The 66,898-nt window shown below is 43.3% G+C and overlaps 1 protein-coding gene across 1 annotated transcript; it reads right to left on the bottom strand.

Annotated features, from left to right (window-relative positions):
• Nucleotides 1-22,472: 22,472 nt before the first annotated feature.
• On the bottom strand, nt 22,473-43,961 carry LOC112103177 (tumor necrosis factor ligand superfamily member 11). Its single transcript, XM_024194803.2, has 5 exons — nt 43,731-43,961; nt 37,108-37,275; nt 28,730-28,778; nt 28,550-28,648; nt 22,473-22,894 (listed from the first exon to the last, which is right to left on the bottom strand). Exons 1-5 carry the CDS (start codon nt 43,959-43,961, stop codon nt 22,473-22,475), a joined length of 969 nt encoding a protein of 322 aa, XP_024050571.2.
• Nucleotides 43,962-66,898: the final 22,937 nt, after the last annotated feature.

Genomic DNA, 66,898 nt, shown 5'->3' on the forward strand with positions numbered 1-66,898 from the left:
CTGGCACATTCACATGTGAGATAGTTGACCCAAACTCAAATCCCTGCTCCCCCTCAGGTGGAAGGGGGACTTGCACAAGGGGGTCTCCCACACCCCAGATAAATACTCTAACCACTGGGCTACAGACTACAAGGGAGGGTCTTCTCCAGTTGGTGAGTTCTGAGCACGCTTACCAGATTGGGCCCCACAAGTGAGTTAGGTGGAGAAACACCTGTCTTCTCCCAGTTTGTACATCGCTCTGGGGGCCTAGTCATCCCGCTGCAGTGCCGCATGCTCAGAGGCAGAAACACAGGCACTGAGGGAGTTTTTACTGCAAAAATGTAGGTGCTGAGCAACTTATGGCGCAGAGCAACTTTGGGGAGTTGAGCAGAGGCTTTGTGAGTCCCAGTGGGGTCTGATTCTGGGATTTAGGTGCCTAAAGTGGCAGTTAGGTGCCTAAGTCCTTTGGTGAATCTAGCCCAAAGTGTAAATTAAAAAATACTGTGACGTTGTGCAGTCTATATGGTTTTATAAAAATATAAGTGAATGTAATGTAATTGGGATATGCTTCATGCAAAAGGTCTCTTGTAAGGTATCATTACAAAGCTCATAATCTACTGAGTGTGATCATCCTATTTGTAGAAATGTACCACTCTTGTATCTAAAACTAGAAATATAAAACATAACTCTGAGGGCCTATTGTAATTATGTAAAGTGTGGGCCATTAATGATGGTTTGGAATCTTGATGACTCCCATTAACAAGGACCATTGTCTGCAGATGACTGTGTTTACCTGTGAGTCTTCCTGTATATGTGTGTGCTGGCAAGTGAGTAATGAAGTCTTGCAGTGACATGTGATCATGTCACCTGAACTGGAATCCATCTTTAACCTGGTGCTTTTCCAGTGAGGGGGGGTGGAAACCCAGAGGGACAAAGGATTCCCGCCTTATGCAAAAGATATATAAAGGGGTGGAACAGGAGAGACAGGAGAGGAGCCATCATGGAGAATCCCCTAGATAACACCTAAGCTGGAACAAGAGCTGTACCAGGGGAAAGAATTGTGCCCAGGCCTGGAAGGTGTCCAGTCTGAGAAAAACTTACTGAAGCATCTCTGAGGGTGAGATTATCTGTATTTAGTTTGATTAGGCATAGATTTGCGCATTTTATTTTATTTTGCTTGTGACTTACTTTGTTCTGACTGTTACTACTTTGAACTACTTAAATCCTACTGTCCGTATTTAATAAAATCACTTTTTATTTAATAATTTACTCAGAGTATATATTAATACCTGGGGAAGCAAACAACTGTCTGGGATTTAGGTGCCTAAAGTGGCAGTTAGGTGCCTAAGTCCTTTGGTGAATCTAGCCCAAAGTGTAAATTAAAAAACACATCAGTATCTTTTTCATCAGGAGACTCTTTGGATGCCATATACCCACAGATTCTTTTTGCTAAAACTTGTATTTGAACTTCTCAATGGCAAACAGATCTGAAAGAAAACACCTTGGGTGGTTTTCCAATGACAATGAACCATTGGTTCGACATGTACTGCTTAGCTGTGCTTTCAGATTGCTCTGTCCTTTGGCATTGTTGTTTGTTAACCTGTTTAAAAGTTCCTCAGAGCAAGCCTGAGAACACAGGCCTCAGAATATTTTGATGGGCAATTCTCTCCTCAGCCTGAGGAGAACCCTTACCCTCAGGGGTCAGCACCATCTCTCCTCTCTTTCAATGGGGCCTCTAGAAAGAGTTGTGAGGTAGTACTGCTCTCTGCCAGCAACACACGGATGACATCCAACTTTCTCTCGCTTTTGCAGAAAATGTGATCGACACCATCGACATGACAAAGATGTCCTAAGCCCAGATCCTCAAGGTGCCTAACTCCCATTGAAATCAAGTCAGGCACCTAAAGACCCTAGTGCCTAGAAGGGTAATGAGAACCTGAATGAAGAGCAGCTGGTCCAAAAGCTGAAGTAATGCTAAGCAGGAAGAAAGAAAAACTCTAGCTTGCACAGAACTCTGCAGCCTGCCAGCGCACCACTCCTATTCTCCACCCCCTCCCTTGGCTCTAATTTCTTCTGGTGGTGATTCAAGCCCCTGATCTTAATCTTCAAGACCCACAATAGAAGCGATAACAGAGACTGCCTGACTAAATCATGACCTTCTGAGTCTGAGCCACTGGAAGATCCCCTGCACTGGAGTGATCATCCCATGGCTGATTGCAATGATGATGTAGTACAAATTAGCTGCCCTTCAGCACTGAATCTGGGCCAGAGAATATTCCAGACCAACAGTGCCTAAGTGTGCATATGGGGTTGCACATAGAAGGCAGAATCCAAGCAAATACAAACCCTTAGGTGATAAAATACCCTCTGGCTTTATAGATATAGCCATAGCTCTGAATAGCCACCTAATATCAGCAAACACTTCTACCGTCCTGTAACTCCCCAGCCACATTGAGTAGGCAGGCCTTCGTGGTGTGCCAGGAGTCACTGAAGTGATTCTGCAGCAATAATATAAGCTATTTCCGCATGGAAATATATCATTCAGATATCAGGTCACATCATGTTGCAGGCTTTAGCCAGATGCCTAATATCAGGTAAAATTCACCTTTCTGCAGAGAGACAGTATAAGACCTATGCACCTCCTAAGTCCCAATGGGTGTATTTCACACATCTTACATTTGAAAAGCACAGGGCAATATGGGCAGCCTGTATATACACTGTCATCACATAAGTCAGAGCAAAGGATATCCATGCCTATTTTATCTACCTAATCTATTTTAGCATTTTAGCTAGCCCCTAATGCTGTAGTATCTAAGCACTAATTTCGGTCTGGTATCTTACCAGCAAAAATGAGACCTTGCTTGTACCTTCCAGCACTTTGATTAACGGTTATACAGTGGTGAGCTGGAGCCGGTTTGCACCGGTTCGCAAGAACCGGTTGTTAGATTTAGAAGCCGGTGTAGAACCGGTTGTTAAAGGGGCCGGTGGGTGGGAAAACTCCATCCTGTCCGGCCCACCTGAGCTCCCATCTGGGGAGGCTCCCCCGGCCTCTCCCCCGCTTCCCCCACCTCTCGCAGAGCCCCAGTGCACTGCGCCACCATCGCCAGTGCTCTGGGCAGCTCTGCAGCTCCTGCCGCTTTGAGCAGCATGGTAAGGGGGCCAGGGCTGGGAGGAGGTGTTGGATAAAGGGCAGGGAGCGGTTGGAGGGGGTGGAGTTTCTGGAGGGGCGGTCAGGGGATGGGGGGGTTGGGTAGGCATGGGAGTTCTGGGGGTCTGTCAGGGTGGTGGTGGATGGGGTCAGGGCAGTCAGAGGACAGGGAGCGGGGCAAGTTGGGTAGGGGGTGGGGTCCTGGAGGGCAGTTAGGGTGGGGGGTCTTGGGAGGGGGTGGTCAGGGGACAAGGAGAAGGGTGGTTGATGGGTTGCAGGTTCTGAGGGGGGCAGTCGGGGGCAGGATGTGGGTTGGGGTCGGATGAGTTGGGAGGGGGGAGACAGGAACTTGGGGCTTGTACTCACCGCGCGGTTCCCTACCGGGTCTTCGGTAGCACTGTGGCGGCGGGGGACAGGGGGTGTCTTCACTCGCTCCGGGTGAAGGACCCGCCACCAAAATGCTGCCGAAAACCTGGAGCAAGTAAAGGCCCCCCGCCGCCGCCGAAGTGCCGCCGAGGACCCGGTAGGGAACCGGTTATTAGGATTTTGGGAGCTCATCACTGTGGTTATGCCTACGTTGTTGTGGTTCCAGGGGATGAAAGTTTAATGAGGAAAGTATCATATTTGCAATATAAATTAATTAATTAATTAATTAATTAAATAAAAGGGTAACATAGGCACAGTACTTACTTACATTCATGTTGGCTCTTGTTCATTTCAGCTGCCAGTTTAGATCTAAAAGTGGCATTTTGGAAAAAATGAGTTTAAGGTCTAGCAGGCTATTTAAGTCTAATACTGCTTTGATGGGACATTTTTTTAAATGAATCACAGATTGATTATTAGGAATGATTTAATTATTTCGGGCAATTACAGTTTTAGCTACTGAATTCTAGCATGTACTGCTGTTACTCCCTATGTCAGCATAACTTGAGACTTTGCCTGTTACTCCCTATGTCAGCATAACTTGAGACTTTGCCAGACACTCAGTTCTCTGTTTCTTTCATAGTGTATGCTGCTTAGAGCAAGGAGGAAATTGTACATAGTGCAGTGCAATGCATTAACAGTTATGCATTACACTGCTCCATATTACTGCTGTCTGGTGATGCCAATGAATTGCCAGGTGCAGTTTAGTGCTGTTGATGTTGACCTATAATGCCATCAATAGTTTGGATCCTGGCTAACTTGGAGACTTGCTCTACTCCCTTGTGATATGACAGCAATTGTGGCCAAGTAAAATACTCTAGATCTCAAGTTTACATGGTATGAAGAAGCTGCTAGGGCATTAGCAGTGAAGCGTCTTTAATTTTAGACTCTCTCCAACACCTTGGTCAACTAACTGAGGGGGCCATCATGCATATGTGAAGGGGGAGGTTTGAGTGGTTGGAGGGGATGGTTGCAAAACACATATTTGGTAGGGATTGGAAGGGTTTGGACATTGAAACAATGTATAGGAATTTTATACTATTATTTGTATTTGTAGGGGAGGAATGTTTTTTTTCAGGAGACAGGGCCCTGGGCTGGGAGCCAGGAGGCCTACTATTGTCTTTTCCACTGACCTGTTGTGTGACCGTGGGCAACTCACTTTACCTCCTTGTGCCTGAGCTTTCCCATCTGTAAAATGGAGATGATACCTACAGTGCTTTTTAAAGTGCTTTAAGATCTATGGATAACGGCTTAGTTTGAGCTTTTCCAAGCCAATTAGGAGATTTCACCGCACAACTCCCATTGAAATTAATGGGAGTTGTGTGGGAGTTGTGTGGCTAAATCCTCTAGCTGACTTCTTAAATCCTCAGCCCAATTATTCATCATCATTATTAATTATTATTATTAATAATAATATTTTGTATGCTGAACTTTTGGCTGGGCACATTATTAACTATCATAAATAATGAATGCCCATGCGATTGTTTGCACTAACACATAGGCAGAACATTTCAAAAGCTACCCTCAAATATCAACAATTTCTTGTACCAAATCAATACTCACAGGTATCAGCACACAGATGTCAAAGTTTCAGACCCTTGAGTTTTAGTTAATTGTCTCAATGGATGTGGTGTGCAGTTAACCCTACTTTTTCCATCAGTGAGTCTAAAGACTCTCTTGAGTAGCTTAGTTTCTCTTGAATAATAGCCTATAGCTGGCATCTTACACACCTCACAGGGTGGTGCTTATTTTCAGTGTTTGTTAGGCTAATTAGTTATCACTCTTACAAGATGAAGGTGTAAATTCCTCTCCCACCCATGCAAATCCGGTTGACTGCAGAATCTTGCCCAGAAAGCACTCTCTATATTGTGACAGGTTTCAGACTGGTAGCCTTGTTAGTCTGTATCAGCAAAAACTATGAGGAGTACTTGTGGCACCTTAGAGACTAACTTGGTAAGGCAACTCCCATCTTTTCATGTACTGTGTATATATATACCTGTCTACTGTATTTTCTACTCCATGCATCTGATGAAGTGTGTTTTAGCCCACGAAAGCTTATGCCCAAATAAATTTGTTAGTCTCTAAGGTGCCACAAATACTCCTCGTTGTTTTTTCTCTATATTGTGCATTTTATATGAATGGACACAGAAAAGGCTGCATTAATTTTCCTGTTCACATAATGTTAAATGACTTGATGGCAGGTTAAACCACAAGCAACATAAATAAATGTTTGCACCATCAATTATTTTGAAAGGGAAATACATTTCCATTTTCATGAGACAGAGGAAGATAAAGTGATGTTTTGTCAGTTTCCTCTTATATGTCTAGCTGGCTTTGTGGAGTTTTTGGATAGCACTTTATCATTATTGGGGCTTTTCCAGGAAATGAACATTTACCAGATTTTGAAACATATACTCCCTCTACTAGTCAGTAAACATGACCTAGTTTAAGTTACAGTATGAAGATGTGACCTAGTTTAAAAAGAAACCTGTGTCCATTTTACTCAGCATAATATTCTAAAATTTGAGCTGTCTTGTTCCCTCAAAGTATGGATCTCCGACTTGTGTCACCACAGCTCTTGATCCTGTTTGTCTTGATGCCTGCATACCTGAAAAGAGACTTAGGCTACGTCTTCACTACAGGGGGGGGTCGATTTAAGATACGCAAATTCAGCTACGCAAATAGCGTAGCTGAATTCGACGTATCGCAGCCGACTTACCCCGCTGTAGGGACGGTGGCAAAATCGACCTCTGCGGCTTCCTGTCGATGGTGCTTACTCCCACCTTCGCTGGTGGAGTAAGAGCGTCGATTCGGGGATCGATTGTCGCGTCCCGACGGGACGCGATAAATCGATCCCCGAGAGGTCGATTTCTACCCGCCGATTCAGGCGGGTAGTGTAGACCTAGCCTAATATATCTGCCAGAAAGCCCTGGGTGCTTCTTCTGTCTGTGACTGACAGGAGGAAAGCCTTTTGGGGACCATTGGTAGGACCACTTCAACCCTGAAGACATGGGTAGAAAATTGACAGATTCAGGAACTCTGGCATATTGAGAGGTGCTGCAAACAGGCAAGCAGCATGAAAGAAATACAAATTAACAATAGAAAAGTTGAATGTACCATGGTTTTTCTCATAGAAGCTTTGCAGCAATAGAGGGAAATTTTCTTTGCTTGCAACTCCTATACCCCAGCAATCCCATATTGCTCCCACCACACTTCTAGCAGAGGAATTCTGGGTAGACTTGCTTTTTAGAACCCATCTATGCCACCTTTTAACTATCTGGAGGATTAGGGCTAGATCAGCAAAGGGACCAAGCCTCAGTGTTGCAACACCTAACATTTAGGTACCCTGCCATCTACTGGAATCCACATCCTTGAGTTAGGTGCCCAGGCTTTCCATACAACGTGTGGGGAGAGTTAGGCACCTGAGGGTATCTCAACACTACAGGGGCTACAGCAGCACAGCTAAGGCACTGCATCTGTGCTGCCTTCACACTGTAGTGTAGACACTTCCTCCATCAATGGACGTGGTGTTTCCATTGATGTAGTCAACCCACCACTACAAGAGGTGAACTAGGTCCATAGAGAATTCTACAGTCTACTGTGGGGATTGGGTGAACCTAGCTGCATCACACAGGGTGTAAAATTGTTCACAGCCATGAGTGAGGTAGCTAGGTCAACCTAAGTTTTAGGTCTAGACCAGGCCCAAGACTGGAATTCATAAAACTAGCCGGCAGGAAATGCTAAGGAGAGGAGTGTGGCTCAAGCCCTGCCCCTCAAAGGAAGTTGGGTGCCTAACTTTGGGCTGGTGGGAGACAACTCCCTCCACTCAGGATTCACAGCCATGAATCCATACCTGTATCCGGGTGCCTAAGCCAGATCAGCACTTTCTCACAAAAAAACAAGGAGCTGGTGATGGAGCTATTTCATCATGTATGAAATACTTAAATGTTCATTGGGCCAGAAAGAGAATGTAGAGAATGACTCTACTGCAGAGTGGTTAGGGCACTCAGCTGGGAGAGCCAGGCTCCAGTCCCTACTCCAATGTCTATTTAAGTATTTATACAAATCTGGGATAGGGCTCTCTCAGTCTCTCCAGTCTCAACAGGAGAGACTGAGAGAACCCTATCCCAGAATACCCTCCTGTGCCCAGTACATAGAGCACTCGCCTGTGAAGTGGGAGAACTGGACTCAAGTCCCTACTTCAAATCAGGCAGCACCAACACCTTGGCAGTGTTTTTTGTGGAGCCCAATCCAGTAGGCACTCTCTGAGCACATTACCAGATTGGGCCCTGCAGGTCAGATAGGCTGGGGCTCATTTGAGGATCCCGCCAAAACTTAAGCACCAAACAGCTCAGTAGTGTTATGACTTAGGTGGCTTTGCACGTGCTCAGCAGCATAAATTTAGGCACTTGGGGGCCTTTACTGGTGGACAAGTAGGCACTTAAAGAATTTAGGTGCCTACAGGGCTAGTCAGCAGCTGAGCAGGGGTTTTGTGAATGCCAGTGGTGTCTAAATGTTGAACTTGTGCCTAACTGCCCCTATAGGTGCCTCTCAGTCCCCTTTGTGAATCTAGCCCAGTGTGGCCCCCATTTCCCCCTTCCAGTTTCCTGATCAGATGCGGTGTTCAAAAGTTCTCATGTTACACCCAGACAAACAAACAGACAGCCACGCGGTGAAATGCCATGAAGTTGCGAGGAGGGCCTCACTTCACTCAGCCAGATAAAACATTGGTGGAATTAACATGGAGGTTCTTTCTTACCCCAAACTGAAGACTAACAAAAATCATGTTTATAATAACAATGGCTCTGGTGTAATGACCCACCCATCTAGTGAACAGCTCAGTACTCTAGTAGAAGGGCCACTGAAATGTGCTGTATTGTAATTCAGAAAAGGAAAGAATATACTTTCCAGAGCAATACAGAACTTGATCCTGGAGATGTGCATTAATAAGTTAAACAAACCAGGCTATTATTCTTACTAATGCAAAACAATTGATTAAAAACATGAGGGTAACAGGAAAGCGTGGTACTAATAATACATTGTCTCATTTCCACATACAAGAGATAATTCATTGAACGCAGCCATTCTAGGGTTACGTGCACCATTCAAATCTAGGTCACATTAAGAATTTCAGAGAAAACTTCTAAGTTTAATGATACATATTAAACAGGCGAAATGTTTCCGAGCATGGGGTAGTCACATTAATACGAGAAATGCCAGCATTTAATGCAGTGTAACCTTCTCTCGCTCAGCAGTTAGCACTGTGGTGAACTTTCAGGTAACGGTCATAAGGAGGAAGCAAACAAGTGCTCAAGGGTTTTACTGTAGCCTAATATTACCGCCTAGTAGTGGTTGAAGCAGCACTCTACTTACTATAACCTTCATTTCCATTTTGCTGTCTGTGAGCATCCTGTTGGTGTGTGCTAGTTCTGGTATTCAGCCCCAGGCACAAAAGGACAAACTTCAGTACAAAATAGTTCATTTGCAACAATTGGGCAGCACCAACTATCATTACTTCAAGAGGAGGAGCTGGTATTAAACCCATGGTACATTCTTGGTGTGGGTTCTTATTTTAGTGGCTCTTAGCATTTGTTGTTTTTTCCTCCCTCTAATGGCCAAGAGGGATGGGGAGATCCTGCACTGGCAGCAGTGACTTTCTCCAGCAGACTCTTTGGTAGCTGGCCCATTCCCATTGTTGATTCAGACTGTCTCATGTTGGTAGCCAACCCACATTCATATACTTTTGCTGAGAGAACTTAAATTGCTCTTAATTTAATGTGTCTCTAACCCATAATGGTCATAAAGCCCATCTGTGTTCTCAGACTTTTGTCTGAAGGGATGGGGACAAAGGATGCTGGGCATGGCTTCCCTCTGCCTAGCACCTTTTATGGTCAATTACACCCTGTGCAAAGTGGATACCAAAAACTACCACCAATGGGGAGTGAGGGGTGATTTCTGATTTGATCATGTTTTTCATCCACTTTGCACAGGTATACATACAAGGTGCAAGGCAGCAGAGGATCATATGCCTTATGTTTCCCATTTCAATCTGTTTAATTTCAGTTGATGCTAGATGATTAATTTTGTATTGTTCTTTATAAAACTGGCATAGGAGCCGAAACACAATTTGAATGGGTGTATTTTTAGAAACTTGCCTCATGAAAGATCTCCTGAGAGCATGATAGATAATATGTCATCACTTTTAGCAAACACCTTAGAACATGTACGTCCAATATTATCATCAATCACGTTTTACCACATAAATTTATAGAGGCAATTAGAGTAGCTCACACGGAACACCACTGTCACTTGATTTTTTTTTTAATCAGTTTAATGCAACACAGAGTAAACAAGTAGCAGCATAAACTATAAGGATCAACAACTATTTCAGAGAAATTGTCATATTTTTTTTTAAAATCTCATCTATATTCTATTGATATCAGTAAAAAAACTTCCTTTGATTTCAATGAGAAGGCTCAGGCACTATATTACAAGTGACACACTATATTATTAAAACTGATTTTTAAAATCACCAATATGTGTATTTTTCAGAGGGTTGGGGTTTTTTTTACAGTTAGCAAGTCTCACAGCTGAGTCAATGGACTAGGCAGTTACATGTTTTATTACCGCTGTTTTTTTCTAGTCAAATGTACATCCAGGTTCTCATACATCAGCAAAATATTGCAATGTACAGATTGTAAACACTGCAGAAGAAAATTTTTGTTTAAAAAATATTCTTTGGACTTTACTAAAACCTAAGCCCACTAGAAATTTTTTCATTTTTTTAAAGTTTTTGTTTTCATAAAATCATTAATTTGAACCACATTTGACCTTATGCCTCAAGCATAATAAAAGTGCTATTAATCCAAAGGCTGCAATGCTTTAAATTGGACGGATAGCTAAAACTGCTCATTTTTGATATTTTGTGGGTTGGGCAACGTCACTGACCCTGGTTAGTGCAGCACCCTCCTTCATTCAGGAAAAATGTAAGAAACGGTAGGGGCCTCAAATCAAAACACAGACACTGCCCAAAACAACGGCACATCTGAGTCAGCTCAGGAATTAGAACAATGTGAGCAGAGGGTTTTTCGCTGGGTATCATTCTCAGGGTGGTGTATGTGTGTGAGAGAAAGGGAGAGATGCCAGAGATGAGCAGGGAGAAGAGAGCAGAAAGCCAGACAAGACCTGAGCAAACAGAGAGTGGCCCTGAGGAAAGTCTAGAGAGAGAGTTTTTGTGCCAAGTAATGGCTGAAAGGGACTTGGATCTGTGAGCAAAGAAACTATCTCTTGTTTGATATCTTCCTGGGTTCAGGGAAACAGGACTTTGTAAATAAACAGGATTGTATCAAAGATACCTGAACTCCATCATTAATTTCCCCTCCTAGTGGAAACAACCTACAGGTCCACAAACTTGGCTATTTGTTGGGTCAAAAGGGAAACAATGCAATACATATAGTAATACGAATCCATAGTTATTAGTTACAAATAAAATAACAGGAATTTTTTTCAAATTCACAGTGATCAAATAGGAGAAGTGGTTAATGTGCATTGAAAGAAGGGGGTTCAAACTGATCATGTAAACAGCAAGTTGAACCATAAACCATAAACATAAAGCAAACAAATGCATTCTAAATTGGTGGGATAGTTTAAAACCTCCTCTCTAGACCAGGTATTCCAGACTTGCCCACTTTCAAATTTCTTGTATCTTCTTCTTAAGTATAGGATTCTGGCCACTGGATACTGGAGTAGGTGAACCACTCTTCTGATTTGCTATGGCAATTCCTATCTTCCTACATTTGACATTACACAGAAGAAAAGTATTTAGTAGTGTTAACTTTACAAAATGTGACATAACTAATGAATCAGTCAAACTAACAGTGAAATTGTTCTGAATAATACAGAAAGTGTAATAAATGTGATGTTAACACAAAAATAACAGAACTTCTACATACGGTTGATAATTAGTGTAGATTCAATGGAATTATAACAGCAAGGAATTTGAAGGAAAACAGGTTCTGTATAGTTGCAAAAGAGTCTGAAGTCTAGAAATTTGGATACACAAACTATACTGTTTACTGTATTTCATTTCAGCTGGAGCTCCAAATGTGACAAAGGGAAGAGCATACTAGGGAAGGGAACCAAGTGGACAGAGCTGAAAGAGAACATAAACAGACTAAATCAAAAGCAGAAAGGTTAGAACAGTAAAAATGATTTTTTTTAATCTTTCAGCACATATGCATTGAATATAATTGGGATTATTTCAGATAGTCAAACCGTATGTAAGCTGATCCAAATTTTGTGATGTGATGTCTTGTGATCTGAACCAAAGAGGTGTGCCTGATACAATCTAGAGAAGATGACAGGAGGTGACTGGTGAAGTAGTTGGAATTCAGTGCATTCGACATGCAATAATTCCTAGACAAAAATCTTATTTAAAATGGAGTTAAGGCTGTGAGTACATATCAATAATTCTAGGATTTAAAAAACCCCAAACCCTTACACTACCATTGTAGCTACTGAAAATACATTAGTGGTCCAAGAAATGCAGAGTTAAGACTAAACTTAAAAAAAAAAAACATTTGAAAGTATGGGAAATCACAGAGACTCCAACAGCCTAATTCTGCCTTCATAGTGACACCAGCCTCCCATCTTCATCCTTTTCATACCTAGGTCTCAGTCCTAGAAACACACATTGTGTCCCCGCTTGCCCCCAACCAAAGAAGTTCCCTCTAACCTCCCCTTTTCAATTCTACGAAGCAGGAAAAAAACCCCAAATTCTTTGTCTCTCTAACTTTTGGGGATTGTGATTCTCAGCACTGGGACTCGAAGCCTTTCATTTATGTTGCTAGTTCAATTCTAGCTCGGGTTGGTAGTGAATAAAAGGTATTAAGCCAGCTGATATTTGTGTTTTAGACTTTATTTTGAACAGCTAATAGCTTTTAGACACAACGTACCATCAAAAACTGGCCCTGCTGTTGGCACTCTCAGAGGTCTACCTATATCGCTAGAGACTATCCTTTAGAACAGGTTTGATGCACAATGTCTGGGTGATGCAGGGGAAAAAATAATACTACTTCCAGAGCTGGAGGGAAATTTGCTCTTGTTTTGTTCTCTAAAAAGCCTTCAGTTCACACGTCTCATACCTCCCCCCACCCGGCTCAAGATTTATGGCCTTCCCCCGCCCTCATTTGTCAAACATGAATGTCATTCTGAAATTAACTAGAAAACAATTATGAACATTAGGTGCCTATTCAAAAGAGGACTTGAAGGGGAAGTGATTAGATCATCAAGGTTCCTGTTAGACTTATGAAACAATAAGTTATAAAACTACCTGAAAGCTAGTGAATTCAGTCACACTCATTGTATTGCATCTCTGCAATTGCATCCAACCACATAGGTTGGAAGTTTGCACTAAGCAGGAGGATGGCTGATCAATACATACCATGCTACACATGAGACTCTACAGAGAGGTACTAAATTTACAAAAGCAATTGAGGTTTCAAATGAATTTGACAGATTTCAGGTTGACGGCCCTCCTGTTACAGTCTTAGTGGAAATTTGACTTAATCTAATAAAGAAATGGAATCACTCAAATGGAATCACAAAGAGGTGAAAGGACAATTTGGAGAAGCTAAGTTATGGACCCTTTCCATCACTTTCCCCCATGACTGACCCAAATACAAGGACATAAATTGAGACTAGAATGGGAAGAAGAGCCTGAAAATGGTAGGGGGGAGTATAATACTGAGTTTGCTCCTTTTTGTTTGAGTAAATGAAGCTGAAGACCCATATTTCTACCCCGCAAATCTATGTTTATGAAGAAAATTCTGTCAGTATGTTGCATCAAAATCAAAATCATGGAAAATTAAATTCAGAATGTTATCAGTTTTAAAAAATACCTGTACTCCTGTCCAGTCAGCTCAGCAGTAATCAAGCACGCATTAAGCACATTTAGATAGGTTGAAATCATTAGTAGTCTAGGCACTGGAAAAAAAAGTTTGTAAAAGTGTAATGGAGGCTAAAGTTAGACCCAAAAGAGCGGTAGATCCAGTGAGTTGGACTGGGGACTCAACTATTGTGTTTTTATGTTGAGGAATAAAATGTTTTATGAAGTTAATCATACAGTATCTGTATGGCTTCATAAAACCACCTTGGGGTTGTGAGACGTGGGCGATGTCTCTCCCCCCCCAACGAGAACTTTTTTCCGAGATGGCGGGGGAGACAAAGAGGCAGGGGAATCACAGCAACCCTGACTACTGCTGTCAACGTTCTGTAAATTTCAACTACCGAGCTTATCTGATCCCCATCAGGAGCACTATTATTCGATCATGGACATTTTTAATGTTCATCACTGTAATATTTTAGCCAAACACAATTAAGATTGCATTATTTTGGCCATAATGGCCAAACTTTAGTTGGTGTTCCCTCTGCCCTTATTTAGACCTGATTCTTCTCTCACAGCTATTCAGAGTGGGTGTAAGTAAGTCCAGTTACTTCAGCAGAGATACTCCTGATTTATGTGTAAGTGAATGCAGATTTCAACCCATTAATCTCTTTTTCATCCCCTTTTAAATTTATCTCATTCCACAAAAACCATAAAACAAAGAATCCAGGAAACCAAACACCAACAGATATAATCGGTGTCTGAATAATAATGAAGTTCATGTTTCTATGTAATTCCCTAGAATGAGCTATACTACACACAGGTTGCATATTCCAGTAATGTGAACAAGATGGGGCGCTCAAGCCCCACACTGGTAAACTAAGAGTTAATGAGCAGCTCTGGGCCCAAAAGGTACCACCCAGCTGCACCTACTGGGCATGCTCAGAGGGGAGGCTGAGCTCAAAAGAGAGCAGCTCAGTTCAGTCTAGGCAGACCAGCCATGTGCTGCAAGCTCCCATAGAGAAGCTGCTGGAGCTCCATGTGGCTAGGATGAGGCACCCACCACCAAGTCACTGCAGCCCCTTCACCCACAGGAGCTGGAAATGATGGGCTATGACTGATAGAGGAGCATGATCGGAGAGGACTCCAGGAGCAATCCAGTTGCAGACCAGTGGAGGAACTGAAGCCAGGTTAGGAAGTGGCCCAGGGACCAGGTGCAGGGCCGCCCATCCCAGGGCCACACAGTTGAACTATTACTTACAGGCCCCTGGGTTGGAACCCAGTGGAACAGGGAGAGCTTGGGTTCCCCTAACTCGGCCAGTGATTCTCACCACTGGGCGACACGGACACTGACTCTCACACTAGGTGGTGTTGCCAGGTTTGGACTTCAGCCCTCTGACACGTGGTGGAGAATGTGGACAGCAACAAACTCCTGTTAAAAGGACAGCAGGTGTAACAGTTAACCCGACACAAGAGAAGCCATTGACGTGGAAAAGTTACTGAAGTGGATGGTGGAGAGCCAGCAACAGCAGGCAGCTCAGCAACAGCAGCAGCTACTCTGGGAACTGGCAACACCGCATCAGGTGCAAGAAGAGCAACTGATTCAGCAGATGGTGGCAGTTTTGCAGCCCCAGAGGGCATCTAATGCCATGTCACCTGCACCCTCCAGGGATGTCCCCCCCCACAGGTTGCCCATCAGGCTCATGAAAATTGGCCCCAGAGAGGACCCTGAAGCCTTCCTGGTCACCTTTGAATGGGTAGTCACAGTGGCAAGCTAGTCACAGGAGCATTGGGCCACCCTGACAGCCCCATATTTGAGGGGACCTGCACAAGACACGTCTTGGGGCTTGATCCGATAGAAGTGCTAGAGTACGCCAAGGAAAAGGCAGCCATCCTTGAGTACCTGGACATCAGCCCTGAGACATTCCACCAACAGTTCCGAAAAAAGAGAGACCTGCCAAGAGCCTGGCTCGGTTGATGGCCCAACGCCTGAAGGAACAGGGCTGGCACTGGTTGGACCCAGAGAAGCAGACCACAGTACAGGTGGCAGAGGCAATCGCATTAGAGCAGTTCATCCAGTTCTCCCAGCTGACAGGAAGAGGTGGGTGAAGTGTCATCAAACCTAGGAGAGGCTGTTACCTTAATGGAGAACTACGTGGCAGTTGATGGTCCAGCTTTGACAACATCTAAGACAGGGACCTCTGGAACAAGGATGCCAACCCCTTCTCAGGGCCATGCTAGGAGGGGCGGCTGAGGGTGGCTGAACAGGGCTTTCCCCCCTTTGGGTTGCTTCTGCCTAGAAGACAGGATCCAGACACCAAGGCAGAGTGGAGAGGAGACTGGGGTCACCGAGAGGAGTATGCCTCCCTAGGAGGCCCCATGGCCCTGAAAACAAGCCAGCCAACCATGACCCTGAAGGGGAGCTGCTTCAAGTGTGGGCAGGAAGTTGCATTTTAGGTGGGAGTGCATTTTAGGTGGACTGCAGCTATGGGTGGGCATGGACGGCAGTCACCAGAACCCATAAGTGAGGCCTGGCCAAGATGCTTCTGCCAGGACAGGTTATTAGCACTGAAGTGACGGGCCTGGTGGACTCCAGGTGTAGTCAAACCATTGTACAGGTAAGCTCTGTAGAGTCCACTAACTTGCTGGATGCCCCATCTACCTCCAGTGTATCCATGGGGAAGTACAACCCCCCCATGACAAAAGTGCAACTGAGAGTAGGAGGCCACACTGAAACTTCCTGGTCTGCTTAGCAGCCACCCTGGCCTACCCAGTAATTTTAGAGCAGGACTGAAGATGGTTTGGGGAACTCCTGAAGCAGTTGAGCAGAGCCCCCCCACCCCCAATGGAAACTAACCCAGGCCCAAAAATGAGGGGGCTTGTGGGCCAAGACAAGATGGAAGACCCTGGAAAGGGCCCATCCAGACAGCCAGAAACACTAACCTGGCAATCTGCTAGCCCTAGGACATCTGAAGAAGTAAGCCACAGGGAGCTATCTGAAGATGAGGACTTCATGTGGTAACAACAAGAGGACCAGACTTTGAGCCAGGCATGGGAGCAAATAGCTGTTGCCGATGGGAAAGAGGGTGAAACCCAACGGTTAAAGCAATGGCCTCACTTCTAGTTCCAGAATGAGCAATTCTACTGAGTGACACAGTAGACCCCAATCCCAAGAAATAAAAGTTCCATCAGAGTTTTCTCTACCTAACCCACTCTGTCATCTGCTGGGCACTTGGGGAGAGAAAAGACAGTAGACAGAGTGGCCCTTTGGTACTTCTGGATGGAGATCCACTCAGAAGTTCACAATTTCTGTACCTTGTGCCCAGAATGCCAGCTAGCAGGGCCCAAAGGGATGCCAAAGGCCTCACTGGTTCTACTCCAAAGGCATACCCTTTGCACAGATAAGAATTAATCTAGTGCCCCTCAAGAAGAGCATATCAGGGTACCATCACATATTAGTGATAGTGGACTCTGCGACATGGTACCCGCAAAGCCTTCCTGCTATCCATGACAAATGCACCCACCATAGCAAACGAACTCATGAAGGTCTTTGCGAGGGTCAGAATACTAAGCGAAATACTTACAGACCAGAAAATCCAACATCTCATCCAAACTTATTCAGGAATTGTGCAAATTGCTGAGGATCAAAGTACTCAAGACGTCCCCCTGCCATCCGCAGACAGATGGACTGGTTCAATGGGACCCTGAAGGCCATGTTGAGGAAATTTGTCAACACAGACCCACAGAAACGGGAGCAACTGCTATCAACATTGCTATTCACCATACAGAAGCGTCCCTCAGGCCTCCACAGGGTCCTGGCCCTTTGCACTTTTATATAGGAGACATCCCTGGGGGATTTTGGACCTCCTCTCGGAAGCCTGGGAGGAACAGGATCATGGGCTTCTTTCACTACATGCTCCAACTACAGGAACGGCTGAAGATGCTAGAGAGCTACGCTAAGGAAAACCTTTTGAAAGCCCAGCAAGTCCAGGAATGTACCTACAACAATGGAGCACAGCTGTGAATGTTTGAACTGAGTCATTGGTGGTGGTGTTACTCTCAACGCCAGAGTCAAAATTATTGGCCTGGTGGCAGGGGCCGTTTGAAGTGGTAAGGAGGGTTGGGCCAGTTGACTATGAAATCTGACAGCTCAGGAAAGAGAAGGAGATGCAAATTTATCATGTCAAAGTCCTGAAGGCCTGGAAGAGCCTTCCAATAGCCATGTACCTTTCCCCAAACTAAAACCCATAACATTCCTGGGCCCAACCCCCATGTCAATGGGATTGGAGCTCAGCCCAACATAGCAACCCCAAATACTGCAGCTGACTCAGGCCTTCCCTACTGTGTCCTCAGCCCTCCCAGGGAGGATGTACCTCACTCACCACCACATCACAGTGACACCTGGACAGAGGGTAAGCTAGAATCACCAACCCCTGCTGAAAAAGATGTGAGAGACAGTTTGTGAAGAGCTCCAAGCTATGTTGACCTTGGTTATCATCAGAGTCCCACAGTGAGTAGGGCTCTATCATGCTGGTGCCAAAAACCAACTGCTCGACGAGGTTCTGCATAGACTTTAGAAAGGCCAACATGATGTCAAGGTTCAATGTTTTACCTGCTATTAGTGAGACTGGGCAACACTGATTACATCTCCATACTGGATTTAATCAAAGGATACCGATAAATCCCCCAATGAGGGCATCCTGGGAAGACAGACTTCCCTACTCCATTCAGCCCCTATCAATTTGTAACAATGCCCTTGTGCCTATATGGGGCAGCTGTCATCTTTCACTGACTGATGAACCAGATGCTGCGGCCCCATGACTAATACAGCCATCTATATTGACGACCACTTACAGCACATCACTGCAGTCACCCAAGCCCTAGAGAAGGTGGGGCTTACTACAAATCCTGCCAACCGCCATACCTTGGATACACCCTGGGGCAAGGCCAGCTACACCCCCTGGGGTGGATAAGGTCCAGGCACTCACTGATTGCCCAATCCCATCAACCAAGAAGTAGGTGTGGTGTTTCCTAGGCCTGGACAGCTCTTATGGACAGTTTGTACCTGACTTTGCCACAATAGTCATCATCCTCCCCCCACCTCCTGACCTGGTGAGAGGTACTTGTTCCAGGAAGGTGCAATGGACCAAGGCATGCAACAAGGCCTTCAAGAACTTTGAATAACTAGCTAACCCAGGCGCCAGTCCTTTTCCACCCCAACTTTTCAACACCTTTCATTCTTCAAATGGACACAGCCAAAGTGGGTCTCAGGAATGTGTTATCCCAAGAGGTAGAAGACGAAGAACATCTGATATATCTGAGTAGAAACCTGTTCCCACAGGAGGTGAACTATTCAATGAGCAAGGAGGCATCCCTGGCTGTGAAATGGGCCATAGAGACCCTAGCTAGGAGTAGTTTATTTTTTGTCAAGATCCAAATGTCTTGGTCAAGATATAATCAAGGGCCAATGTTTCCAGAGAAACATTATTGAACAGGGACACTTAGTGTGAACACACACATTACACAACATTGTACCCAGCCAATTGCCTATATTTTGAGTGAATTAAATGAAAAATAAAATCAAACCATTACTTAAAAATAACCTCCAAGAAAAATGTAATAAATCTAAGACTTTGAGAAAGTACTTAAAATGTCAAATATATGCAAATATTAGCATTAAAACACTTTCAGAAAAACTATTTTAAGTTTTGAATTTGTTTTGAGTTTACAAAGAATATCAACTTTGGTTTTGTCAAATAAAATGATTGTAGGCATATAACCCTCCTCCCTCAGTCACCCAGCCAGAGAGTAGGGTGACCACATTTCCCTAAATTGAAAAAGGGACACAGGGCTGACCTGAGCCACCTGGCATTGCCATTCACTTCCCCCCCCTTCTCCCCCCCGCAAAAAAATGTTCCCCCATGCCCCCAATTGAGCCAAGTAGCAGAGATGGGGCAGGAGAAATTGATATGGGCTGGGATCTGGGCAGCCAAGCAGGGTGAGTGTGAGTACTTTTGAGCTCAGAGCCAGGAGGTGAAGCTATTGGACTACGATCCAGCTAGCAATGCAATGCCCCTTTGGCAGCTGAGATAGCAGAGGGGCAGGAAGGAGACTCCAAATAGCAGCCCTTTGGAGGTGCGGGGAGGCCGGGATGTGGCAGAAGCAGGTGAATGAGGCAGACTGGGGAGTGAAAGAGGTCAGTTGGGACCGGGGGGGCTGGAGAGGGCTCCAAGGAGGGGCTCCCCCAAGGATGAGGACATGAGGCTGGGGTGGGGAGCTCCAGGAACAACTGAAGGGCAGAGGGCACAAGGCCAGGGAAGGTCTGGGGGGGCTGCACCAGCCCAAGTGCCCCAGCCCAAATGGATGCTGGAGGACGCAGTCGAACAGTTACCAGCCAGATTGCCTAGTCACAGCTCCATGGTGCAGCTAGCCCTGCGATCTCCACAGAACACAGAGAAGAATTTGAATTAGGGCCCCTACAGTACTGCCCTCTGATTGGGCTGCAGAGTGAGCATGTGATACCTCATCACTCCCTGATTGGAGGGGCAGGGTGTAGCAGACATTAGGCTGTCTGCAAGGTAGGGGTGTGGGGCACGCTGCTGTAGCTACGCAAGCAGCCGCCCGGGGACACAATAGTGCCCTACAGCCTGGCCCAGCCGCAGCAGCCTTGCGCTGGGGAGCATGGCTCTGCAGAGTTCCAGCTCTGGCTCAGCTTCAGCCTGTGCAGGCCATTGAAAAGCATCTGGCAATCCAGATTTGGCCCACAGCCCACTTATTAACTACCCCTGCCCTGTGCTATTACCAACTAGGGAATTCCTCCTTACTCATTATGGACCACACCCTTCTTCATAGAGTTTAGCCAACTGAGGACACCAATGCCCAGATCATGAGACAGTACCTCGCTCTGCAGTCTTACTGCCACCACCACATGCAAATGCCCATTCCCCCCCTTCAGAATAGAGGAGGAAGACCCACTACTGGGTCCTAGCCTGAGAGGGAGGGTGTGTGATGGTGAACTAAGGGTTAATGAGCAGCTCTGAGCCTGAAGGACTTGCCTAGCTGTACCTGTTGAGCATGCTAACAGTGGAGGCTGAGCTCAAAAGGGAGCAGCTCAGCTCAGTGTCTAGGCAGACAGAGCAGGAGAGCAGTCGTGCTAAAAGCTCCAGCAGACACGCCGCTGGGGCTAAATGTGGCCAGGACCAGGCCCCACCACCAAGCCACCACAGGCCCTTCGCCCATGAGGGACAGGAATGATGGACCACAACTGACTGACTGCTCTCCAGAGGGTTTTCCTCTGAGGGGATGCTGGGGACATTCAGATGCAGACCAGTGGCACTAATGGAGGAACTGAAGCCACAATAGGAAGTGACCCAGGGAGAGGCAGAGGAGTGCTGCCCCCCGGAGGCACTCTTGAACTACGGTATTACTCACAGGGCCCTGAGTTGGAAACCAGTGGAGCAGGGAGGGCTTGGGTTCCTCTACCCCCAGCCACTGCCACTTACCAGGTTCAGACTTCAATTACTCACAGAAGCACAAAAAGGAAAAAAAGAGGGGAAAAAAATAAGCCACACAGTCTCTTTTCTTTAGAAATGTATTTTGTAACAAAATATTAACATTCAAAAGAAATGTGTATTGTACAATATAAAATAATTGCTACTGAATTCAGCTTGGTTGCTTCAGTAAATAAACCTCTGAGGAGGTGTAAAAACATGTTTGGTATTATACAAAAATTCTACTACAGGATTTACAAATTGTAGGAAAAAATGCATGTTCAATAATTACATAAATACTCTTGACAGATTTCTATGTCCCATTATGTACTCTTTTTACCTTCCCGGTTTGAAAGGGATCTGGTGACCAACCTTCTGGTCTAATTATTCATGACAGTTTGATTTTCTATAATACTGAAAAGTTTAACAGAAATCTATTAAGTTAAAAAGAAAGAATATATTACATTTGCTAATTGCAAACAATCTTTTAGCTGCAATTTTCCCATTGGGATTAACAAAGTGCACCAGTTAAACATACATTAAAAACAGTTTAAAAACATTAAATATACAACAGCAAGAGATTTTAAATATTTTGTATCAAACACTATAGGACAAATATAATTTACAATTTTTTTGCACAAAACATTACATCTGAAATATAACTTTAGATATTACAGACTATAAAAATACATATTTTGCCTCTTAAAAAAGTATTTGCAGGTTCTGGCACAATGTAACAGTTCAAAGGAATTTAACACTTCAGATTTCTTCATATGTAATTGGATGTGCAATGATAATTAATCAGACTTGCAATTAGTCATCTATAACTGCAAGTAAACTGTAAAGTCAGATTCCCTAAAAGAGCCCTTTCTAAATAATCCAAATGTAGTACCTGATTAGCTACAACACATATGGTGTGAACTAGGGGTCATTCCTGTAAGGACTGACCACTCTAGCCCCAATTCAACAAAAGCAAGCAAGCACATGCTTCACTTTAAGTATCCGTATAGCCCCACTCGCTTAAATGGGACTAGTTACATACTTAAGTTTACAACAAACTCAATTATTTTGCTAGATCAGGGACAGAGCACTCAGCACCTTGTAAGACTGAGCCCTTAATGAATTCTATGGCCACATTCTGCCCCGTCCCATATTTACACTGAAGTCAATAGGGTAACAGCATGTCAGTCAGGGTGGAATTTAGAACTAGCAGTTCAAAGACAAGTACATCAGGCCAGATTTGGATTTCAGTTACGTCAGTGTAAAATCAGTGGAGCCAGTAGAGTTACACAGGCATGAAACTGGTGTAAGATCAGAATCAGGCCCATTGTGTAATTTTACCCTAATATGTTTTTCTGGGGATCTCTCTGAAGCAATCCTAGGGCAAAATTCAACCTGAAGAGTTATATTCTGCCTACAGTTACTGCAACTGGGCCCTAAAGATTTTTTTCAATCATGTCTCCCAGTAGTCTCTGGCCCAGCTATATAACCATCAAACTTAAAAAAAGTCCTAAAAAAATACATATTAATTTACAGGCAATATCAAGAATCAGTCTAGATCCCTTACTTTAAATGCCCCAAAATAAGTTGCTTCTTGAGATGAATCCAGTAATGATGGGTTTGATACCTGGATACTTATTACTTCTCCAGACTTTAGTTTAAAAAATCCTCCTATGTTTACAGAATAAAAATGAAATTCTGAATTTCCTGACCAATATTTGGTGCTTCCTCCCTTCATTAGGACATCAGAGCGTCTTATTTTAAGGTTTGTTTTAATCATGTACACCATCAGCTGAAGCCCTCTTCTAGTTAGGTCTCCTGAAGTTTCATGGTGTCTAAAACAAATGTTGGCATACAAGTAGTAAAACCCATCTTGATTGACTATTAGTTTTCCATCACGGAAGGTCATATTCGATAAGTTTGCCTGCCCTTTGTCATGATGCCAGGATGTAAGGTTCACTTTGCGTGTGCCTAGGGAAAAAGAGGTTAGCAGAACGTTACTTTTGTTCACAAACATTTTCTACAAAGTTAAGAGAGATACCATGGCTGGATTTTTAGTGTCAGTAACAAAGGTAGCTATATAAACTAAGGTAAAGGGTAAAAGTGAAGGAGAGAGAGACACTGTAGCCAAAAGGCTAAGATAAGGTCAAATAAGTCTCCGGCTTTAGAATATAAGCCAATTGCCACAAAGGACAGGAAGAAGTTTCCTCTCCCCTTGTGAATACAACTAACTAGCTGTTCCTACCCACCCTTACTCTGGAGCATCAGCTATTAGTATGAATCAGGATATGAGGTTTGTTTCACCAATAATCCGATCTTGGCAAATCCTATATGGAATCAATTGCTAAAAATGGTCCCAACTAAAAAACATGTTTATTTAACATACTTCAGAGTGGATTTTGCACTAGCCAAGGAAAAACACTTGCTCTCCTTAACTATTTATTCTTAAATGCTTTGGTTAGTATTAATATAATGTATAGTTATCTGATATAATCAGGGTAACCACTGTCTTGATAACTAATCAGGACTTTACCAAGTACTGCTCTCCATCACCACATAATTTGTTTCAATATTACTCACCACTAACCCAAGCGTGTACTCATTTCAAGACTGACTCACTCAGCTTTTCTACAGAACTCAACTGCTTCATCTCTCCCCCTCTCATCATCTGTTGATTCCACCTCCAACTCCACACACACTTCTGTACCCACTCCCACAGTGGCTGTCCCACCAAACGATAACCTTGTCTTCTCTCATCTCCATGCTCTCCCCTCCCCCTTTCTTCAGAGGTGCTTTGCAGCATGAGAACAGGAAAGTCCACAATGACTTTGTACTTTCAGGTATAAAGTTTCTCCCTCCTTCACCTCTGCCTTTTACCTTGCTAAATAAATCTACTTCTTGAGACTCCTGCACTGCAGCCCCCATGACTAATAATTTCCCTGTCTCTCCTCAGCTGAGATTCTCAAAATATCTTGAAAGCCAAAACAGATGTTCTCTGAACAAAGCCGGCTTTCTCTGCCCCTCCCAGTCTTCCCTTCCTCTTTCTAATTTCAGAGAGATTTCTCGTAGTATCCAAACTAATCCCAAATCCTGACTTTTCTTGCTCCATGCCATATCTTCTTCCTCACCCTTATGGTCAACCTTTCTCTAATCTAGGACCTCTTCTTCAGCTTTTGTTTGGACCAGTAGCTACTACTTATCTCCCTCAATCCTGTGTCTCCGAACAGTGGCCACCCCCACTCCCTGCAAGACAAACCCCGAGCCCCGGCAGGCGCACCCCAGCTCTTGAACTTTTGACAGTAAGTTTGGCCACCGCATCCTAGAATGTGCTTTCCCACATACACGGTCTCAACTTTCTTTCCTCCAACTCCCCTAAAGTTGGCTTGCCATCTCTCCACTCCATTAAAGCCACTATAAAGTCACCAATGGCCTCTTCCTGGCCAAGTCTATGGTCCTCTTGTCTGTTCTTAATCTCTCAGCTGATTTTGACATTGTCAATGATTCCCAACCACCTCTGTTTGATGCTCTACCTGCACTTGCCTAACTTTATGCTTATCTATTTCTCCTACTAATCCAGATAGATGGAGGCGCAAATAATACATCTGTGTAACACACACTGCATAGGCTGGCAGTAAACTTCTGTATACAATTCAAGGTCTAGTTAACAATTAACAGACAGTGAGCTCCTTGGTGGAGGGATTTTTTTTATTTTAAAAAGCCACGCATACTTATGGCACTGAATAAATAAAAAATGGTTACCACCCACAAAGCCCTACTGTCCTGCCAACCAGCCGTCTCCGATGACCTCTCCCTCTGACCCACTAGTGTCCCATATGAACACAGGCAACTGTCCCAAAGTGGAGGTTCACAGGAACCATTCTCCAAACCAGGGCCCTATTAGTGGTACTGCAGTAGCACCAGGAGGCTACAGTAAGGCTCCTTTGTTTGCACAGTGCCTAGTACATGTAGTTAAAGAAGACCATCCCTGCCCAGAAAAGCTTATCTTGGTCAACACGATGCAACGGGTGGATGAAACAAAAATGGGTGGAGGATGGAGGGAGGGAAAGAAATACAAACATGTTTTTACATGGACTATGTGTAGACCTGCCTAATTTAATCAGCCGGTAATGTGTGTCAAATCACATAGAGGGGGAGAGATTTCCTCTTTGCCAATGGAATTCACTACTATTGGAAATACACATAAACCTAAGCTTGGGCCTATTCATAAACTGGTGTAAGATGAACCTTTTGTCCTGACTTATCAATTTTCTTATTTGGCTTACTAGTCTTCTTCATCAATGCATTTTAACATTGTGGGCAACATGGGATATTAGCTCCTTGTACATAAAGTGTCTACCATGTAAACGCAGCCAGATTATGGTGTTGGGAACCATATGAATGTTTGTAGTAAATAGACTACAGTATCTGAAAACTAAATCTGGAAAGTTCAGTAGCAGGTTCCCTTTCTCCCCTGCATGACAGCTTCATATTTCTTCCACATTTAATTTATTGGGCACAGCAAATTTCATAGAAACACAGGCAATAAAAAGTAAACATGGCTTTAGCTTGAGATAAAGGAAAACTTAAAAAAAATCAACGTAACTGTGCATTTTTGCTATAGCATAACAACGTATATTGTACTTGAGGTACATAAAATAAGCAAGTGGGAAAATACTCCAAATACTTATGTAACAGAAAAGCCTTTACATACAAAATTATCTGCTTATAGGCTTAACTCAAAGCTTGAATGAATACAAGACTCTAGGGTATGGCTTAGTCACGTAGACTTGGTGATTCATACATCGTTCTAGCTCTGTAATAACTGTACAGGAACAAGATCCTTATATTTCTAGGTGGTCCAATTAGTGGAGCTCTCAGGCCAAGAGTTTCAAGAGGGCTCGAATTCTGGGGTCCTCAACTTGAGATACCCTCTTAAATTGGACCCTTTAAAGGTAAGTATTCAGCACTTTGTGAAAATTAGGCCCTTTTAAGTTCTCATATTGGGGACCCACAAACTAAGACACCCAAAATCCTTGCTCCCCCATTCCTCCCATGGAGGCTGATATACTTGGGAATCAAAACAGGATACAATGGAAGGTGAATAATTTAGGGGTGTTAGTAGAGGTGATCAAGGTCATAAGTTATTCCAAAGTGGTTATAGGTAAATATAGGTTGTTTAAAGTGTGTGTAAACTGGCAGATTCTGGGTACGGCTTTTGTGCATAACTGTTAAGGTGGCAGCTTCCAGGTAAGGAACCTCAATGCTTTGTAAGGGTGATTTAAAAAAAAAAAAAAAAAAATGAGGGAATAGTTGATAGCATGGAAGGAATTTTTGGAATAGTTTTAGGGGGTATCATTCTGGTGATCCCATTGGATGCTAGGTTACAAATACAATGAGATGTGTCAGATGTAGTTGGACTTAGAACATATGACTGAAGGACTTGGTGTGCCCAGAGATGGCCTGAGGATAGGTTAGAAAGAAGTATACTGAGAGATCTGTTTTTGGACTTTCTTCCAGTATTGGTAGCAGTCACCATTAAGGTGAAGAATTTAGTAACCAATAGGTTCATTTTTGGTGGGACAACCTGGCAGTGGTCCACCGCATTAACAGAGTCTGCAAGGTTGCCATGGGCAATGCAGCTAAAGACATCTGTGTTGTGTTGAAAAATATTCTGATGTTCAACAAAGAACATGTTCCCAGTATTGACAATAGTATGGATTCACGGAGTTAGCAGCATTCACCAAAGACCCATTGCCAGTGATTTATTTTTTTCTAGAGCCATGGCTCCTAACATTGCTAGGACTGACAGAAAATTCCATTGCCTCACTGACATTCAGCATCCATTTCAGGTGACTAGATATACAGAGTTGTTCGTACACAACGGACTGGCAGCATCCACCACATCAGGTAATCTCCCTGACCTGTCATTTCATTGCAGGCTGGTGAGATTTGCTGATCTGTTAGAGGATTCTTGGTCAAGAAGCTCTGGGAAGGCTGGTCCAAATGTGAAGGATTAATAGAAGATGCCAGGCAACAGATAACTATACAGATCTTTTAGGTCAGTTGAGGCTTTGCCTCCAGAGTATGTTCGTGGCGGGGAAGAGGCATTGCTCTAAGCGTTCGTAGTGTTTAGTGTTGGCCAGGTCATGTCTGGGAAACCAAGGGACAGTTCCAGACATGAACTGGACAGGCAGAGGGGCAGGTGAAATAAGGGTCGACGGCTGAACAAGCAGAAGTGGGGATCCATAACAGAGCTAAGAGAATGCCCAGATGAACAAGTATGTCCAATGAAAGCCATACAAACATTTCTGGCCCTGCACAAGAGCCAGATATTGTATTGCACATGGCAATGGCAGCTACCTTACCAGATATCCATTTGCTGCAATATTGAGAAAGGTTTTAGTCTGTGTATAAGGTGCAGTCCAGCAAACTTTGGCATGCATTCCTTTATGACCTGTGCAGCAACATTCGAGGCATTTGATTATCTGAAGGATCCAGGTGGCTGGACTCGTGATTGAAATGTTCTAGCCTACGCCTTCCCTACAATGGGAACAAGGGCAGATGTCTGGATTTACAGACACCTGATAGTGCATTGAGCCCACAAGAGGGAAGGAACACAGCAGGCAAGTCACAGATGGGCTTTCAGGGCAGAGTTGTCGGTCTCTAATATTTAGGAGGAGCAGCATGTTGTAGGCCAAGCGCATGCCTCTTCTGTGCTCCCTGATGGGCAAATTATCTATGTCTTGAATATTCACTGAAGGGAAAATGATCTTGGGTTTTAGATGGGGGTGGATTTGAGACTCGGGAGCTAACAGGAACATCAGCCAGAGTACCCAGCTGTTGCTGGTCGCCAACCATGGTTGTACTGAAATGCTCACAAGGTGGGTCTGACTGGAGCAATCAACCCTGCTTCTGTGGATTGGGCCTGGAAGAGTGTGAACCAAAAGGTCACCAGAGTCTTTGTGAACACTGATGGCACAGAGATCACACGCAGAAGATTCAGGGGTGGCGTTCCTGAGCATTACAGGGAAAATGGGCATGTTTATCAGACACAGGGACTGATGTGGTTGGGAGAACTTACAGACTGGATTGATGGGAGGCAGGTACCCGGAAGTGTGGTGTGGGCAAGCTATCTGCTGGCACCACCATATCTGAGGTCTAGTGCAAGTGAGAGGCTCAAAGAGGCCAGTTCCCAGGAGTAAACATAATACCCAGAATGGTGGCCCCAATTAGCCTGGAGGAAGAGGAGACCTTAAGCCTTCACAGACTGAGGTGCCCTTCATGTGTACCCTCATTCCCACTTGAGGGGAAAAGCAAGAAAATCCAGAGGAGTGCTGAGTCCTAAGGATTAGATTCAAACCTGGATATTGGCACAGAGGCCATTTAGCATCACACTGCACTCCAATGTCTGGTATTTGGGTGTGGGGGATAAGACCTCCATTCAAGTTAACAAAATTACAGCCTTCCAATTTAAAATCCATCCCTTCGTTTGTATTTCATTCTCCTGCTAGTCCTGATCATCAGACACTTTTGAAAGTCTTTGTTCCAGGGCTTTATGTATTGTTCAAAACTGTGTAATGCAGCCAAAATGTTCTTACAGAAATATCTGATTAAAAGTGAACTTACCAGCTGGAATATTTTTATCATCAATAATGAGATGTGCAAAGGGCTGCTTCTCAGGTTTGTTTCTCTTGGACAGATCAAACCATGGTGCTTCCATTATAGCTAGAGATAAAAGAAGTTACATTAACTCAAAAGAAACAAATTTAGTAGGATTTCAAATACTTATTATAAGCCACTTATTACCTTTTCCTGATCTTGGTGGCTCTCTTCCAGCAATGATGCGCTGTATCTCCTAAAATGAAAAAGAGCTATTACTCTATACTGTCATGTCCCCAATAATGTACTGTACTGCAGATAATGTTGAAATAATTTTTCATCACTGTGTATTCAGGTGTCTGGAATATATGTTTTCAACCTTCCAGGATGTAAAACGTGACCACAAGGGTCAACAAGAATCAGCCCCTTTCTATAATGGGGGCACTATGTCCAATACTTCCAAAAAAGGAAAACAGGAATGGTGTTTATAATTACTTCACAATATCTTCGACTATACAATTATCAGGGGTACTGTCTGAAAACTGAAGATCATGCTGAAAGGATGGCTACAACCTTTTAATGTCACTGTGCTTAGAGTAAATGCATTTCTTTAAGTGTAAATGGTCAGAACCACCAAGTATTGAGCAAAGTAAAGTAAATATTTGTCACACTGAACATTGTGCAATATGGAGTAATTTAGATACCTGGGGCAGGACTGTGCCATACAGGGGCAGCATGCAGTCACATTCACAAGAATTCAGGGAGGCTGAGCATGTTGACTGCATCACCCTTTATGGGTGCTTAGGAGGCTGCAGAGAATTCTCTCCTTCACAACCAGCCATTTACGGGGGCTGTTGCAGAAGGACAATGATGCTTCTTCCTTTGGGATGGGGCTTGTGCCCTAGAGATCAGCAGGCAGCTGTCCCTGCACACAAATGAGTGAAGGGATTGCAAGTGTGCCTGGCCCTTTGTAGAGTATGCAAGAATGAGATGGGTAAGGCACCTTGCACATTCATACAAGGCCCAAGCACAGCCTGGACAAGTGTTAATTAAAATTGTAAGTGAATTTCAATGTTAATGAAAACAAGCTATGTATTGGTAGAGCCAGGCATAGCAAAACCAAGAGATATTTAAGCTGCCACATATGCACCTCTGCTCCTGAACAGTCACTCCCCAACATTCCAGTCCTGATCTACTTCCGTCCGGATCTTTTTCGCAAGTAGATACTGAAATTGTAACTTTAATGAGTGGAAGCAGTGTTTTGTGGGTAAGCCACAAAACTGGGACTCAGGAGTTCCAGGTACAGTTCCCAGCTCTGCCCCAGGCTTCACAAACTTGGGCAAGTCAAACTCTCAGTGCCTCAGTTCCCCATCTAAAATGGGGGTAAAACTTTCCTTCTCCTACCGCATGTCTTGTGTAATTATATTGCACACTCTTCGGGGCAGAGATTGCCATACTGGTTTTGTACAGTGCCTAGCCCAAAGGAACTCCAACCTTAGTTGGCCTCCAGATAGTATGATAATACAAATAAATAATAATCAGAGGTTTTATGATGCAGATGACAATCAATCCCTCATCTCAGATTTTTCAATGTGTCCCTGTTTTCTGTAGGTTTATCCTTTAGTCTAAATTCTTTGGGACAGGGACTATCAAAATAAATGAACCAAGTGCGTTTTGTAATGCATTATTATTTCTTTTACTGTTTGTTCTCTTGCCAATTCTCAATATTATTTGCAACAGAGCTCCTAGATATTCATCTAAATTTGCAATAATCCATTGTATTCTGAATTACTGCCATCTTGTGGAGTTTGATATGTAACACCAATTCTAAATATCAAGGAAATGTTGCTTTTATGTAACTTTGTAACCACAATTAAATGAAGGTGCTCTGTGTGTAGATATCTGCTGAAAGGGGAAAGTGAGCATAATTCAGTAGGCGTCTAAATGCTAAACCAAAATGGAAAGCCACAGCAGCATGAAAGTCATAGTATGACTATCAAAGTAAAGTAGCTCTGCTGAAATGCTGATGAGTTTATAGATAAGATACTTTCTGCTGTACAGCTGAGCAAAGAAGCAGATGAATTTTATTTTTGTTGAAGTTGCAAAGCGTTCCCTCCCCAATGTTGGTGGGAAAGTTGTAATTCAGCCCCCTTCCCCTCACTGGTTCTTCTGCTTTCATGCCAGTTATTAGAATATGTGGGTCAGCACAAGCTGCGGTTTAGTCACACACAAGACTGGACGTAAGCAAAGATCTACTGTGCCAATATGAACTACAGCACCAACCGCTTATCCACCCACACGGACCTTGTTACCTCACTTGAAGGGGTAAGAGCAACAACAGTGGGCACTGAATATTCCCTTGTGCCAATAGCTACAAGGTCCCTGAAGAGGACATGCAACCATGAGGGGGAAGATCTAGAGACCATAATGATGGACAGGCCCTCTGAGAGGACACCCTTTATTTCAGAGCATCCATGAGATTAGTACCCTTTGGTTCCAGCCCAGACCCACCCATCCCCCGGCCAGCCCCCATCCTCCTTCCCTAGAGGGGATAATCCCTTCTTTATTGTGTTGCTTCAGAGCCATGGAAGTATTTGCTTGGTAATTTTCCCATTCTGTGTAATTTGGGGACATGATTATTTAGTCCTAGATTTGTTTGAAGGGATTAGTTAACTGTCCAGTTGATTAGGAAGTATATTTACTGCAAATTACATCCTTCTTGAGAGACCACACAAAGACTAATTGCTTTCATTGTACAGCGAACTATAGTACAGCACTCATGAAGTTGCACTCTTCTACAATCCCAGCAGTGGTTTCAGGGGAATCTGACACAGGAGACTAATCCCTTTTTGGCACAATGCCAGGCAGGGATCATCTACCCAAGTGATACTCAGTGTGGTTCATGAGCCGCAAGTGGCTCTTTAATGTGTCTCCTGCAAATGTTTGCAGCACATGGTATTAAAACACTGTGATTTAATAATTAACCAATCTAAGTTAACAACCTATCAGTATGCTTCTACTATATTAACCAATTGTAGTTAATAAAATACTTGATCAGTCATTTTGCTGTGAGATTCTCTTATAATATATATATAAAAAAATAAAAGAGAGAGATCGATCAGAGGTCAGCAACCTCTGGCACGCGACTCGCAGGTGAGGGATGTGCTGCCCACGGCTTCCTGCCACTCCTACTGGCCTGGGACAGCGAACCGCGGCCAGTGGGAGCCACGATTGGCCGAACCTGCCAAAGTGGCAGGTAAACAAACTGGCCCGGCCCACCAGGGTGCTTACCCTGGCGAGCCACGTGCCAGAGGTTCCGACCCCTGATATGGATAATAAAAATTAAAATAAATATTTCCCGTCATACTGTTTAAATATGACTATATAGTACTACAGTAAATGAAACAATGAATTCACACAACTGTGGGTCATTTGGGTAAAACTGATCTCTAATTTGGTTCCGGAACCACTGAGATCTGAGTATCACTGATGTACCCTGTCACAGATGTATTCACTTTATGATTCTACCTCACTAACATTTACAGCAAACTGAGTACAATTAGGATTTGCACAAAGCAGGAATAGAACACAGCTAACACCCCAAATTACTCCCAGTTATAGGTTAATTTTCAGGTCATAGTCACATACTTCAGTCTTACTCTGTATACTTAAACCCGGATATAAACAATGTTCCAAATCTTAATAGTTTATTATAATTTCTTTTTAAAACTACAATGCACCATATTTTGATTTTTGCAGGCAGTCAGTTACCTATTCAAACTTTCTAAGGCCCTGATCCTTCAAACGCTGACCCACGTCTACATTTTCAATGGGCCTACTCACAGTAGTAAAATTAAGCATGTGCATGTTTGTAGGATTGGGCTTACTATAATCATGTAGTAACCACCACAATTATAGGCCAGAAATTCAACTCAGACTGCTCTACAGCAAGTATTAAATTGCCCCAAAATCTTCAGTGCTAACCAGGCAAGCATTTCAAAACCAAATGAATCTGCAGTTTAGTGAATTTTTTTAACATGTGATGCATTTACAAAGGTCTTATTTTCATAAAACAGAAAAAAGCCTTTGCTGAGACTATCCTGGTATATTATGATTTTTTTTTTTTACACTTTATTTTATTTATTAAACAGAATGTCTATTTCAGTAAAGGTCCCCTTGGGTTTTCACACAACCCAGCAGAAAAACATCAGAGCAGAACAGCAATTTTAGCTTTTATAAAAGCAGGCCTTTTTAAGGGGTTTACATCCGGTTTGCTAGTCTAACATTTCACAAGCCATCAAGGGGTAGGGTGTTTTATATTCCTGGAGAGTTGGGAATTCTACTTACCAAAAGGATGCAACACTTTACCTCCCGGTAGATAGCTAGGTATCAGACCTAAAATTACAAGTAAAACTTTCAAAAGCACCTAACTGACATAGAAGCCTAAGTCTAATTGTACTTATGAAATTGTACTTATTTGTATCTAATATTACTATTTTTAGAAAAGCTATTTTAAATTAATTTATGAATTCTAGAGCTTAGTATAATTTTATTCTCTTAGGCTTTGTGCAATTTCCCTTCCCGCAGTCTCGAACAAAGGGATGAAAATATGTTTGAAAAAGCCTCCAGGCTTTTGAAACCTAAGTGGACCCTTTTGACATTCAGCTATATTACAGTAATCCCTTATGGCGCTATATTTAATGCTACTACCTCTGGTCATTTAAAACTAATTGATACCAGGAAGAGATTCTGATCATCTTGCAGGAAATTCAGCGGTTTGAAGAATTCTCCAGAAACTACATTAAAGACACCAATCCTGTAACTCTTAATATCAGTATTCCCAGTATCTGTTACAGAAGAGGTTGCAGGATCACGATCACAAATATTGGACAACTTGTAACTCTGAAACCTTGCCTCTGAAGCACTTTGTTAATAACCACATGTGCTTAGAATGTTTGTTAAGCACATAGAAGTCTTTATAAGGGCCATCCTGGAGGTCTAGCAGTGAAGTGTTTTGTTGCCATGCGGGAGGCTAGTTTAGGCCTGAAGCTGCCAGGGTCCAGGAGCACTGCCAAAAAAGTGTTACTTCATAAATTGACCCCAGCTATGTGTTTGTCCTTCTCTCTTTACTGCCAGACTTATGGTAGTCTTTTTAAAAAGTGTGGTCACTGTGTTTGGACTGCCAAAGGGCTTTCAGGGTTACATGAAAGAAAAAAAGCAGCCAAGCCAAGCCATGCAACCACAAACAAGAAAATTACGGTATATTACTTGTCTACCTAAAGCTGAGACCATGTTCTGATCTCAGCTACATCAGTGTAAATCTAAAGTAACTCCACTGATGACGACAAAGTTACTCCAGATGTGCACAGGTACTTGAGATCAGAATCTGGTCTGTGATGAGAAAACACCACACCAAGGATGAACAACCCCATAATACATTATTGATACTTGTAAAACAATAATAGTTTAAATGTGCTGCCCCTGAACATGCTGCTCTCTAAGCAACATTTCCATCACCCAAAAACATGTCAAGTAATATCGGCATAAATATTAGATTTAGTTAGAAAATGCTTTAATGAGTTTTTTTTTTTTTTTTTTTTTTTTTTTTTAAAAAAGGGGGAAATGTTTTGGGCCCCATCCTGCAATGAAACACCCAATGACTTTAGTGGGAGCGCTAAAATACTTCCAGATTAGTCCCTGTTGTGGATGTAAACACTAATCTATACATATGCAAGGAACATATGCAGATACGTACCAGTGCACAGAAAACTAGAAAATGCAGCCTGCTACATAGAACATGAAACTGATTAGTCTATTTTCATTGGACAAACTGAGTGAAGTGCAAAAAGTAAAAAATCATAAATGACAAGAAGTTAATTAGATTTTAAAGTGTTGCATTTCAGTAGCTTATTGTATAATTAGTATTGCAAATAAAGAAGTGTATATTTTAAAAACATACATGTGGTAATATTCTGATAGGAAAGGAACGCTTTCCCATGTTCCCGGTATGCCCCTTATACCAGGGGCTAGAACAAAGAGAGATCCAGCCAATTTCCAGCCACTTTGCATTGTCGGAGCAGTGAAGATGGAGATGGTGCAAGCCACAGAATCCAACCCATGATTTTTACCTTGACATTGGCCCTTTAACAGCTGGGATATAGGCTCGTTCAGCTGAAGAGATGCACGTGAGGCTAAGTTAGCATTTATTTCTCTTATTTTGACTTCCCTCCTTCAGTGTCAACACATAGGGCCAAATGAACTAGGATGCAGATCTGGTTACCCAGTGTCTCATATACATTCTCTTTTACTGTGTTCAAATAAATTCAAAATCGGATTATTTTGGTGAGAGAAATTTTACTGTTCTCTTAAACTAATAGCCATCAACCAAAATAAACATCAGTCAGGATGACAGGACATGCAGCTTCCACTAAAGCCAACGCCTTTGTTGATTAACCAGCAGTGAATGACCAGCAGATAGTGCTTACCATTCACTTACTGAAACTACACACTCCATCCACAGAGCTCCCTGGAAGAATAATGCACTATATGCACACAGAATACAAATATGCACACTTGCCATTAACTCCTTTTCCTCCCCTCTAAAGTATATGGTGGATGATTTCAGCAAATATTAGGAGAACACCAACAGCTGAGTCCAAATTTTCCTGACAGTCTTTGAAGGAGACAGGCTGGACGGAAGGAAGGGGCAAAATATCTGAAATCTTAGGAATGTACAGGAGTTCATATAACTGAGGGAGTTACTATAATTATCCTCAGACAAAACTAGTCTGTACTATTCATGTAACCTATGGTATAATCCATAGTACAGATGAAGACAGCAAAGAAGTAATGGACCAAGGGATTCTGACACATGAGACTATTATAAAACAAAAGTCAAGGATTTAGCACTCTCAGCAATGTAATAATTCTTTATTAGATGGCAATTAGGTTGAAATAGCACAAAATACTCATATGAATGTGCTAGGAGATCAAAAGCATAAATTGCCCTTAGGAACCTGGGTGATTGTGACAGGTACACCAAATTTGTCCAGTTTCCCCTCTCGCCCCACATCCCCATTATGGCTAATGACTTTATCTGACTAATTTCCCCGTTCAGGCTTGTCTACCCTAGCACTTTACAGTGCTGCAACTTTCTCCCTCAGGGGTGTGAAAAAACACCCCCCTGAGCACTGCAAGTTTCAGCGCTGTAACGTGCCAGTGTAGACAGTGCACCAGCTCCGGGATCCACGCTCCCAGCACTGGTAGCTACGCCCCTCGTGGAGGTGGGTTTTTTTAGAGCACTGAGAGAGCTCTCTCCCAGCGCTGTGCCACGACTACACAAGCCACATTAAAGTGCTGACGTGGCAGTGAAGATGTGCCCTTAGTGTTTGGGAGTAAGCTGTAACTCTGAAATGCCAAGCAGGAGCTACCTAGTTATCATGCTAATCAAGACTTCCTTATTACATTGTTCAGACTCATTAACACAAAGGATCTGCTAATGGGTATGTGTGCAACTCCATGTGTACAATGCAACTGTTGTAAAATTATATTAAAAAGGTGTGTTGTCTAGTTTTAGCCCCTTTCTACCAGATACATAGGCTTTGTCTACACTGGAAACTGAACAAAACTTTTGTTGTTGAGGTGTGAAAAAAACGCACCCCCAAACGTAGCGGCACAGCTGTGTCACTAAAAGGTACATAGGGTAGACATAACCATATTCTCAGCTATCGTAAAGTAAGAGGACTGCTATGTATCTTGAATTATTTCAAACTATCTTGTGTTTGTCCTCATTATCCTACTATCCCACTGCTGTAAGATTATCCTGCACTCTGCTCAGTGGTGTCAACTCCCTCACTGGGCCTACAGAGTTCTCATTCTCCCTCAGGAGGAATGGTCCCCACACAACAGAGAGAACTGGCATGTGGGAGACTGAGTTCTCTGTGCAAAGAACAGGAGCAGTTATCTCTCACACATGGCGGAGTGTCACTCCTGGAATCCCACTCCATGCACGGAGGGCAAAGGGGGAAAAAAGGAGAGATGTATTTTGCTTGCCCACCACCTTCCCTCTGCTTGGGAATCTTGTTTGGCAAAAGAATGATGTCCCATCCAACTCACCAGGGACACAATCAGAAAGATTGGAGGTTAAAAAAAAAAAAAAAAAAGATACTCTAACTCTCTCAAAACCAAAATGCTGATAAGTCTATACAAATACTGGGATAAATTACTACCATTTGGACTAGCCTGAGTGACAAATTGGCCAATCAACTAACCACAAACATTGTTTTTCCTCCTAGTGTGAATCCAAACTTTCTCCTCTTTAAACAAAATAAATAAATAAATAAAAAGAGAAAAATGCTAGTCAAAGCACCATTAGTCTGCATACAGACATGGTGAACCACTACCAAGGGGTTCATGAACAAATGCAACAAAATACCAAAGATGTTAAAGATTACAGTGCAACCACTAGTTCTATGTGAAGTAATAGGAAACAGGTTTTTTCCCCCCCTAAAAACTTCTCTCTCTCTCCAGGTTTTCAGAAGCTCACGTAAGTTTAAATATTAGTTTAATTCTCAGGGTGCACTCACCTTCTGCATAACTCCTTGCAAAGCCTGTTTTATTCTCCAGCATGATTCGGAGATTAATTTTGCTTCCTGATTTTCCAGTGTTGTCTCTTGCAAATCTGTGCTTTCTTGAAGTCTTAAAAGTGCTGTGAAACAGCGAGTGTCTTCTTTTGTAATTCTGTTAGGGTCCATCTGAAATAGGTTTAAGAACATCCATAATCTAAGTTTGTCCAATAGACCTTAACTCTGTATAACCAAAAGGTACACTTGTAAGCCACTCAATGCAATGTCATACTAATCTCATCTCTTACTGCTATAAAATATATGCTCAACACACAAAACTTCTATTCACGCAAAATAAGTAAATGGTAAGCAAAAACAGATGTCTTATATTAAAGTAAAATCACACCAGATAAACTCATAAGGACTTTCAGATATAGTAGGAGCATGAAAAAAAGTTTCTTTTAATATGCATTATGCTTTGCTGATTAAGTGCTGGACTTAGAGTTATTTTAACTTACTCATCCTTTTTTCCCCAAATTTCCTAGGGATATATAACTGTAGGACATGGGATAACAGGACAGAGTATTTCCATGAAATCTTAAAAGGGACTCTATATTTTGCCTGTGCAGCAAATGGAACAGAGATCATGAAAATTAATAAGTTTGGAATGAATCAAACAAATGATCAGTAAATTTGGAACCTGATCACATGAAGAATGATTTCGCACCAACTGTAACCACTGGGTAATTACATAAAAAATGAATTAATCAAGCTTAGAAGATGCCAGTACATGGATCAGTGTCTTTATGTCAAACAGCTTTAAAAGATGAACAACATTTTGTAGTGGTAAAGTCAATTTTCTCTCTGCTTGGTCTGTGACAAGGAAAAACTGCCTTCAACTCTGTACACCACACTACATGATATTTATTGACAAACTGAAGCAGTTCAGGACAGCACTGCAAAAATTATCAGTAGCTTTGAGGCATTTATAAGGAAAGATGTTAAATACATATAAGCATGGCTAGGTGATAACCAAGTGTGTGGAGAAAACGTAATAGCCTACAAATACTTGAAGGGTGAAAACCTCATGAAAGGAGAGGAATTACTGAACATGGTACAAGGAGGTTATAACAACTAGAAATGCAATGAAATGAACAAAGAGAAAACTTAGGCCAAATATCAGGGAAAACATCTCAATAGCCAGACATACTGGTCTGTGGAACAGCCATCTGAGGGATGTGGTAGAAGCCCAATACTTGGAACTTTCAAACTCAGCTAGAAAACCCACTATAAAATGTACCATGGAGAATACTCCTACATTAGCAGAGGGATGGACTGAAGATTTAAAAAGTACTGTTAGGCTAACTTCTGTGATTGAATCAAATATGTTAAGATTTAGAAGCATAGGCTTAGAATCTATTGCCATCCAATTTGAAGCAGCTCTTTTTCTACATTATTTTAAAGAGTGACTGGAATTTAAAATATTGTAAGCACTGTGTCTTAGAGTTGAATCATAAAACCATTTATTTCACATACTGAAGAAAAGAAAGTAAAGCAGCCTTCTCTCAGGAGTCCAAGCAAAAATAAACATGTATCATTTGTACTCAAGAAGACAGAACACAGGGCCATGCAAATGTAATGTGTGATCAATGGAAAGCATGTTAAAGAAAGTATTGAACTTAATGGAATACCAGAGGTAAGGTTAGCTGATACAGAATTGCTAGCCAAAAAACCCCAAATGAATTCCTTTATATGCATTCTAAAGCATGAGAATGAAAAAGATTCAAGCTAGCCTAAAATAAAAAAAACCAAAACTTCTGATCAAGAGTGAATTTTAGAACACAGTGATTACCATTTAAAACAAATTAATATTTACTAATAGATGCCAAACTGCAGTGAATAATAAATGTAGGCTGGAATTATCAAAGGGACCTGAGGGATTAGGGCTATTCACCAGGAGTTGGGTTTCTAACTCATGTAGCCCCCCCCCTTGAAATTCTTATCTACAATATAGTAACTTCAAGTATATGTTTACTTTTCAGTGGCAACCACTACTGCCAAGAGGTTACTACTGCAGTTTTGAATGTAATCAAAATAAACGCTTCTGAAAAAAAGCTGACATGGGTGTTGTAACACAAACAGAAGATCAAACTTTGTAGGGGCCAGATCCGGTATATAGCAAGTCAAGTTCATCTGCAGCATAGCTTCAAAGACATCATCAATAGGCAATAAATCATGTGCATCAAATGGAATGTTGCTTGAACAAGATCAACAGTGGATTGTATTAAAGTATTTATCTGGATTATCTCTAATTTAGTACCTCATTTACTAAATGCTATTGGACAATACCCTGGAGAACATCTTTATGAATGTACTTAGAAAGGTTGATGGGGATATACTGCGAAATTTATGTGATTACTGATGGCTCTGAAAAGATGTGCAGGATTAGTTTAAATAATTCTGGTGAAGTTAGAAAACTATAGGGCTCCAGGGAGAACATTTGATTTGTGGTGGTCAGTTAACCTAGTTGATTGCTGCAGTCTTTCAAGGGATACTCACCCACCCACTGCCATTCCCATACTGTTTTTATTGTTTTTGAAAATTAGCTTGCCTGAGTAAAATTCTAAACAGAAGTTTATAGGAATCCACAATATTAATCAGAGGAACATTATAAAAGTTAGTCACCAAATTCCCATAGCATCAAATAGACATTACACACAGTTGTGGCACGGGGGAGAGAAAGAGAGAGATAAAGCTGCAGGAAAACTTTTTTTTAGGAAAGGCATTGGGAATTAATCTCACACATACAATCAAAATCAAATATCAAAATAGTTTCCAAGAAGTTTGTTGATATTCAGGTCAAAAGAACACCATTACAATATTTTCAGTATTATTTTCTATGCTATCTGTTACATATTTTAACAGTTAGCTTGCCTTTTTTTTTTTTACACTATCACTGCACAATGAGTTGAGGTTTTCATTAAGCTCTCCACAGTATCAAATTGTCACTTTTTGTGAGCGGTTACACAATGTAGAATCTACAAACATGTATGAATAGTTCATACTTTTTTTCTGATATACATTACCATGCATTTGTCAAGACTAAATTTCACCTGCCAACATGTGGCCCATCATTCTAGTACATTATGCCCCACTGAAGTGCCTCAGTCTTTTCCAGTTTTGATTAACCTACATATTATCTCATTGGTAAAGTCTGTCACCCTACTGAACCTCCCCCACCCCACAGAGTCCAAAGGAATACATTTATTTATAGAGCTGGTAAAAAATGGTTAAGTTTGTTTCATTAAAAATTTCAAGTTTTCTGGAAAAAAATGAAAACTTCATTTTGGACTCCTTCTCTCCCCTCTTCTAGTGGCCAAAAGGAAAAGAGGGGAAAGGGAGAGAAGGGGGAAGAAACAAAACCCAAAACATTTTCCATGAAAATTGGAAAAAGTTTTAGTTTTATAATTGAAAAAAATCCAAACACTTTCAAAAAAACATTTTTTATTTCCAAAGATGTCAGTTTCATTGAAAAAGGTTTTAAATAAAATATTTCAATCAGCTTTGTTTATTAAACATCTACCCTTGTATGGAACCATCATTAACCTTTTCTCACATTGAAAACTGACCATTTATTCCTGCTGCTGTTCTGCCTTTTAGCCAGCTTCCAATTTATCAAAGAACTTCACCTCTCACTCTATCACTACTTGCTTTCCCTAACAGCCTCTTCTGTGGCACTTTCAAAAAGGCTTTTTGAAAGTTCAAATAACTTACACAAGCCAGTTCTCATTTATCCACTAGTTGGTTGGCTTACTCACAGAATAGTAACAGAAATCTGAAAGACTTGGTATATGAAAAAAGCTTGTGAAATGGTCTTGTGTTAAAAGGTATATTTTTCCAAATGTTCAGTAAAGCCTTTCTAATTCACACTTGGTTAATCCACACACCACTACCAGCTGAGTAGCTCAGCAGCTTTGAGAGGAGTGCTCTGAAGACTCCTACTGCTACGCTGTCATTACCTTAACAAAATATACTAAAAGGTGCGTAAGTATACTATGAAGTACATCAGCATCATAAATAGTTAAGCTATACTTGTCAAAAGTCATGCTCCAATTCACAGTGAAGTCAATGGAAGTCTTTTCATTGATCTCATGGAGTTGAATCAGGTGCTGCATGATTAAGTGCATTTTGTCAGGCAACATAATTTCTGTTTGTTTCCCATTCTGACTATATCAAAATTTCTGAAAATCTGGAATAGGTTACCATTCAATAGTGTGAATTAACGACGTTCTCTTGTATTTTATGTGAACTATTCTATTTCTCCGTACAGAGAGAGATGACATTAAAAAATACTGAAGTCTCATTGTGTCTACAAATTGTAGAGAAATACTTTGTGCAAATCTAGTATCAAGTTGGGTCATTCAGATATTTTGGAACTAGTTCAGAATTACAAATAAAGGACTCAATCCTTTATAAGTCAATAGGAGTTTCAGATCAGTTAGAGGATCAGGCTCTAAGTGTAGAATTATATTTATATTGCTGCTTTTACATTATGCAGACTAAACAATAATGTATATGCCATGGGAATAATTCTGCCCTTTGTTACACCTGTATAACCTCACAGACTTCACATTGTTTACTTCAAAAAGAGGCAAAAAAAAGTCAAGGATTCTATATGACTAAATGTATTTTGTTTATTTTGCCAAGTAAGTTTAGTTGCAATGACTTCATAGCATACTAATTAACATACTATTGGGTGTTTTCTATAAGTTAAGATGTCTTAATGGAGATGTTTCAATGGGTTTGTAATGGAGAGAATACTTTTTTCACCCTACAAGCTGAGTTACTTAGTCTAAATACATTAGTCTATTTCGCTGCCAAAAAACAGGTAATTCTAACCTACTTTACAATAAGTACCATAAATGAACTGTCACTCTGCTAAGGTATAGTCAATTAAGTATGTATAAGCTTGGAACAGGTCATACATATCTTTTAAAGGTAACTAATAAACACAAAGCATTTGGCAATAATTGAAAATAGAAAGGAATGAATAAGTAGGTGCGAGTAAAAATATAAACATTATAATAAATTTGGAACTGTCACTTTTTTTATTTCAATCACTTATTTAAATGTGCATGCATTTGTACTGCATCCAATCTGTAGGTGGTCTAGATTTAGAGTACATTTTGTTGTTAATGTATCCAGTCTGTCCTGGGCCCAAGAACAATTCTGTCTACCTAAAGTATGACCTGAAAGAAAAATAGATTTCCGCTTCTTCACGGACTTCAAATGAAAAGAAAGGCACCATTTCTATGAAGACAGACTAGTGTTTGTACTATACATATAAAAACTTCTTAACACCCTAATTAAAACTCATATCTCCAGTTTTTGGACAGTAAAACTTATATCAGATTCTACAACATCTTTAGTTCACCTATTCTGAACTAGTAATCTCCTTTTTTTGCAAACTTGAAAGAGACCCATCTTTTGTTTTACCCCTGAGAAAGAGCAAACGTCAGCCCCCCACTTCCTTTGAGAAAGTTTGCAGTACCAGGCAAAAAAAAATACGTAAGTGAATCCAACCAATGCAGTGTAATTTCCAAGAACAAAAAATAATCTCTAACAGCTTAAACCACTAGAAAGCATAACACTGTAGCCTGAGCCCTCCCATCCTATCTCCGTGCAGCTCAGAACTAATGTGCATAGCATTGCCCAATCGAAAACGTTACTTTGCCATATTTTTGTGGCCTAGTAGGGCAGTCTAATTCTCCTCTCCTGGGAAATAAGCTAACAAGTTACAGAAGGTATCTTTTCCCTGTGCCAGCCATTACACACCAAGTTCCACAGTGAAGAGCAGCAGCATCAAATTCACAAGGAAGGTTGTCTCTAAAGACAATCCTGGGACAATTCTTGTAGTAGTTTGCAAGTAGTTATTCTCCAAAAGGGAGCCAATGATAACTTAAATAAAATGCAGACTTCAGCCTAGGGGCCCTATTTGTTCTGTGCCACAGGAAAACTTATTTGTTAGGGTCATACATACATACAAACCTAGTTTAGATTTGTTCAAATTATTCCCTTTATTTTCTGAATTCTCGTTTACCTGTATGTTTTTGGATGTCCTGGAAACAGTCATCATCATAGTATGATGCCTATTTCTAAACTTTCCCACCCCTGGGCGAAACTAAGCATCCGGGTGTAGCGTACATGGACCAAGCATGGCAGATGGCCCCTTTAATCAGCGGGACAGTGGTAAGAAACAGAAGTGGGTAAAACTAACTTGTCCTGAACTAGACTCCGTTTTCCCCCAAGCGAGACGTGAATAAACTCAGTTTGCCCAGCTCACCCCCAGGGCACGACTCCCTTGATTGGAGCCCACCTTCTTCCAACCCTCCTCCCCCGCCTCTCAGATCAAGAGCACCTGGAGAGTAAGCAAGAGACGAAGAAGCAGCCCGTGTCTCATAACCCAACCCCTGCAGTGAGCAGATCCCCCGGGCGCTCGAGTGCACGCGCCCCTGGGTTACTCTGCAGACACTGGGGTCCGTGCACCTGACCTCCGCCTCTGCCCAGCCCGAGAGGCACCCGGCACCCACGTCCTCCCCTCCCGCCTTCTGTACCCCAGGGCTGCTCGGGCGCCGCGACGCTACCTGGGCTCTGAAGCAGAAGAACAACGCAACGCTGCACACCACCTGCCCCAGCCCGAGCAGCACCAGCGGGACCAGCAGGGCCCTGGCAGTGGCGGAGGCTAGAGGCGGCGGCGGGTGCGGATGGGCCGGCGGCACCGACTGCGGCTGCTGCGAGCCCTCTTGGGGGGCGCTGCCGCCCAGCTCCTCGGAGCCGCGCAGGTACTTGGTGTAGTCTCGGCTGGCGCGCCGCATGGCGCTTCGGCAATCTCCGGGCGGCGCGGGCAGGCTCCCAGGCTCGGCAGCGCCCGGCGCCCGCGGCCGGCGGCTCTTATAACCTGGGGCCGGGCTCTTCAGCCAATCAGGCGGCAGCCACGAGGCTCGTTCTGCCCCGCCCGCCTCTCTCTTAGCACCCGCCCTGCCCGCCGCGGAAAGGTGCGGGCTGGATCCTGTAGCCGTGTCCCGGCGCCGCGCTGGAGCCGCCCGCAGGTAGCGAGGCTGCCCCCTGAGCGAAGCTCAACCCCCAAAGCCCAGATCCAGCCCCTGGATCCTGGCCGGGCTTTCCAGCGTGGGGACCCGAGAAATAGGAAATCAGTTTAGCTGCCTTTCAACAAGTTACATCCCGACACCCCCCTCCTTGAAGCGCAACAGCACTTGTGAAACTTTGGCCGCAAACCCAGAAACCGTGCCATTAAAATAGACAGCGATCGTTGCCACCAAAAAATAAAATGACATCAGTGCATCCTCTTGCAAGAAAACTCCAAAATGTGTAATATTGTGCCTGTATCCGGCTGGATCTGGCTAAATTTTTATAGTCAAACTCAACCCTACTTTGCCATCTAAATTTAATACATAGGCAGTTCCTCCTAGTCCACTGAAATATTGCAGATGATGGAAATCCTAATTTGTGCTGCTCAGCAGGGATCCTTTCAGAAAGGATCAAATTTATCGGTTAATTTGCTATTCAAAATTATAACCTACCTCCAAAACAACTCAGACATTTAAAGAGCATCCAGCTAGTATAACAATAAAATAAGAATGAACAAATAAAAACAATTTATAGTAGCTTTCCATTCCCTGAACACTGTAAAAGTTGTTATAGATTTATTAGGTTGTTACACTTTATCCAGTTTATCCACATCTATCCTAAAGTACAGGGACCAGAATTGGACACAGGACTCCAGCTGAGGCCTTACCAGTGCCAAGTGGAGTAAGGCAATTACCTCCTGTGTCTTCATACAACTCTCCTGTTAATACACCCCAGAATGATATTAGCCTTTTTTGCAGCTGCATCACATTGTTGACTCATATTCAATTTGTGGTCCTTTATAACCCCCAGATCCTTTTCAGTAGTACTGCCACCTAGCTAGTTAATCCCCATCTTATACTTGTGCATTTGATTTTTCCTTCCTAAGCACACTATGTTGCCTTGTTTTTATTGAATTTCATGTTGTTGATTTAAGACCAATTTTCCAATTTGTCAAGATCATTTTGCATTCTAATCCTGTCCTCCAAAGTGCTTGCAAACTCACCCAGCTTGATATCATCTGCAAATTGTATAAGTATCTTCTCTTCTCTATTATCCAAGTCATTAAAGGAACAGTCACAAGAGTGAAATGTCTGCAAGCTGCACGGAAACTTTTAAAAAACACATAATAGTAGTTCAAACTATATGTATACCCCAAATAAAAAAAACAGTAAGAGGACCCAAAAAATGCCAGCATGGCTAATCAGAGTAAAAGAGACAGTTGAAGACAAAAGTCATCTTTTAAAAATTCAAAGTCAAATCCTACTGAGGAAAATAGAAAGGAACATAAACTCTGGCAACTCAAGTGTAAAAGTATAATTAAGCAGGAAGGCTGCCAAACAATCAGTGGGGCCACTGGACGATCATTGTGCTAAAGGAGCACTTAAAGAAGACAAGGCCTTTGCAGAGAAGCTAAATGAATTCTTTAAATTGGTCTTTACTGCAGACAATGTGAAGGAGATTTCCACACCTGAGCCATTCTTTTAGATGACAAATATAACGAACTGTCCCAGATTGAGGTGTCAGTAGAGGAGGTTTTCAAGCAAATTGATAAATTAAACAGTAATAAGTCACCAGGACCAGATGATATTCACCCCAGAGTTCTGAAGGAACTCAAATATGAAATTGCAGAACTACTAATTGTGGTATGTAATCTGTCGCTTAAATCGCCCTCTGTTCCAGATGCCTGGTGGACAGCAAATGTAATGCTGATTTTTTAAAAAGGCTCCAGAGGCGATACTGGTAATTATAGGCCACTAAACCTAATTTCAGTACCAGGAAATTGGTTGAAACTATAGTAAAGAACAGAATTATCGCACACATAGATGAACACGGTATGTTGGGGAAGAGTCTACATGGCTTTTGTAATAGGCAATCATGCCTCATAAATCTCTTAGAAATCTTTGAGAGGGTCAACAAACATGTGGACAAGAGTGATCCACTGGACATAGTGTACTTGGACTTCCAGAAAGCCTTTGATAATGTCCCTCACCAAAGGCTCTTAAGCAAAATAAGCAATCATGGAAAAAGAGAGAAGGTCCTCTCATGGATCAGTAACCGGTTAAAAGATGGGAAACAAAGGGTAGGAATAAATGATCAGTTTTCACAGTGGAGAGAGGTAAATAGGGGGGTTCCTCGAGGATCTGTACTGGGACCAATGATGTTCAATATATTCATAAATGATCTGGAAAAGAATAAACAGTGGCTAAGTTTGCATATGACATAAAATTACTCAAGCTAGTTAAGTCCAAAGCTGACTGTGAAGAGTTACAAAGGGATCTCATTAAACTGGGTGACTGGGCAACAAAATGGCAGATGAAATTCATTGTTGATTAATGCAAAATAGTGCACATTGGAAAACATAATCCCAACTATACATACAAAATGATGGGGTTTAAATTAGCTGTTACCGTGAAAGAAAGAGATGTTTGAGTCATTGTGGATAGTTCTCTGAATACGTCTGTTCAGTGTGCAGCAGCAGTCAAAAAAGTGAACAATTTAGGAACCATTATGAAAGGGATAGATAATAAGACAGAAAATATCATAATGTCACTATGTAAATCCATGGTACTCCCACACCTTGAATACTGCATGCAGTTCTGGTCTTCCCCCTCTCAAAAAGATAGAATTGGAAAAAGTACAGAGAAGGGCACCAAAAATGAGTAGGGAGATGGAACAATTTCCATATGAGGAAAGATTTAAAAGACTGGGACTGTTCAGTTTAGGAAAGAGACAACTAAGTAGAGATATGATAGAGGTGTACACAATCATGAATGGTGTAGAGAACTTGAATAAGGAAGTGTTATTTGCCTCTTCACATAACACAAGAACCAGGAGTCACCCAATGAAATTAATAGGCAGCAGGTTTAAAACAAACATAAGGAAGTATTTCTTCACAAAGCGCACAGCCAACCTGCAGAACTCATTGCCATGGGATATTGTGAAGGCCAAAAGTATAACTGGGTTCAAAAAAGAATTAGATGTGTTCATGGAGGATAGGTTCATCAATAATTATTAGCCAATATGTAGGGCCCTACCAAACTCATGGTCCATTTTAGTCAATTTCACTGTCAAAGGATTTTAAAAATAGTAAATTTCATGATTTCAGCTATTTAAATCTGAAATTTCACAGTGTTGTAATTGTAGGGGCCCTAACCCAAAAAGGAGTTGTGAGGAGGTCGCAAGGTTATTGTAGGTGGGGTTGCGGTACTACTACCCTTACTTCTGCGCTGCTGCTGGCGGTTGGCGCTGCCTTCAGAGCTGGAGATTGGTGGCTGCAGGCCGGGAGCCCAGCTCTGAAGGCAGCGCCACCCCCAGCAGCAGCGCAGAAGTAAGTGTGGGATGGTCTGGTATTGCTACCCTTACTTCTGCACTGCTGCTTGCAGAGCTGGGCCCTCAATCAGTAGCCACCATTCTCTGGCCATCCAGCTCTGAAGGCAGCAATGCAGAGTAAGGGTGGCATGGTATGGTATTGCCACCTTTACTTCTGCACTGCTGCTGGCAGGGCGCTGCCTTCAGAGCTGGGTGCCTGGCCAACAACTGCCACTCTCTGGCAGCCCAGCTCTGAAGGCAGTGCAAAAGTAAGGGTGGCAATACCACAACCCCCCGAAAATAACCTTGTGACCCTCCCAAAACTCCCTTTTGGGTCAAGACCCCCAATGTGAGAAACGCTGGTCTCCCTTGTGAAATCTGTATAGTATAGGGTAAAAGCACATAAAAGACGAGATTTCATGGTGGGGGAGACCAGATTTCATGGTCCGGGACATGTTTTTCACGGCCGGGAATTTGGTAGGGCCCTACCAATATGGTCAGGGACACAACCCCATGCTCTGGGTATCCCTTTACCTCTTCCTGCCAGAAGCTGGGACTGGACAACAGGAGATGGATCACTTAATAAACTGGTCTGTTCATTCCCTCTGGAGCATTTGGCACCAGCCACTGTTGGAAGCCAGGATATTGGTCTGACCCAGTATGGCCAGTCTTATATTCTTCTATTCTACTAGATACATCCTCCCTGTTTGACAGCGAACCATTGATAACTACTCTTTGAGTATGGTTTTTCAATCAGTTGTGCGCCCATCTTAGAGTAATTTCATCTAGACCACTTTCCTTCATTTCTTTCTGAGAATGTCATGTGGGACTGGATCTAAAGCCTTACTAAAATCAAGATGTATCACATCTACTGCTTCCCCACATCCACTAGGCCAGTAATCCTATCAAAGAAGGAAATCAAGTTGGTTTGGCATGACAAATCCATGCTGGCTATTGCTCATAACCTTATTATACTGTAGATACTTACAAACTGATTTTTTAATAATTGGTACCAGTATCTTCCAGGTATCGTAGTTAGGCTGGCTGGTCTATAATTACCTGGGTCCTCTTTGTTCCTCTTTTTAAAGATAGGTCCATGTTTTCCCTTTTCCAGTCCTCTGGGACCTCGCCCATCCTCCATGAGTTCTCTAAGGCCTTGTCTACACTACAAAGTTTTGTCAGCAAAGTTATGCCTCCTTAATTAAAACTGCTGGTGCACGTCCACACTGTGCATCTTGTGTCAGTAGAGTGCATCCACACTAGCAGCTCTTGCATCAATACAGAGAGCAGTGCACTGGGGTAGCTATCCCACTGTGCAGCTGTCCTCAGGGTGCTTTGAAAGGGTTTGCAATGCCACATGGGGCAGGTACAGTGTCACATGATGCAGTTTTCTCAATCCCATCCTTCTATGGGCATCCTAGTAGACTGTCAGCTGCTTTTCAACTGAAGAGGGGGGGAGGGAGAGGAAGAGTGGAGTGTCTGGGGTGGGGGAGACAGCAGGCTGACAGACCTATCCTGAGGCATGGGGGGGAGACATCACCCCACATCAGCTCCTGGCTTTGCTCCACACAGCAGTCTCTTCCGCCCCTCCCACCCCAGCAGAAGCAGCCTGCTCTGCCTGCCTGCCTATGGTTCTGTGATTCCCTCTGAGTTCTCCCACAGCCTCCTCAGCTGCGCGGAGCAGCATCCTGAGCAGTTCTGTGAGCTCTTGGTGCTGAGGAATGTCAACACAGCACAGCAGTGTTCTGTCCCGTCCCATCCTGTCCCGTCCCGTCCCCCGCTCCCAACACACACACACTCTCCTCTCTCTCTCTGCAGCAGCAGTCTGCCTGCTGCTGTGTTCCTAGTGGAGTGGAGAACAGGAGCATTCCACACTAATTATTTGCTCAGCTGTCAGATACTTCACAGAGTTTTGAAAGGGGAGGGGCGCATGCCTGCAGGGCAGCTGAGATCAAAACAGTGAGCAGAGCGGTCACAGCAGGCATTGTGGGATACTGGTGGAAGCCAGTTATGTCGACAAAACAAACAGCAGCGTCTACACTGATGTTTTGTCGCTTTAACTTTGCCACAGAAAGCTTTATGCCTCTCATCAAGATGGTTTTATTTTGTCGGCAAAACAGCAGAGTTTTACCGCCAAAAGTAGATTTGTAGCGTGTACACCTCCACTGTTTTGTCGGCAAAATAATTGCAAAATAATTGCTAATAGTTTCAAGATTGCTTCAGCCAGTTCCTTTAGTATCTTAGGATGACTTTCATTAGCCCTGATGACTTGAATACATCCAACTTATCTAAATATTCTTAAACCTGTTCTTTCCCTATTTTGGCTTCTGTTCTTTTCTCCCTTGTTGTTAATCTTAATTGTGCTGAGTATCTGGTCACCATTTTACTGAGGCAAAATAGACATTCAGTACCTCAGCCATCTAGGGTGACCAGACGTCCCGATTTTAAGAGTTTTGTCCTGCGTCCTGACCGCACATCGGTTGGGATGCCCTTTGTCCCGATATCGGGGACGGCTCCCAGCACGCATCTGAGGTCCCGGGGCTGGTGGCACTTCCTGGGGCAGCTCCCGGCACCCGCCTGCCAGCAGGAGTCTGCAGTGCAGCCCCTAGGCACAGAGGCAGCGAGGGGGTCTCCGCATGCTGCACCAGCTCTGTCCTGCCCAATCAGAGCTGCGGGGGGGGGGGGCCTTGCAGGCGCCGGCAGCGGGCAGAGAGCCCTCCGCCCCGCCCCAACCCGACCCGACTCGACCCTAGGAGCCAGAGGGACCTGCCGGTAAGCACCATTGGGACTCCCCATCTCACCCCCCGGCAGGTCCCTCTGGCTCTTAAGGTAGGGGTAGGGGGCTCTCTGCGCGCTGCCGGTGCCTGCAAGCCCTGCTCCGCGGCTCTGGCAGCTCCCATTGGCACTTTTCCCAGCCAATGGGAGCCACGGAGCTCGCGCTTGTGGCAGGCGCAGCACGTGGAAACCCCTCGGCTGCCCCTGATCCTAGGAGCCAGAGGGACCTGCCAGATCCTTCCCGGGAGACACCCCAGGTAGGCACCGCCGGGACTCCCCACCTCCGGCAGGTCCCTCTGGCTCTTAGGGTTGGGGGGGGTAAGGAGCTCTGTGGGCTGCTCCCGCCTGCAGGGCCCGCTGCATGGCTCCGACAGCTCCCATTGGCGCTTTTCCCAGCCAATGGGAGCCACCGATCTTGCGCATGTGGCAGGCGCAGCACATGGAGAGTCTGGAGACGCCCGCCCCCCGTCGCTCTGACCCTAGGAGCCAGAGACCTCGCAGCAGGGCTGGTGAGTGCGGCCAGGGAATGAGGCAATGTGTGATGGAGTGAGTGTCTGGGAGGTGTGTGGGGGGTGCTGGGCTGTGAGGGTGTGGAGGGCACTGGGCAGTGGGGGAGGTTTGTGTGTTTTGGGGTGCTAGGCACTGGGAGCCTGTTGGGGCGTGCTGGGCAGTGGGGGGGTTCTGTGTGTGTCAGGGCACTGGGGGTCTGTGTGGGGCATTGTTTAGTTTTTGTGATGGGGTTGTGAGGAAGGGCACTGGGAGGGAGGGAGGAGAAATCTGTGTGTATTGGGAAAGTAGCGAGTGGGGGGTTCTGTGTGGGGTACTGGGCAGCTGTGGTGGGGCTGTGGGTGGGGGGGTGCTGGGCAGGGGTGGTGGTGTGCACAGCACTGTGCATTTGTGGTGGAAGGGTTGTGGGAGGGCTCTGGGCATAGTGGTTTCAGGGGGTGCAGGGCATAGTGGATCCAGGGGGCGCTGGGCAGGGGAGCTGTGTGGTGCAGCATGGGCCCACCCCCAACAGAAAGGGGCATGCTGGTGGCTCAGGGCCAGGTGGACCAGTGTACCCCATTGTCCCTGGCCGGCCCCGCCCTTCCTGCTGCTCACCTCCTCAATTGAAGGTAGGGGTAGGGGGTGCAGGGGTGCATCCTGGCAGTGCTTACCTGGGACGGCTCCCGGGAAGCAGCCGGTAGGTCCCCGAGGTGACTGTCAGCTGGGCTGAGCCAGCAGTGTGGCCCGGGCCAGTCCCGGGGCAGGGAATCACTCTTGGGAACAACATGATCAGCCAGGCCAGGGCCTGCCCCTTCCAGGCTTCTTCAGGACCCAGTTGCCTGGAGGGGCCCAGCCAAGCCCCCCCACACACTCACCTCCCCCCATTGGCTGAGTCTGGCCCCACTTCTGCACTGCTTCCAGGCGGCTCAGCTTTGAGGAGACAGGCAGGGCCCTAGAGGTGGCCGGCACGAGACTGTCTAGAACTGGAGCTGGACTTTGATCCGGCCAGGGCAGGGGGCGGAGAGGAGCCAGCGGGCTTGGTGAGATCTGGGGGCACAGCACAAATGGAGCGGGCCATACCAGGGCCCCTTCTGAGTGTGGGCATGGCGCCACTGAGTCACCATTGTAAACCCGGTACTGAAAAGACTGCCCTTTCCTTGAGGCTGGGAACAAAAGTCACACTTCAATTCAGCTGTCACCTGCCAGCTCTTTGTGACCAGGCTTAGCGCTGCACCAGATCCAAACCTGCTCTTGGCGAATGAGCTTTGGGATCCAACCGATCCAAAGTGAACTGAAGTCGCCCATTTATTTTAAGGGGCAGGGGCAGCACCCCCAGAAAGCTCTGCTGTCTGGGAGACTCACTCTGGCCTCTGCAGCGACAACAGAGGAAAACCCACCCCAACCAATTGAGCCCGGGTGGCTGCTGATCTCCGGTCCAGCCCCAGGGCTGGAGTGTTCCAATGGCTCTCAGCACCCAGGGCTGAGTGACAGCCCTGGAGCGGAACCACTCTGCACTCAGGGTGCCCCTAAGGAGGGCTGGGCAGCTCATCTCACAGGAAGCCCTGGCTTGCAGAGCCAGGCGGGGAGTCCCCTGCAACCGGCTCCATGCAGCGGAAGGGCTAGAACTGCTGGCTCTGAAATGAGATGTGGCTCTGTGCTTGATGGGGGAGGCTGCTAGAATCAGAGAGTTACCATTTCAAAGCTTTTCTGTCACCACCTGTTTTTGCCTGGGGGAGGCAGGGGCAGGTGCCCCACAGAGGTAATAGCTGCATGCTCCCCCCAGCAGAGTGTGTGAAGACCGGTCCACCTAGCTCATGGCAGAGCCAAGGAAAGGAGGCACCTGCCTCTGCACATGCTGATTCCACCCAGGGCAGGCTGGGGCTGAGCACTGCTAAGCTGCTGCCCAGTTCACTTACCCACATTGGCAAGCAGGGATTGCACCTGGCGGCGTACATCTGCTTGATGTACAGTCGGGACGCCATTTGTCCCGATATTCAGGTAAAATTTAAAATTTGGTAGTGAAATAGAAAATTAATCGATTGGAATGTCCCATTAAACCCGATTGTGATCTGTTATCTACTGACAATTTTGTTTTTTCAGGTTGTTTTCAGGTGTAACGCAATTTATAGTAGGGATATGTAGTTGACAGTTCTGAACCACGGTGCATACCATAGGACAAACTACAGTGGGCACGTAATAACACATAAGAAGCACAGAGACTGTGTGGTTCTTTTCAGTGGCTAGCTATCTAGCCAACTATCTTCCGCCGAAAACCCCACCCGAAATGGCAACAGCAAGGGAGGAGCCAACTACCAAAAACCAAAAAAGACAGTGCAGATATAGGACAGAATGGGAAGCCACTTACACCTGGATTCAGAAATCCTATGAGTGTGATTCAAAAGCCTTTTGTAAAGCATGCAGGAAGGAATTTAGCATTTGCCATGGCAGTGAGTCTGATGTTAAGCATCATGCTGATTCAAAAAATCATGAACAAAACACCCAGACTCACAAGAGCAATACCCTGGTCTCACATTTTTTCAGCGGGCCAAATGAATCCTTCAATAACAAGGTTATCACTGTTGAGCTAACTCAAGTTTACCACACAGTAGTCCATCAACACTCCTATCGCTCATGTGACTGTGAACTTAAACTGGCGCCTACCTTGTATCCAGATTCAACAATTGTGAGGCATGTCAGCTGTGGCTGGACTAAAGAGGAGGCATTGATCAAAAATGTGCTGTCACCATTCTCAACAGAATTTTTAAAAGACCTCAGCAAGCCAGACGGTCCCTATTTCTCAGTTGCCACAGATGCATCTAACAAGGGCAATGTGAAAACTTTCCCCTTATTGCTGAGATACTGGACACCCGAACATGGGGTCCAAGATAAACTGTTAGACTTCTGTGAGCAAAGCAAAGAGACTGCAGAGGCAATAAGCAACACATTACTTGAAAAACTTGCGACACACAAACTAGACCTAAACAAAGTGTCTTCCTACTGTGCTGATAATGCAAACGTGAATTATGGAAAGCGACAATCAGTGTACCAGAATTTTAAAAAAACAAAACGAAAATATCTTGCCTGCAAACTGCCCTGCCCATGTTGTGCACAATGCCATGAAACATGCTAGCAATACCCTACAAGTTGACATTGAGACTCTGGTGATTAAGACGTTCAATCATTTCAGCAGTTCTTCTAAGAGAGTAGCAGCATTGAAGGATATGTTTGATTTTGTGGGTATGGAGTATGCCACTTTACTGTGCGACGTTCCGACATGCTGATTGAGTCTTTTCTCAGCTGTAAACAGGCTTGTAAATACGTGGCAGGCTGTTAAGTGCTACTTTTTGTTTCTCAGGGCAGTGAGAAGTGCCCAAAATCTCTATGGATGCTGTTCTTGGACATGGGAAACGGTGAACAAGGTGAGGGGCCTAGCAAAGTTGAGGTTCATCTGTTTTTCCTCCAGAACGTCCTGAAAATCTTCAATGATACTGTGCTCTGTTTGGAAAATGAGTGTATGACAGCATGTGAAGTGTATGCCATAATGAATACTCTGAGAATTAAACTTCAGCAATGGCTCCAAAGTTGAAAGTGCATTAACTGAGATGCTGCCTGTCACTGCTGCATGTCTCCAGAAAGTCTTCATGAAATTTTATGATGTGTCGATCCTATATTTGGAGAAATGGATTGATTTTTCAACAACTGGCTACTTGTTCAATACCCAGTGCTTGAACATCAAAGTTAATAGGGCATTCGAATACAAGGATCTGTCTGTGGCCGTGACAGCTGTAAACCTCCAGAAAAGAGTGGATCTTGATCAGCTCTATGATGAGTACTGTATCATCAAAGACATCAACTCCAAGTTGGAGCCTGGAAACTACTCAGTTGAGGAACTCTGGTATCAAGTGCTGAGAAACAAGGACGGTAGCACTGAATTCCTGAACATGACAAAGCTGGTGTCATATGTGCTCAGTATACCAATAAGCAACGCATACACAGAACGTTTATTTTCAAACATGAAAGGTGCATGGACTGATGTCCGGAATCGAAGCAGCATAGACTTGGTGCAGAGTGAAACCTTTGTCAAAATGAATTTCCGGATGAGTTGCAAGGACTTCTACAGCTTTGTGATTGCCCAGAAGCAAGTCATGACCTATGGCAAAGTCATCCAAGAAGTACTAGACTTCTGGCATGTCTGAGAGGTATGCAAATTGGGAAGTTGATTTATTGACTGAATAAAACACCCGGCCCTTTACCCCTGTTGTTTGTTTAGTGTACAAATAAATCTGTATGTTTAAATATGGATTACAACTAAGTCTATAATTTAGTCAGGGGGCCATGACACTCACTGATTCCAGACCTCTGTGACTTTGCTTCAGCTGTCAGTGGCTGAAGCTGGGGCTGAAGGCAGGACTGTGGGCCTCCCCTCTGTCACTGCGGCTGGGGCTGGAGCCAGGGCTAGAAATTGTACCCTTCGCTCCCCCGCCCTGCAACTGGGTCTGACTTTGCAGCCAGGATCCTGTGCCCCGTCCTGCGGCTTCAGCCAGGGGCTGGAGCTGGAGCCCTGTGCCCCTGGCCCCGTGGCTTCTGCTGGGTGCTGGAGCTGGGGCCATGAGTCATTGCCCCGTGGCTTGTGGTGCGGGCTGCAGCAGGGGACGTACACCCCTCTTGCAGCTTCCTCAGGCTGTGCGCCCCCTCTCATGGCTCCATTTGAAGCTGTGCACCTGTGGCTCTCTTAAGCATTTTCTGAACTTCAAGCATATGCTTAAGTCCATCCCTATTTAGCAATTTACTTAAGGACATGCTTAATTGTAGGCACTTGCTTCAGTCCCATTGAAGTCAATGGGACATAGCCACATGGCTGAATTTAAGCACATGCTTAAGTACATTTCTGAAGAGGGATGGATTTAAGCATGTACATAACTCCTTTGCCGAATGGAGGCTTGAATGCATGCACAAACTCACACCCAAGCATGGATATTTTCAGCCCCAAAGATGTAAGAAACTTACAAAAAACTGAAAAGAGCAGTCAGAATGCAAAGTTCTTCCTTCTCAGACTTAACCATAGTGTTCACTTATTGTGAACCTTGCAAGAGAGAGAATATATGGAACAAAGGATGGACAAGCTGTTTAAATTACGAGGTTTTGCAGCCTTGTTGAACTATATTTTGGGGTTTGTAAAACTAGTATGAATTTCTGAACTTTTTTCTCCCTGTAATTTAAATCAGTTTTTTTCCCCACAAGGATAATCCAGTTTAAAAAATAAAACCACCACAAAAAACAACCACCACTAAACCCCCTCATGTTTTACTAGCTGAAGTGAAGTCTTAGGAACACTCCTCCAAAAGCTAGCAAAAAAGTGGCCCCTGTTTTATAAGCAGAGGGTCACATCCTCAGCTGGTGTAAATTATCATCATTCAGTTGCCTTCAAAAGAAAAACATTTGCCCAGAATCTGTAGCTATACTTATAGCTAGGGTTGCTCAAATATTTTCATTTTAAATGGCCCCTTTCAATTTCTCATAACTTTCTTAAAAATTTACTTTTTTTAGCTGAAATTTGGACCATTACCAAAGTGAAATTTTTCTGAAAGTTTAAGCAAAACTGATTCAGGCATTTTCAAGCACAGAGAGTGAAAACATACACGTTTTCAGTTACCAAAAATGTTGTTTTTTAATAACTCGAGTGTATCAGTGAGACATGATGGAAACCTGACTTTTGGCAGAGACATAGTCCTTAGTTTATACATATGTATGCTGATAATCCAGTGAACATCAGTTTTGATTTGGCCATTTTACAAGAATGTTTACAATGTGTTTTATGCTTGTACACTGACTATATTTCTACAGCTATACAATGACAGTGTTCCATTGACACTGCACATTAAATAGAAAATCTTTCAGTAATCAATCTGTGCATAAAAAGGTTGAGTGGAATTCAGACGTATTATGTAAAACTTGTTAAATAAATAGTATTTGACAGTTTGTGTGAGAGCAGAAAAGGTCAGAGCCCTGGCCCTTGCCTCTTGGAAGAAATAGCCTTCTATAGCTGCACAGTTCTTCATCATTTCTCTTTTTTGAAAAAGAAATGCACATACAAATCTTCATTAAAAGAAGGTTCTGGTTGTAAAGTGGAGCTCGCAAAAGCTTGAAAATGACAACGTTAGGGTTGCCTGCATCTACTGAGGGCGGAGCTTTAGAAAGAACCACAACATTTTTTTTTCCAATTTGATGCCTATTAAACAATGAGAATCCAAGTAAATATAAAAAGCTGCCTCATTTCTCCCTCACCATCCAACCTTCACACGTCATGAGGCAGCATTCATTAAGATCCACGAGATCCGTGTAGGCAGCTGAATTAAACCTTTATTGAATTAAGATAAATTGGTATAAGTAAGGTTTACATCTATTTAAGAGCATCCACTTTAGGTGTTTGTATTGGTTTAACCACATCTGTTTCTAAATCAATATATATAACATTCAAAAACCAGTCGGAGAACACTTCAACCTCCCTGGTCACTCAATTACAGATGTTCAACAAAACCTCAAAAACAGACTCCAATGAGAAACTGCAGAATTGGAATTAATTTGCAACCCCATAAAGATTCTGATGATCTGTGCATGTGCCTTGCCCAAGTGCCTATTTGCACCATTCCCCAGAACTGAACCTCAGATGGGACACAGATAAAATGGATTTGGCAGCAGCTCCATGTATGTTGGGAGGGATGGAGAATGAGACATAGAGAACAGGGGCTAAGACCCTTAGACACAGAGTTTACTGAATATCTCTGCTTGTCTATTTTTGTAAAATGAGGCTACTCCTGCATATGTAACCAGCTAGTTCAGTGTTACATATCTTGTGCTAATGGCTGGTCCACAGTGGTTAACTCTGTTGGCTACTTCTAGCTAATACAGTCAGCTTTTCAGTTAAGTATGGAAGGGTCAGGGTTCAAACCCTGCTGATGATGTGGAGGAGCAATTGGTATAGTTGTCCAAAACAGGCTTTTTTTACTTCTCCTCTTTTGAAAATACTTACAAAGTTATGTACAAAAAACTGTGTTAAAAGAAGATTATTTTATTTAGGTTGCAAAGTCAAGTAGGTGACAGTAAAGAAACCTTAATTCTGTCTTCTTGTGTGCATATTTAGAAAAGAGACGACTCAACTTAGAAAAGAGATGACTCGGGGGATATGATAGAGATCTATAAATCTTGACTGGTGTGGAGAAAGTGAATAAGGAAATGTTATTCACCCCCTTCACATAACACAGGAACCAAGGGTCAGAAGACAATGATAGGCAGCAGGTTTAAAACAAACATAAAGAAGTACTTTTTCATACAATGCACTATCAACTGCGGAACTTGTTGCCAGGGGATGTTGTGAAGGCCAAAAGTATAACTGGTTCAAAAAAAGACTTTGATGAGTTCATGGAGAATAGGTCCAGCAATGGCTATTAACCAAGATGGGCAGGGATGCAATCATTTCTCAGGGGGTCCCTAAGCCTCTGACTGCCAGAAGCTGGATGATGGGCATGGGGGTGTGGATCACTCGATAATTGCATTATTCTGTTCATTCCCTGTGAAGCATCTGGGACTGATCACTGTTGGAATACAGAATATTGGGCTGGAGGGACCCTTGGCCGTTCTTATGCATTATGAAACAATCTTTAATTACATGAGCACTTTTTTTTTTTTTTCCCCACACACAAAACTCTCTTGCCTCATTCAGTGAACGGGATGAAACATTCTCATGGAATAAGTCAGCTGTTCAACATTTCTTTTTATTCTCAATGTGTGGTCCCCGGCTTATTTACTGAACAGCGTGTAAAGCCTTTATTGTATACAGAATTGTTAATAGCCTCATGGTTGGCTTTTTTCCTACCCTCTCTTTTTTAAACATCAAAGTGAGTAAATATTACTTTCTCCATTTTACAGATGGGGAAACGGAGAGAAAGGCAAAGTGACTTACCCATGGCTACACACTGAGACAATGACAGAGCCACAATTAGAACTCAAGTATCAGAGGGGTAGCCGTGTTAGTCTGCATCTGTAAAAAGCGACAAAGAGTCCTGTGGCACCTTATAGACTAACAGATGTATTGGAGCATAAGCTTTTGTGGGTGAATACCCACTTTGTCAGATACATGTTGATGTGCATCCGATGAAGTAGGTATTCACCCCTGAAAGCTTATGCTCCAATATGTCTGTTAGTCTATAAGGTGCCACAGGACTCTTTGTCAGTTAGAACTCAGGATCACCCACTTCCTACTCATGTGCTGGTTTCTCCAAACTATACTAACCTTTATAGCTACAGCTATTGAGAGTATCTACAGCTTCTTAATATATATATGAGATATACCTATCTCATAGAACTGGAAGGGACCCTGAAAGATCATTGAGTCCAGCCCCCTGCCTTCACTAGCGAACCAACTACTGATTTTGCCCCAGATCCCTAAGTGGCCCTCTTAAGGATTGAACTCACAACTCTGGGTTTAGCAGGCCAATGCTCAAACCACTGAGCTAGCCGTCCCTCCTCCTATTGACTTCTATTGGAGTTGGACATGCTCAGCATTTTTGAATGTCAGTTCGCAGGTGTATCAAGTTGGGCCCTCAGAAAATGAGGCATACACAGTTAGTGGGCAACAGAAAACATTCCAGTTTAAGTGACTTGCCTAGCATAACATAGGAACTCTGTGACAGAGGCAGAGATAGAATCCAATTCTCCAGGGCAGCATTCAACTGCCTTAACCACAAGACCAATCTTTTGTTTCCTGTAGTTCCCCAGCTTCATTCTCTACCCACCTTCCAATTTCTACAGCACAAGGGGCTGAGGATACACACACAATTTGACACAATAGCCTCATTCACTACTCAGCTGTGATTCAGTCTCTGAGCACTATTCATCTTGTACTGAATGAGACAAGGGTCCTGTGGAAACAGAGTGGATCGATTTAAATCAAGGTGATTTAATTCTACCAAGTGCAAAGCCATAATTATCTATTTTTATTGACTTTTCCATTTGTACTTTAATTATTTTCTAAAAAACAGTGCATTCTCACTGGTTGATATAACCATTAAAATATGTTGATTTACAACTAAACAAAGACTTTACACTAGATTTGGTACATCTTTTTGCTACCTAGGAGTATGCATTATAACTATATACTTTTATTTAAGCAATTATGTAGCTTAATATTTTCAAGTTCTTATTAATTGTAAATTTTTAGTATGCTAGAAAATGGTGAATGGTATATTGCTTATTTACCAGATAATTAACTTTTTGCTCACAATTTGTGTCAACCTGCATTTGGATGGTAACTGGAATTTAATCAAACACACAAAACAGCATATAAATTTTTTTTTAAATCTTAAATATTTTGGATACATGAACTTTTTTTTATCAAAATGTTTCACGTTTACAACTAAATTATAAATTTGGGCCTTAGTATGTTTTATATTAAAGTCAGATTTCATTTTAAACAGTTTTATTTTTAAAAATCAAAAAATATAATTTAAATAACAAAATCAACAAAATCTGATTTTTTTTATTTTTTGAAAAAAACTCATCAACTTTTATCCACCCTGTGTGGAAAGAACAGTATGTTATTATGTAATTAAAGACTGTATCATAATGCAAATGCACAAGGCAGAAGAATTAAGTTTCCACAAGTCACCTTAATTCTGGCATTTCCTTACTTTTGAGCACTTGACTTTGCAGCATAATTTTTTAACATACCAAGTATGGGGCTTATTGTATATAGTAACATAAAGAATTTAGTTGGACTGACTTACTCTCTCAAGGAGACGCCCAATGAATGAAGAGCAACAAATTTAAAAGTAATTTTATAAAAGCATCTGGTACTAGCCAGTGTTATATATAGGTTGTTGAAGTGATGGATTGTCCATTTAATATGGTATTGTAACTCCTGTGCTCCTATAAGTAAGGACTATAAGATTTGGCATATTATAGCTAATATTTGAATATTAATAGTAATATAGATTGGACTAGAGATATATTTGAATCAGTAAAATGTAAAAAACTAAAAAAGCCTATGTTCATTTAAAAAATAGAGTAACATGGGAAAATAATTTACTGTGAAAATAAAATGTTCATCAAAATGTGAAGTAAAAAACAGAGGTAAAGAACAGGTTTGCTGTTATAAAATAATTCTGAAAAATGAATGAGCTGAATACATCCTTCATGTAACTGACTGAAGTCAGTGGAGTTACACCAAGTATTAACTTGTGCTACATATGAGTCTTTTCCAAGTTAGATTGTAGTTAGTCTGCTCCTATTGTAGTAAATGGGTAGAGAATCAGGCACAAAGCTCCAACAGTTCTAAGGGCAGGTAACTTGTAACTTTGCATAGCTGATACATTTAAACGGTCAGAACATTGTCTGTCCTGAGTAGAATTTTTTCACCTAACTGAACAGGAAAATGTATTTGGTGTTATCACCACCCCACCCCAACCCCAGGCTACCCATATCACAGAATAGTACTAGCTAAACACACAGATAAAAGGGCAGGAAAATGTAAAACTAAAAAATACCAAAGCATATATAAAACAATGAGGGGTAGGTGGGCACAGAAGGAGGCCTTTTGAAGTGCATGGTTATGCAACACATAACAAAGAAGTTTCATGATACAGAAACAAAAAATCCCACCCACATACAGGATGCTTAACTTTCCTTTTCTTTCTCTCTCTCTTGGCCTAAAAACAAACAAATCAGCTCTCCCAAAATTGTTGTGCCATAGACCTGGGCCTCATTGGGCATGGTGGCAAATATGGCCCTATGTTCGTTCCCTTTCCTAGGCAGCTTTACCTAGGTCGGGCAACAGTGAGCACTGAGTAGCAGGCCATGCGCCTAATGCCAGCTGCTGCTGTTGCTTTTTTTCCCCCTTCAGTATTCTTACCTGGTACCCTGAAATACTGAGCACAAATGCTGAAGTCTCTTGGGGCATGTCTAAACCTTAAGGCTGGAGGTGTAAATTCCAGCTCAAGGAGACCTACCCATGCTAGTTCTCATTGAACTAGCATGCTGGAAATAGAGCGTAGCCATGGCGGCACAATTAGGGATGGAAGTGGGGAGGGGGGCGCTCGGCCTTTCTCAGTGTATATTTAGGGTCTTGGACAGGATTGTACTTGGGGCAGCTAGCCTTCCCACTGCTGCAACTACACTCTGGTTTTAGCCTGTAGTTTGATCGGAGCTAGCATGGGTATGTCTTCCCCTCAAGATAGAATTTTCACCTCCAGTTCGAAGTGTAGACGTACCCTTAGGCAGCTCTTTTTGTTGATCTAATCCCAACTTCAGTGCAAGTTCACTCTCCTCCACAGTGACTTGAACACTAATCTTGTAGAGTCAGAGTAGCCTACTTCAATGGGCCTCCAACGTCCTCTGCCCAAGTTCACCAAAAGCCAACATATGGTTAAAATAAATACCATCATGAAATCTTCCATGCAACTGCCCAAAGGACCCCCATTCAACAACACATGCCAGACTTAGGGTCTGGCCCCAAAACTGTGTCATGTTGTGGTACAGGCAGGAGCAAGGAGCACAGACAGAAACATGTGGTTACAACACAGGTAATATAACCTTTTATTAGTAATAACCTGTAAGTACACAGGTAGGCAGCAATACTTCCAGTTGTAATGAGACTATAGGCTTAGCTGTTTAAGTGCCTTTCAGCAAAAACAAAATACAGAAATACGATATGATACTCATAAACAAACACCTGCATAATAATCAGACCACAGAGTGCATCAGAATATAAAAATATAATAAAAATATAATAAAAAATTGAACGAAGGAAAAGAACAGAATGAATGGACATATGGTTTACACAGGAGCAGTTGCACATGAGGTATTCAAAAACAAATCAACCCAGGGTCCTTGGTGATGCTAAGAGGATGCTGTCATCAGATGTTCGGCTGCATGTGTGTTCTCCCTGTGTGCTGTTTCAGCTCTGCACAGATAGCTGGCACAGTAGATCTTGAGTGAACTGCCCAATGACCACAAAATCTGTTAAGGTGCAAAGGCGCTTGGTCAGGTTTATTGTCAGCAAAGCACGGTCCTAGCTCCCCGGATCAATGTCTACAGTTACGCTAGCACATGTGTGCCCGTGACAATGGACGCAGCTCAGTCAGTGGCGGGACTTTCCACTGCCCCCTCGTCTGGACAAAGGCACTCCCTCGGAGATACATTTTTATACACCGATACAAACAAGTTATGTATTACCCTTGACGTATCAGGGTGCCACCCTCTGACATATTTGGGCGCCACCCATTGCCTTGTACCTGTAGGTTCAATCAAAACATCTCTATTCATCATGCTGTCATCCTGACCTTATCCTTAAGATGGGTCAGCGTGTTCCTGTCATCTTTGGGGAATGTGTTTGGTATCAGGGTGTTCTGGTACCACCCTTCTGGACTGTGCTTGTGTGAGTGCTTTGTGCCTAACAACTCTTAGGAATATATGTTTTTGCAATATCAGCCCTATGCTTGCCAAATTCTGTGAGCAGGGCCTGCCTCTAGCTCACAGCTTAACTTTGCTTTATATCAGCAAAGTTTTGACTACTTTAGCTCAGGCCTCAGAGCACACCTCTGATACATGGGCTTATGTTTCAGGCTCTCTTCCTACTACAGATGCTTGGATGAACACCTGTGGCCTGTAAAAATACTCAAAGCTTTTCTAGCCATACAGAACCACAAACCAGATCCACTATTTGTACATGGGGATGTCAGAAACCTGACCAGTTATCAATTTGATGCAGCAGTGAAGACGGCATTAGCCTACTTAGGGCTCAATACAGCTAACTTTGGCACACATTCCTTCAGGATTGAGGCAGCAACGCCTGCAGCCTCAGAGGGTTTGACTCCCAGAGGAGCTAGGCAACAGGGTGCTGGAAAATGACCTGTTGCAAGACCTAACCTTGGGAAATGTTACTGGGGTAGACAAGGAGAGTAACTAACCTGCCTATGATTGCAGGAGATATCCCAAACAAGGCAGATGTCTCAACTCACGGGCACTCTATAGTGCATTGGGCTAACAAGAAGGCAGCTAGGTTGGTGAGTGGATGGCAGGTGAGCTTCAGTGCTGAGATCTGCATTCAGTGGTTTGGCAGGAGAGGCATACTGTAGGATCAGCTAATGCCTCTTCTGCACTTATTGATAGGAGAATTACAACCGACCATCAAGAGTGCCCAACCTATGGCCCACAGGCCATACATGGCCCACAAGAGCATTTCATAAGCTTGTGGTCTGCTTCAACACAATATACCAATGGCCGATTCATTACGGGTTTGTCATCAAATTTTATGCACTCATTTCTTTATTTGTTTTTAAATAGACAATACTGTACATAGGTTGTTTATCTAAATGCATACGAAACAAGATGAACTTAAAATATAAATCAATACAGGTGACTTTAAATCTTATTAAAATATGTAGAATCTGTTTGGCCCACACAAGATTGTGCTTAGGTTTACGCAGCCCTCCTGTGTAAAAAGGTTGGGCACCACTGATCTAATATCCTGGTTATTCACCTTGATGAAACTGATCTTGGGACCTACATTGGAGGCAGGGATAGGGTTTGGAGGGATGCAGGATTGATTTCATACACATGGTTGAATGTTGGTTTGGTCAGAAATGATCAAATGAAATGATTGGAAGCGGGCGGGGAGCCGTTGAACCATCCCACCTAGATTGAGCATGAAAGAATCAGCGGAGGTGGCTATCCCTTGATCCTTGATATGAGGATGATGTCTGCCTGGGGAAAAGTCATTGATGAGACTTAAGATGGCTGAGGAGTCCAATTTGTGCTTTACAGGTTTTTCCACATGTGTGACAAGTGATTGCTTGGAAAGAGCACAACTGCTGGCCGGGATGCTGTGCCCTTTCCTTCCTCCTCTACCATTTCTCAGCCTCTTGAGCAAGGCAATGTCTTCAAAACGGGCTGAGGCTTGATATGTGATGCAACACCATTGAAGTCTATTGCCAGCCAGCTCTTCCCAATTTGTGGGGTCAATGCCTCCCTTCTTACTATATACTCTCAGGATTTCTCTGATTTCCCCACAGGTCCTCTTACCATGACTAAGTTGAGAAAAGAGGACATGCTTCAAAAGACAAGTATCAGCCATCCGCACACAATGACCAGCACAGTGAAGTTGATGTTTCATAATTTTCGCCTCAACACTGGTGATGTTAGCTGCAGAGAGAACGCTGGCATTGGTGCGATGGTCTTCCCAGCTGATACAGAGAATCTTCCTATGGCAGCGCTGTTAGTACCGCTCCAGACACTTAAGAGGGCTTCAGTATGTCACCCATGTCTCACACCCACAAAGAAGGGTGGGGATGACTACTGAATAGTAGACCAGGATCTTAGTTTCCATCCACAGATCTCTGTCAATAAAGACATGACGAAGCAAATTTCTGAAGGATACATGGGCACAATGGATCCTATATTCAATCTCCACATCAAGATTGGCTGTCTGGGAGAGGTGGCTACCACGGTAAGGTAAATGCTCAACGTTTTCCAAGGGTTCACCATCGATGACAATTTGTGGGAGGACAAGGCGACTTGTGCTGGGACAGGCTGGTGGTGCCCATTAGTCTTCCCAATGTTGAGGGAAAGTTCCAGGCTATGATAAGCACCTGAGAAGAGATCTAGGGTGGATTTCAAGTCAGCCTCAGTGTGCGCGTGGACAGGACAGTTGTCAGCATACTGAAGGTCGGTAATAACAGTCCTGATTATTTTAATTTTATAATGAAGATGTCGCAGATTGAAGAGCTGGCCATCCATGCAATACTGAATCCCAATTCCAGAAGAAAGGCAGTCATGAATAAGAATCAAGATTCCAGCAAGATAGAAGGAAAAAAGGGTGGGAGAAATAACACAGCCCTGCTTAACACAAGTAGGTTTGGTGAAAAGGTCCATCTCCAACCCATTACAGAGGACAGTGGTGGTCATCCCATCATGAAGTATCCTGAGAACATGAATGAACTTCAATGGACAATCGAACCTAGACAGCACCTTCCATAATGCTTCACAATTGATGGAATTAAAGACCTTAGGTCAATAAATCTGGATCTGCCATGCAACGAAATTCATACTAGTGGTGCCCCAAGATGGTCTGAAACCACACTGGGATTGTGGAAGGATGATTTCGGCAAGAGGGTGGCATGAAAGAATATGAACCATAAGGTTACCAGAATCATTATGGATGCTGATGGTCCCATAGTCACAAATAGAGGCATCCAGCACAATTGACTTGAATTTTGGGGGGACAATGGAGTGTGCTTGTCTGACACGGGGTCCAACATTTAGCTTTGGGACATTAGGGGTTGGATCAGGTAGGAAATAGGTACTAGGCAGTGGGGATGGGGAGTATGACCAACCTAACTGCTGGTGACCCCATTGTCTAGGGCAAATAAAGGCCAAAAGAGCCAGCTCCCAGAGATGAAAAAGACCTGGTGGACCTTGGGCCTATGGGAAAAGGGGAGGCTTGAAGTCTTCACAGACCAAGGTCCCTTTTTGGAACCCTCTGTCCCTCTCATTGAGGTTTGGGTGACAGGATACAGAAGAGTGAGCAGAATCTTAGGGGTAGGCTGAGGAGAGGTCTACCCAAAATTAGGGGATATATTGTGGGAGCTCGGTAATTAGATCCATTTAAATGCCTGGTACATGAGGGTTGGGGGAGGCAGGGCATGTAATACCCCTGTGTTAAGTTAGTAAAGTTGTAGCCTGCCACTTAAATCCTTCCCTTTGTCTGTCCTCATTCGCCAGTCAGGCCTGATCCAGCTGCTTTCTTTTGCACAGGGGAGAGGATTTTGCCCTAATCAAATCACACAACACCCCTCAGAGGTGGATGAATGCTGGGGTAAACTCCAAGAAGCATTATTTTAAGGATTTAAAGAAGAATTCTATTTGTGTTAGTAAAATTCTGAAAAAATATAATAGCTGGAAAGAAGAGAAACCTGCTTTGGGTAAAAGCCAGTGTGATGGGGTGGCAATCCCACACAAGGCCTGAGTAGAGAGAAAGGGCCAGTTAACCCTGTGACAGGCTGCACCTGTGGAACAGTCAGGGCTGATAGGCTTTTAATTG

The sequence above is a fragment of the Terrapene carolina genome, unplaced genomic scaffold, assembly GCF_002925995.2.
Source record: "Terrapene carolina triunguis isolate 2854851 unplaced genomic scaffold, T_m_triunguis-2.0 Scaffold17, whole genome shotgun sequence".
Lineage (NCBI taxonomy): Eukaryota > Metazoa > Chordata > Testudines > Emydidae > Terrapene > Terrapene triunguis.

What these genes read in the sequence shown, in the direction of transcription:
- LOC112103177 (XM_024194803.2), bottom strand. Translation starts at nt 43,961, where the DNA reads ATGCGGCGCGCCAGCCGAGACTACACCAAGTACCTGCGCGGCTCCGAG. An exon ending in TGCAAGGAGTTATGCAGAAG is followed by an intron (nt 28,779 to 37,107) that starts GTGAGTGCACCC and finishes TTTTCATTTTAG; the next exon opens with GAGATACAGCGCATCATTGC. An exon ending in TGATAAAAATATTCCAGCTG is followed by an intron (nt 22,895 to 28,549) that starts GTAAGTTCACTT and finishes CTTTTTCCCTAG; the next exon opens with GCACACGCAAAGTGAACCTT.